We start from the raw sequence: 72,089 nt of genomic DNA on the forward strand, positions 1-72,089 counted from the left end.
GAAGATTTTTATCAATTACACCTCTTCTTCCTTATGATGCACTCTCTGACAGAAAATTGATGATGTTAATTTTATATGATAAAATGAAAAAATATTTGTTTTTGTCTTTGTAGAAATGATTTTTGATAATTTTTTTTGGCCTGCGGTGTTAACAATACTCATCATGACTTCAATTCTATGTTAAAAAGACTGTTTAAATCTTGTGTGATTAGTAGAAATTTGAACGTTTTTTTTTACAAACTTATTGTACACAGGGCATTCTTAACTGACAAACAATGTTTACTATGACCAAAACAATGCATAATGTATGCTGTTTACATCTGGTTACATTTTACCTTTATACATTTTGGTGTCGTCTTGATATGTTTTGAGTTTGAATTTTATTGATTTAATTTACACTTACCAATAAAGAAGTATTTTTATATTTTGCATTTTCAATTTATTCGCCTTTCCTAAAATTTAATCATTCCAGAGCGAATCAGAGGTTCATTTAGATCATTAGGGGACGATCATTTGATATTCTGGGGGGGGGGGGGGGGGGGGGGGGGGGGGCAGGAGGATTTGTTTTGGATCGGTTATTTATTCTTGTAAACTAAGAGGACAGATTATTTAGTTTCTGCACTGTTGAAGCAAGATTTTTCATTTTCATTAAAACAAGGGACTGATTATTTATTTTCTTAACTATATTAATAATATTTGAAAATTAAGTTGTAAAATTAGCTAAAAAGTCTTAAATAAAATAAAACTCATGATCAAGTTGAAAACAAAATTACTAAATCACAAAAGGAATGCAACACTAAGAGAATACAGAAGGGCAATCAATGAACAAAAGACAAATTTAAAGAAACATTGATCCCGAAAAAACAGGTGCTACGTCCAAGGGAGAACAGAACTTGCTTCTTGCAAACACTTGCTGTGAAAACAATTTGATATGAAGACAAGCTTTTGGTTTTAAAATTTCCTAAATAAAGGCATTTGCCTCAATGTAGTTACAGCCCTGTAATAAAAGTGAGGTAAGTGTTCCTGAGCCAACATACCTCAAGTTAAATGAAACCCATTTTCAGACATTTCAAGTATATTTAAATAATATTTATACCTTTATTATTAAAAGATTTGGGAATTTTTTTCCGAATTTTTTTTTGAAAAAAAGATGAATTTTATGAAGAATCTGGTGCCACCTCATACTTTCGAATAGCATTTATAAAATGGCTTAAAGACCTGCCAAGTAATTCATTTTCAATACATTGTAAGTCAGGTTATTTATTTTCGAACTACCACAGAACAAACCATTTATTTTTGTGATTATCAAGGCTGAGTTATTTATTTTCAAAATCCTCCAGCCATCCCCCCCCCAGAATATCAAATGGTCGTCCCCTTAGTATATGATATGTAAAGTGAATTTCGTTTTTCTGGAAGACTTTAAATTTATTGTCAAGGAAACTTACAGGATGAAAGAAATTCTTTGATCTGATAGTATGCTAAGAAGTTTCTTTATGTTTATCCTTTAGTACAGAGAATGTTGTGGAGGTAAAACCAGACATATTTTGTTTAGTTTTATATTTACTACCAGTTACAAAGGGACAGTAAAATATAGAAATGGTCAACATAAATGATTCTTTTTTTTAAGATCAAATGTTTAGAAGGATGTTTGTTCATGAAGATAATAGTAGATCACCATAAAGATTTCTTGAAATTCAATTATATGCTTATGAAAATCTTGTTATATGTACTTAGTTAATAATTCATCACTTATCTCTTTTGTTCATTCCAATTAAATATAAGAATAAGAAGATGTGGTTTGATTGCAAATGAGACAACTCTCCACCAATGACCAAATGTACGCTAAAAATGTCTAACAAAAAAAACTAAATAATGAAAGAACCAATGATTACAAAACTAGAGAATGGCAATGAATAAGGACTACTAACAAAAAAAGGGCAACATTAAGAGATCCGTTAGCTGTAAGACTAGGGACTGATATCAAAATCAATAGTAACAAGAAAACAGTGATGATAATAGATCAATTAAAAAAAGAGAGTGGGGTACAAAATTACCAAGAATCACAAGAAAATCTAGGATATCGTTCAGAATAAAGGGTTATTTTTGGAATTCTGAAGATAGTGTAAAATGTGAAGAAAAGCGAAAAAAAAGATGAAACTACATGTAGATGCTTACATGTACTTGCATCTATTAGTAGAATTCCAATTTCGAAAAATAAGATACATTGACCTAGTGACTGCATCATACCAAGAATCAATCCAAATGAAAATTTACCCAAAATATTTCAGAGTTTTTCAAAACTGAGAGACAATCAAACTTAAAATTCGGAAGCAAATCAAAGTCCTGTTTCACCTATTCCCGTGAGCTTAAGCGAGGCAGGCAAAGAGAACTTGTCCAGGGTTAGAATAAAAATTCCTGCAGTTACCGTCCATAACTACCAAGAATGCAATGATAAAAACGAGTCATCCTTTATCAATCTCGGGATTAACTCGTTTTACGCAGAAAAAATGAAGAAAGGAATCCTAAGATGAAAACAATATACAGTATCGCCTTCCGGTATTGCAACGTTAGGTAGCACCAATAGTCGACAGGAATGCCACTTATGTAAACCGACCCTTTTCAGCCTCTGGATTCACAAAACTTCCATCAAATTAATACACAATCAAAACAACAGAAATGAATCGTTCCAAGTCGTCTGCTCAGTTATCGCCTTTGTTTATAAAAAAATAAAAAGACGACACACCGACCATTATCGGTCTTTGGATCACCAAGACTTCTATCAATGATAGATGGAAATCCAGTAGAAATGTGTTGACCTACGTCATCGTTATCTGGGTAGTCACTACTCGGACCTATTTTATTCCAACTTGTAAGCTAGACTCATTTAAGCCTGTAGTTGAGGCCCTGGCAGTTGAATGATCTAACCGAGAGGAAGCTGATTTAACACTAAACCAGAGTAATTTTGACGTTTTTTGTTGTTTTATGTTTGGTTTATTGTCTTTTTTATATATTTAATTCATATTCATGTATGAAAATAAAAAGATATATGGAAAATACATACACGAGAACATAAACATAAAAAAACAAGTGTTATGGGAACTGACATTGGTGACCCTCATTGGTTTCAGGCTTTTAATGAGGGTATGGATTGTTTTTTTAGGGTAGGTTCATTATGTTTATGTTGTTGTCGTTTTTACCTCTATTCTTTATATAGTTTACCCGTCAGTATCACACCGGATAATCCTGATCCGAAATCCGCGTAGGAATTATGCTTCTTGGGAATCGGATCCAGATTTTACCTACCCATCCACTGTTACAAACTTTTCATTAATTGCTCCTTCCTCCGCAAATTTCGGGTTGGGGTATTCGGTGTGATTATTCTCTATTCTTAATTTTTTACTAATTATTATCTATTCTGTAAACCAAAACAGAGTGACACCCTAAATTATAAAGATATTTTTTTTAGAATGATACATGAAACATCTGAGAGAGTGAACATTAATTAGAAAGTTACATGAAACATCTTAGATAGTGTATTTTAGAAAGATACATGAAACATATTAGACAGTATACTTTAGAAAGATACATGAAACATCTTAAACAGTGTTTTGAAATAATGTATCGAAGACGGACACTATGCACAGGACAAAAATAAAGTATCATGGCAAGATAAAAGTTTGTTTCCTTACTTCTTACAAATCATTTAATCTATGTTGAAATATTTACATGTTTAGAGAATTCAAATACATTTTGTACTTAGAAGAGGAGAAATTGTCCTGTTTATCTTAATTCATAGTAAGAAGATTACAGTGAAATCATAATACACATGTCTAATAATAATATCGGTCTCTATCAATATTTGAATGATTTAGTAAGAATAAATGCATTTGCTGTGGCGTAGTTTGATTCTAATTTCTAGTAAGACAAACGATTCGAGGCTTTGGAGCAGTTTAAAGATTGCGAAGCAGATTGGAAGCGGACGGTTAATAGGCGTAAACCGACATCGCAAAAGAGTTTTTTTAACATTTACAACTGTTGAGTGTTGTACAAGTTTGATTGATTGTTGTATGACTAACGCTCAGTGACAACGATTTCATGCATATTTAGATCAAAATTATTTTATCCATAATCCAATAGATCGGTTTTATGAAGTTGTTCTACGAATTTTGACAGCAACTTAAAAAGCATCAAATCAATACATTTGAATGGATCTGCTATTTAAAATTTTTGTTTTCGGTATTAAAATTGAAACATTAAATAAAAATAACTGAGATAAATTGACTTTTTGTACATATTCAGTGAAATTAAATTGAGTTTGAAGTATCAACTTTGTCCTGTTTATACGTTTATATATATATATATATATATGGGTGTTTGGCCAAGATGCATGGTGCTATTATAACTGGATTAACTATATAATCGCCTCATATGAGTATAGGTTCATGACGGAAGAGGAGCCGAGTTGGTTCCCTTAGGAATGCCCAGTTTTTGTAGAAAACTACGTCAAAAAACGTAACAAATATATATGTTGTTAATAACAATAAATCAAGCATCATGTCAGTATCACGTAAAGTTCTGACTTTTGCTAAAGTATTTGACAAACTATTATTTGTCCGTTCCTAAAACAAGATATTTGTAGCTGCCTCGGTCATTTCAAGTTGGAATGATTTAGTCATTAAGTTACTAATAATGAGGAAGACGGATGTAAAGGGTATAGAGGTCAAATGTTTTAAACAATCTGAACTATATACTAGTACTACGGAATTCAACACCCTTTGTACAATTATCCCTGTTTATATACAATGACTTCTTTATTTTTTTATTGTTAGAAATATTTGATGGGGTAGTTGCCGAGTTTGATTTCCAATGAAACAACTTTCAACGAAAGTTGAAATGAAGTGGTTGTAAGCAATTATAGGCAACCGTACAGCCTTCAACAATGAGGAAACCCCATACCGTAAAGTCGGCTATATAAGGCCCCGACATGAAAAATATGAAACAATTCAACTGAAAAAGCTAACTGCCTAATTTATAACAAAACAATTTTTGTTCGTTTGTGAATGGTTGCTGTTTCATATTTATTTGCCCCACATAATCCTAACACAGTATTTTGAATTGAGAATAAAATCCATTTTTTTAAATGCATGGCGTGTAATCTTTTACATTTACAATTGTACGTCTATAATTGAAAAGTACCAAGCAGTCAATTGTATATTACAGCCAATTCATAACGCTGCGACATTGCTGTTTTGTGGAAACACTGGATCCAAATCTTCAAAATACACCAGGACCAGGTCTTGAGTAAGACTAGGACTAATTTGAACCAGTAAATAGTGTTCTAAAGAAAAGAGAGGCGAAAGATACCAAAGGGGTTACTCATAAGTCGAAAACAAACTGATAATGCCCCATTGCAAATAACGAAAAACTATCAAAAGATAAACAACAGTACACAAAACACAACATGGAAATACTAAAGTCTGAGCAACACGAACCAAAGTAAATAAAAGTAAGCAGATTCTGCTCCACATGTGGCACCCACCGTGTAGTATAATCCATTCAGTATAGAATAAAATAATAATTATCAAAGTATCCACTGCTTAAAAATAAGCTCAAACAAACAGGATAGAAAAAATACCTTTTATTGTAATATACAAAATAATTTGGCTATGGAATAAATAATATTTATATCCGTACGGAGGTTTGAAGTTATTATTGTTAAATTGATAACAGTTGTGTTCCCGATGCAGACAAGATTTGAAGCTATATAATGAATGAATTATGAGGATGTATATTAAAATATTTCAAAGTTAAAGCGAATAAATATAAACATTTTACATGTCTAGTTTACACTATAAAGTTTTGATAACTGATCATAAATACAAAGACAAGGATTTATGTCCCTTTTTTCTACAACTCTTCTTTTTTAACTTATTTTCTTGTATGTATACAAGTAAAGCAACAGACACATGTATTTATATATTTTGATAAAGAATTTCAAATTTAAATAAATTTTTAAAGTGGCAGAAATAAATTTTAAATAAAAACAATTGTGTCGAGTATACAAATTGAACCTTTTTTGCTCCAATAATTTATTTATTGTGATGGTTAAAGGTATAGTTTATTTCTGAAATATGAAATCTTAAATAATTTCTGTTCAGATATTTACTCAGTATATCTCAGATACAAGACCATTACCCTTCATTTTACAACACTAGACAACATATCGGACGTAAAAACGTTGTCGAAATTACCGATTCAGAGGAATTCGAGGAGGTCACATGTAATCAATATATTTGTAGTTGAAGCTAACGATATATATGTTTACATGTAATGAACATGTTATCTGGCGATCTGCACAAATCTGCATAATTATTCTAATGGCTTTCAGACACCATCGCGGCGTTAAACAAGTAAGTGCTCTTAGAGAATCGGTGAAAATACCGAAACAAACATTTGTTATCGAAAAGGAAAATCTTTATAAGTGTTTAATTTTCCGCACATGGTAGTTTGAAATGAGCAGTCAACTCGCGATCGTAAGTCGAAAACAACCAACAATGCCATGATTTTCCATTATCACGATTCGAGTATTTAAAGTGCTATTACAATTGAACTGTGAAGAGAATTTTGAGATGCTCTCCTAAAAGACATGGTATTGCTCGTAAGACATATAAATTTGTATCTGCTTTTTTCCTAATATCAGTTTTTAAAAGTAAGACATTGGCTGATTTTGACTCTCCTTTTTTCTACATAGTTAAGAATAAGGCCCGATTGGTTTAAGGCGGTTTTAAAATCATATAATTCTTGAATGGTATACATCGTGAATTCTAATACGCTAAATTTACAAATTGACAGGTATATCACTTTTTATGTATAATTCGTTTGCATTCTTACATTAATTTACAATTTGAAATTTTATAAATTATCCCTTATATATAAATAAAATATACAATGTTTCGTATAAAATCATATTAATCTACAATGAATATTGATGAATAATGTAAATTTCATAGACCTTGACAACATTTTAATCCGTTTCGTCGCCTATAATGTGCGTTTTCTGGCCCTTCTTGGGTGGCTCAGCCTTATAAAGTTTCAGTCTGTATAACAAATTGGAAAACATGCCAAGATCAATAGCACCAGTATCATCACAAGCAGTCATTAAGAAAAATTGTATTTCTTTTTCATCTAATTTTCTTCCAGTTCCGGTAACCATAGACTCTAAGCCTGCTCTGGCTTCGTCTCCGTCTAATTTCAGACTGTTATCTTTATCAAGTTCGTGGAATTTGGCTACTACATCTGCTGCACTAAACAAACAAAAAACATATTTAAATTAAATTTTGGATTAAAAACAAAAATAAAATATGTTGAAACAGTTAAATTCCATTTGGTGAAGTTTAATGGTTGAATATGTGCTGTTGGTTTAAGTATTTGTTTATGTCTTATGGAAGTGAACAAACATTTGATTATCCCGATAAGACTCATCAACGTATTTAAACAGGATTTGTACAGCGGAGCAGGACTGTTTACCTAACACCCAAGTTCACCCCCAGTTTTTATTTTGTGCTCGAGTTGCTCAATCTTAAGTTTTCTGTCAAAACAATAGTCTTGCTATCGTTAATCTTTTGGTCATGGTATTATTTGTTTTTCTTCGATTTTTATTTTCGATTGCCCCGTCGGTAAATTCTTCCCTGTTCGTAATCATTATGACTTCACATTATAGATGCAACGAGGGTCATTATTTGCGATTCTAACAATACCTTCGTCATTTTATTTGTATGTTCTATCGTATGAAAAATAATTTCATTGTTGTTATTTGAAAGCAAGATAATGCTAAATGATTGATTGATTGATTGATTAGTGTTAAGCGCCACTTTCAGCACTATTGTGCTATTTCGTGGCGATCATTTTTCATTGGTGGAAGAAACCGGAGTGCCCGGAGAGAACCACCGACCTTCGGTCGGAAAACTGACAATCCTAGTCAATTAAGATTGGAGTCGAGCGCACCTGCCACGTAGGAAGACTGACAATCCTCGTCAATTAAGATTGGAGTCGAGCGCACCTGCCATGTGCAGGATTCGAACTCACAACCTCAGTGTTAATGTAAATGAGTATGTGGACGAAGTTGTGTATCATTTAAAGTAGAGAATAAACAAAAAAGGATAAATAATGTTAATAGTTTACACGATTACTTTAAAGTTTAAGACGATGTAAACAATTTGATGTGTTTGTTCTGGTTTAATCTATGTAAGTCGTTCTGTTTTAACAAGCCTTGCCACTCTGTTGATCGTGAAGAAAATGAAACTCTAAATATTCCCATGATGCAATTGGATTTAAAAAAATTGAACACCATTTTTTGGACATCTAAAGCATACACGTGAATTATTGTTAATGTCTTATGCAAGTGAAAAATTAAACAACATGCTTAAACTCACTCTGCTCCTACTGTTTCGTAGAACTGTTGGAATTCCCAAATACTCATTATTTCATTTTTATCTTTATCAAAAGTTTCAAACATAACCATAGCCTCTTGTTGAGTCATTCCAAACTCTTGTTGTAACATTTCTATAGCATGTTGCCGGGACAATCGTTTTACATTGCTTTGTGCATATTTGTCGAATATGGCTTGAACGTCTTTACTGAAATAGACAAATATATATTGTTACTTTAAAGTTATGGAATTTTTTTACTTTCCAGGAATAACTAAAATAAAATGTATGGTACACGTCAAAACATTGACATTAGTAAAAAATCTAGATGTACACATTACGGTCGCCAGAAATAGGCATATTTATACCATATTTGTATCTTAATTTCCCGAGCCTATAGACTAGTTTTTAATTTAACAGAAATTTACCAAATACCTGCCTTAGATTCTGACGAGGCTGCATTCTTGAAATAAAATGTTGTTTGGTCAGTATTGAATATTTTCCAATAATCGAATTCTTTGATTGGTTATTCTTTTTAATTAAAAAGACCTTAATGTAAATAAAGTAGAAACAGCAAGGAGCTATATATTTTATATGAGTCAGTTTAGAAGAAAACCACTGAGCTTCATTGAACTGCACCATGTCCCCCTCTATCATATCTAATGCTTATCTTAGATCCACCATTTTTTTTGTGTTGCTCACATTGATAACAGTATATAATACTTGCTGCGTATGATATATTGATATGTTCCCAGTCGCGTTTGATTATGGGAATTCTATGTAAACTATAATTCAATAAATTGTTACATGCTTTGACCAAGACTATATAGTTGTCTATCCCTATTTCTATTGAATATTTGAGAACACATTTTTTATTGCACCGATCCTGTAGATATATACCATAGTCATCACGATAATTTACTTTTTGAAGATAAAAAAACATCATAACATTAAAAAACCGAAAATGTTCAACAACAACGTAATATAAATTGATAGATATCTTTTCATTGATTTATGTCAAAGTACTTTCTCCGTCAGTTTCTTTGCCAACAGGATTGTAAGCCAACTAAAAGTTTTCAGCAGGAATCAGAAATGTATCTAATGAACCAAAGTGCAAAGTTTTAATATTCATGGCGCGTGTTTTTCATTGGCACGAGTTCTTATCGTAAATATATCTATTCAGAGGGATAGCATTCAACTATGCAACACATAGGTACAAACTGCACGACATTATACTTCAAGATTAATAGTGAAAATAATTTTTGTGGTTATATGTATATTAAGATAGGATTTTGAGTTATTTATTGGTCATGCGCGTATCTAATGAATGCGATCATAGAAACATGTGTTGTTTGAACGGTAATCATATTCTATAAAGTGTTTTAATTGCTGACATGGGAGTTACCGAGTATGATTTCTATTTTGATATCAAAGATCTCAAAACAGATACGATAAGTTTGAGGCTAACACATCAAAACTATAAGCGAGAGTTTTTATATCAATCGCAAGAGAAATACATTCTTACAAATAGACTTGACCTCTTTAAAATTGATAAGTATCGCGGTTCTTTGCACTCTGGATCAGATCCAAAGAAACAAGGATAATCATGTCAAATATTCCGTAGTTGTTCAACAACTATTGCTTCTGGAAAGTAAATTACATAATCAGAGACATGTAAAACTCATTACCTCTCTACCACATATTGCTATTTAGTTCTTTGATGAATATTGGGCGTATTGTTAGCTTTATGCTCATTATATTGAACAAGAAAACGTTTTTTTTTATTGTCGAGAATGAGTTTTAATATATGTGCCTGAAGATTTTTTTTATAAATAGCCATTGCAATTTACTTTCAAAATGTTGTTCAGATATACGTTATAGATATCATTATACTTACGGAATTTTTCCTCTTTTACCCATACTTGCCATGAATATTTGTCACTTTTCTGAAAATAAAGGGTATATAATATTAAAGCTTCTGAACATTGCGTTAAAAAAGCAAATAATTTTTCTTACCGATTCGATAAAGTAAATTTACATAAATTCAAGAATTTTTGTTAGCCATGAAAAGGTAGTGTTTTGTTCACTAGATTGTGAGCATCTTCTCTGAACATTTATTGGCACTTGAATTCTTACGACATTCTTGTTGATCCTATCTGCCAGGTAAAATACAGATGAATCGACATCACACAGATTGCATTGACAGTCCCGTCATGCTATCATCTGGCAAGTGCCAAGAACACGAAGAATCAATATAAAGAAACCGCAACACTGCGTTCCTTCAAGCACAGAAAAAAAAAGAAGGAGGGAAAAAAACCTGAAAAAAACTATTGTCCCATTCTCGATACGTCATAAAAATAATGATTTCCAATAAGACAACTATCAACCGCATACGGTAGAAAGGACGACCATTTAAACACTATTATAATAGGAAAACAACGGATATAGGGTATCCATTCACTATAGGTTATTATATCTAATGCATTTTCCGACATGTACTAATATATTAAGCAATATATATATATATATTGTCTATCAGTTGTGACTGGCTTAACCGACGGACATCCTTACTTGCAAATGAAAATAACACTTTATTAATTTCGTACGTCCGAATTGTTTTTTTTCTAGATTTACAGATTTATCACCAGAACTGGAACACGTATATTAACATGTGACGGGGTTAAACAATGCTAAGTTTTCTGGGTAATTTACTATTATTCTTTTTTGTATCTCAATCAGAAGAAAGCAAAGGATAGTAGTACACGAAGAAACGCGTAATACAAATCAACTCAGTCAATATTGTCGATACATCAGACGTCCAAATAAGCAAGAAAAACAAAATATGCAAACAAACAGGAACAAGTACAATGTAATCCAATAATAAATAATTTAAATTATCAATTAAAGTACATCTCAATTATTTCAAAACTACTAGTAGTTGAAATTTTAAAACTTTCATTTTTATGTCTTCTACTAAACTGTCTTTATACAGGACTATAAATAGTAAAAATACATGTAGAGTACTTGTACTTAAGAACTAACTGACTATATACACTACTAAATCGCAAAAATAAATCTAGAGTACTTCAGAAATCAGTCGTTGAGCTTCGTCCTGAACAAACAATTCTATAGACATAATTCGTGGTAGATTGAACAATATAGATAAGTAATTAATAAGATTATTATCGCTTACCTTTGTTTAATAGAATTAATAAGAAGTAATCTGTTTCTAGTATATATAGTGTAAAGCCGGTCCTAGTCGCCTGAGATTCCTTCTGAGTCAGTGATAATCAGTCATAGAGAAACGTGATAATACTGTGTCTAGGATTGGTGATTGTAATCACTCACACACGTACATATGCGCGTGCAACATATCAATATTTTTGGCGTGAAACTTTGTGTTGAAAAACTGCACGATAAAAAGTATATATTTAATTGATGTAGATCGTTATCTTTACATATATAAGATTTTATTGTTGTGTATGTAAAACCTGGCAGCTTTTCATGTTTTATTAATACATTGGTGTGTATTGCTTGTTGTTTTTAGTCATTGTTTATGGATATTAATTACATTGAATGTTTTCATTTCATGATTCATGATGCTAAAATAAATAAATAGCAATGGCTAAACAGAAACATGATTATTGGTTGCTCATTCAAACTGGCAGTGGCATGGGGTCAATGATCGTTAGAAACGGACTTAATACAGCAGGAAATATATAGTAAGGTAAAATAAGGCCAACAGCCTCTGCAATAAACTGGACACACTTCTGTTACAAATGTAGAACTGATTTCGGAAACAAAATTAGTAATCGATGTGTATTTTCTCTTATTTAGGAAATCTGATGATGCCTTTTCAATAGAACGTTGTTTTTCTTTAACTCGACAAGTTTATCTAACACTGTGTATCATCGCCACCGGAAATTGGGTACTAACGAAGCGGAGAGAAATGGAAAAAAAAGTAAACAAGGTAAGAATTCATTCAATTTAAAGCATTTCTACTGATTTGACGAGGGTACCGCTTAAGAAATGATTTTCTGATATATAATTCTTTAAATTATTAGGCCGATAAGTACAAAATTAAGACAAGATTTTGTGTTATACTCAAGAACTTGCCACTTAGTACCTGAAAATTTCGAGGTCGATCGTCCTCTGTCGCCCCATTGGCAAGATATTCAACTATTTTTCATTATTTTTCCAGACACTTTTTTAGATTATGATAGTGTGGCATCATATTTACTGAAATTTGTTGTCAAAATGAACGTTTTTAAAGAATATAGACCATAAAAAATAAAGTCTAGGGTACGGCAACTTGCTCATGTTGACAAATTTACTGTATGGCAACTTGTTTTCAACTGTATGGAAACTTGCTAATTTCAAAATATTTATTTGCCGTCTTTTTAAAGAAAATAAAGTATTAGGTTCAAATATCTAATTATGCATTTGATAAAAATACAATTCGCTTGACACCATTTAAGATGTATACACAATATAAGGCTTGAACACAGTCATATTACATCTTTTACATACCTGATGTATACAATATGAATACGTCATATACAAAAGCTGGCAAATGTTGTAACTTTCGGAAAGGCATGTCACTGTTTTACTGACCTGTTGTTCTGTCCTGACGTAGCGTTAAATGTTACCCATGTCCGTCCGACCCGTCTCTCCAGAAAGTCCCAATAATTGGTTTCCGTTCTCTAACTTTAGTATGCCTTAACCAAATGTTTTAAAACTTACACGAAATGCTTATCACTACAAAACACAGATTAAGTTATAAATTGGGTAGCGTCACTGTTACCGTTCTTGAGTTATGCCCTTTTATAAATGAAAAAAAGCTAAAGCTGTCGTTTCTGTTCTCAAACTTTAGATTGCCTCAACCAAATGTTTTAACCATACAACATTAGTCAGCATTTGCATATAAGTGATGAACATTTCGGGGATGGATTGTGGGTGGAGGGAAAGAAGGAGGTAATGGCAGGAGAATTTTTCCGCATTGAATATTTAGAACCATTAAGTGAATGAATTCTCTTTCAACTTTCAGATAAAATGAAATATAAATGAATTATCATTCTCTGCAAAAAAAAAAATGTTGTATTGCTACACCACGGCACTATGTTAAGGGAGGTTTGAGTGCTCACAAACATGTTTAAGCCCGCCTCAATATATATGTGTCTGTCCCTGGTCAGGAACATGTAATATAGCGGCTGTCGTAAGTTGCTGCCTGACATATTTGTTTATGATTTTGTCATAAATCAGGCAGTTTTGATACGTTATGGGTTTTGTTCATTGTGAAGTGTATAGTAACCAATTGTTGGTCAAATCTATTTAATTTGGACTTTGTTGAAAGTCTTCTCAGTGAAAACCATTCCACGTCTCCTTTTTCAATTAATGTTATTGTCTTATTTGTAAAAGGCAGATACAGCCAATATATTAGAATAAAGAACATTAATTTTCTAAAAAAAAACTTCATCTCTATATGGTAAGAAATGAACAAGCTCGGTGGCTAACACTATTTAAATTTAAAAAAAATGTTAACCTTAGATTATTCATTTTTGGAAAGAATGAAAGAAGAATCCGATACAAGGGATACAAATCCGGCTGTGGCTACGGCATAAACTATTTATATAAACTTTCTACTTGAGAATAAAGATGACCTTGTATGAAGTTTTTTGTTGTTGTCATCTTAATATTATATACTTATTAATACAATTTACAAAAGCTAACATCTTCGACTTGTAAGTTTAAAGAATTATAATGAAATAACATCTAATAAGGACAGGTTGAAATATTTTTGAATCCTGATGGTGCATACTCATAAATTCTTTTGGAAAAATCCACGTAAATTTAAATGTTGATTTGATAGGCTATAAGCGTTCATTTATTTATTTGCCCTCGTAAACAGTTTTGTTAAAATACCGAAATCGGTAAATTCTTATAGTGAACGAATAAGTCGGGTACGTACACCTTTTTACATTCAGGCGTGCTTAAGTTGCACATTTTTCTTCTTATTAAGAAAAATCATTTTAAATTTAGCATCTATCTAAAGATTAGATTATTTACACACAAACAAAAATAGGGCTTACTGTTGATTTTGAAACAGATAGGCCGAGATCCATACCTTTATAAGTTTCAAAACAGAGAAGGTGTGTTTGAAAACAAATAACCACGTACTGCTATATCTTTTAAGGCAACTGCATCTACTCATTTAAGTTTAGGCCAAACAGCCTTAGCAACAGTCTTTTATTATTTTTTCCCTGTAAATAAAAAGATTGATTGAATTACTTAAACTAAAAAAAAAAATACAATCTTATTTTCAATAAGAAACAAGAAAATTAATTCGTAACACTATTCATGATTTATTTCTCCTAATTTTCAATGAAAACAAAGTATTTTCTTCACTTTTCTTTTAACAAATTATTCATTTCAGAAATTAAAAAAATAAACAATAAACAATGTTGAAGACCGTACCTTGACCTATAATGGTTTACTTTTATAAATCGTGACTTGGATTGAGAGTTGTCTCATTGGCACTCGTACCACATCTTCCTATATCTATTTAACCCAGCACATTCTTTATGTGTCTGTTCGAAGCCACGAGCCTGTAGTTTGGTGGTTGTCGTTGGTTCATCTCTATCATATTTGTTATTTTTCGTAAATTGTTTTGTTATGAGTTAGGCCGTTAGTTTTCTTGTTGAATCCTTCCACAATTTTCATATCGGGGCTTTTTACAGCCGACTGTAAGGTACGATTTTTCGTTGTTAAAGGCCAAACGATAGCATATAATTGCTTACATTACACTTGTTTTACCCTGGTGGATAGTTATCTTATTTGCAATCATACAACATCTCCACTGTTTATATTTAAAAAAAAAAAAAAAACCAGCACCAACAAAAGATGAATGGTCGGTTTTTTTTTATTGAACTTACAAAATTTCACCCTGACAACAAATAAGACAACAGTCGTTAGTATTATAACGATATATGAATGTATTTAAGATAATATGGTTGAAAAAAACCTTGTTGTCTTTAAAAACACAAAGTCAAAAAGAGGTACGCAACGACGACTTCTGAACGAAATTAACGGCATATATTTTATAATATTTGATAAGTGGTTTATTTTGTATATTTGTAAGCCGTTAAAGCTTTGATACAGCCAAAATTTCGTCACTTGATATTATCTAAACAATGATTAATTTCATCTTTAAATTACAATATATTGCAAGACGCCGTACAGACAAAAGTTGTTATTTTGCAATTCGCCGTACAACGTCCTGCAATTCGCCGTACAATAAACAAACAATGTTTTGGTCCGTATTCTTTAAAAACATCTTTATGACAACAGATTTCAGTCAATATGATGTCACACTATCATAATCTAAAAACGTGTCTGGAAAAATAATGAAAAACAGTTGAATATCTTGCCAATGGGGCGACAGAGGACAATCGACCTCGAAATTTTCAGGTACTAAGTGGCAAGCTTTGGAGTATAACACAAAATCTTGTCTTAATTTTGTACTTATCGGCCTAATAATTTAAAGAATTATATATCAGAAAATCATTTCTTAAGCGGTACCCTCGTCAAATCAGTAGAAATGCTTTAAATTGAATGAATTCTTACCTTGTTTACTTTTTTTTCCATTTCTCTCCGCTTCGTTAGTACCCAATTTCCGGTGGCGATGATACACAGTGTCTAATGTCAAGACAGAATTTCTATATAATTCTATTACGATGTTGTGCCAGAAATATTTGAATAACTATTTAATTGACATATTTAAAGGAATCATGAAACTGGGGTGTCGAGTACATCGACGAAACAATCCCTCAACGTCACAAATACCAAAAAGACATTTAGTGGTCAAATTACGGTCAGTGGCATTAAAGATTGTAATACATTTCGATCATCTTTATACACAAAAGTTTTGTTGAATGAACATTTCAGAAACACACAGTCTAAATATAAAGGTACCCCTCCTTCTGCAGTTGCAGGATATCAGTATTAATTGAGACTGTAAACATTTGCAAACCACTGTATTTTACAGCAGCTGGTAATAAAAGCACCAAAGCTTTGTCAACACAGAGATTTCTATACTATTAAAATGAAAACTTGAATTCTTAAGTTAAAGTAAAAATATCTATTCAATTATAGATGAGATGGATAAATTGGATAAATAGATTTTATGTCTTCCATGTCTGTCAGTTATGCGGTATGCGGCTCCATTTATTAAAAATCCTGGTCACTGAGGAGAGTGGATTCAACAACTGCATGATATGTACATGCACCTGTCCTAAGTCAGGAATCTAATGTTCAATAGTTGTCGTTTGTTGATGTGGTTCATAAGTGTTTCTCGTTTTTTATATAGATTAGACCGTTGGTTTTCCCGTTTGAATGGTTTTACACTAGTAATTTTTTGGGCCCTTTATACATGTAGCTTGCTGTGCGGTGTGAGCCAAGGCTCCGTCTTGAAGACCGTACTTTGACCTATAATGCATGGTTTACTTTTATAAATTGTGACTTGAATGGAGAGTTGTCTCATTGGCACTCATACCACATCTTCTTATATCTATATATGAAATGATGTGTTTTTTATTATTTTTGTGATGTATTATGTAATGTGTTATTTTGTTTTCATGTCATCAACCCCATTGGAGTATAATAGAGCATAATTTTCAATAAATTAAACTAATTGGTTAACATTATAAAAATAAGGCGAGAGGTAGCAAGGGTGCAAAATACTAATCACGACAAAAAATCCTTAGACATCTGAACAAAAATATTTCATACTCAGAAAAGAAATCAGTATCGGGTCAACTCTAGATTTAGTTTTTAGGGACTTCTCTTCATCAATCATCTGCTTGTTTGCAGGAAGAGATAACGAGTAATTGATAGATTATTGAAGACTCTGCTGGAACCTCTAACGCGCGTTTACACGTGAGATCATCAATTTGATTATAGTAGACGTAAATAATTATAATCTAAACACATATCGCCCGTGCATGATAATATGCTAAGATATGTGCAGAGTTACATTCCCATTTGATATTCTTTTATTTCATCAGCTGAGAATGCTTTGTTTCGTTGGGATTAACTTTCTATTTTGACTGTCATTCAAGGATATAAAAAGGTTGCTCACCTGAGTTTAAGGTAAGTAATCATTCGAGAATGTATTTGTCATTATTACAAATACGTATAACGCATCTTTTTTTGTTATACATACGGAAATACAATTGTTGCGATTGGAACATTTTGAGAATATTATAAATCTATATAAAATTTTATTTATTTTCTCAAGTGTTGAGACTAGTGTTGGTTCTAATGTTACAATCCTGAAAGGTATAATAATAATTATTGGACAATATTTTGAAAACAAATTTTGCTGCACACGACTCGCGAATCTGTGTTTCTTTAGTAATAAAAGATGAATTAGAAGAGAGTGATGTACAGGTCAATGAGACAGCAACCCAATGACACAAACAACCAAAAAGACATCAAGAGGGCAAATTTATATGCTTCAACAATAGACAGGTGTCCAAACAATATAGTAAGTTCTACATCGTCCCGAGTCTATAATAGATGAGGTTCCTTACTAAGGACATCTTAGCTAGCCAAGGGTTACGATCCAGTCCCCTCCTCTAACCCTTGGCCAGCGAAGATATACTAAGGACAGGGACATGAATATGCGGCGGGGTTAAAATATATAATTTTTTGAGATCTCAATCCTCCCCCTTTTTTTAATTTGATCAGTAGACTTACCAAAACTTGCATAAAAGAACATACAATAAAAATCAGAACAGGAAATGCACTTAACTCTTAAATAACGGTACAATGTATAAACTCTTAAATAACGGTACACTGTATAAACTCTTAAATAACGGTACAATGTATAAACTCTTAAATAACGGTACAATGTATAAACTCTTAAATAACGGTACAATGTATAAACTCTTAAATAACGGTACAATGTACGTATAACTACATACAAAACAATCAGCATATTATTCTGTAAAAAAGCCGTAGTTACTGAACGTAAGCTCAAAGTATTTAACCTGCTAATTTGAAACCATGCCTACCTACACTTATTATATGTTGATGTACGTCATAGAATTTTTCATGCAGCAAAATTAAGTGTTCAGAAATAACTATATATACATTTCTGATAGTATGACTTTCAATCAAACCTTAAAGAAATATTAGAAAAATAAATCTACATAAACTAGATGAACTGGAGTCCTCTCTGAATCTTTGTATCTAAAATGTCGTTTTGTTTAAGTGCATGTGCACACATTGTATTGATTTATAAACAAACTTGTTCGCTTTATATATACATTTGCACGAGCTCGAGATCTAGAGGAGATAACAACTTTATTAGAAATACGAACATAGATGTGGGGTGCATATACGTATGTAACTGAAAGAAAAAAAACGAAATAAATAGGGATGGACTGATATATCTGTTATCAGAGGTCAACATACAGACTTCAACAACAGACAAGTTTCTATACAATTTGTCAAGCTCAAAATCGTAAGAGCCAGAACAAGTGGTCATATAAATTTGGGAGAGACAACAGTTGGTCTGCTATCACCACACAATTCCTTAGGAGACAATTCAAGAAAATACAAAACGAACAAAAGAAAACCAGTCAAGAAAACACAATAAAATTAAGCTATTAAACGGCCTCTGACGAGGTTCCTAGCTACGGACAGCTACATCAACATTGCAGGGTTGAAATAATTTAGTTATTTTTATCAATGCTCCTAGCTTTGCAGCTTGAAAACAAGCGTAATCAACGGAAATCGAATAGGTTGATAAAGAAAATTCTATACATCATCAAGAATGTCTGCTTTTAGCTGCTTACATTATACATGAACCGTGTGTCGTTGATTGCATAATACTGTGTAACAAAATATATCAAGAGCAAGCTGACTTTTACTGTTTCTTGTAAGTTTAATCGATGCATCCCTTATTAAAGCCCGACAAAGATGGGTTAAAATATGACTATATAGATTTTGAGTTACTTGTTTATTTTTATTGATATAAAAGTCACTTTTTAGTGTACATTTAATTCCCTTGTATGTATGTTTCCATCACAAATTTTGATTTACTCCTTTAAATATATGTATGTGGATAAAACAAACTAAGTCCACATTTATAGCTATCAGCTTTCAATAATAAAAAGAATGTACTCGAACATTTACTTGCTCTCTAATAATTTAAGAGTAAAATCGAACCTTTCTAAATAGGATTATGAAACCTTTTTTCCATTCGGTAACAATAAACTAAAATTGTAGTACTGGAATGTTTTTTTTATACGCAACAACATATTTGCCAGTTTTAATGAAATTCGTTTTGATCACGTTTGCTCAATCTATAGTTTTCTATGTAGTATTTTGGGGACTGATTGTTTCGCCTTTCGTATTTTTGTGTTGCCATGACGTTGTCAGTTAATATCGACTTAGGAGTTTTGAGATATCTTCCGCCTCTTTTTCATTCAGCTTCAGAATGAATATTTGTCCGTAAACAAAGTGTTTATATAGATAAACGTACATTGATTTCAGCAAAATCATAATATAAATTGCATTAATTTAAACATTAAGGTGGTACCCAACACCTTGACTAAAATTAATTTGGCTCGTTTAATTTTCATAAAATTTTGACAAAATATTTACTTTGACCCTTTGACAAAAATATAAAAATTTCAGAAAAACTTGAACCACAAACTTGATCGGAAAAATTTCATTGGATTTCAGCAGTTTGACAAACACTAATTCAGATCATTGAGAAGCTTAATATTTCCATAACAATAGAGCATGATTAAAACGTTCAGCTGATTTTTACAGAGTTATCTCCCTGTAGTGTTATGTACCACCTTAAAGGAAATTTTACAATACGCAATTCTATTTTTGGGTGACTATCAATACTTTTGTTCAAGATTTATGAGATACTATATTATGCATATAAACATTAATCAATAATTAAAGAAAACATATTAGAGAGAAATTGATAATAAAAATCCCGTTTCTCCTTGGTAAAATGTTATGGCAGGTTTAGGCAACAATATAATTATTAGATAGAGATATTCATAATCATAAATGTTTATTCATCAGAAAAATATTTATTATATTAAAGTGGTTGCTTGATTATACATTGCACTATAAAGACATTCAAAATTTATAACAAATCGGTATCAGTGAAAATCGTTTACATAAGAGAGAGGCGAAAGGTACAAAGACATTCAAACTCATAAGTCGAAAATAAAATGACATCGCCGTGGCAAAAAAAAAAGAAAGACATAAAGACAAACAACAGTAGACAAAACACAACATAGAAAACTAAAAACTGAGCAACATCAACTCCACCAAAAACTGGGGGTGATATCGGGTGCTCCGGAAGGGCCGTCGTGTTGCTCATGTAAGTACAAACCCGGTGATAAGTCTAATTCGGTCGGTCACATTCGGAGAAAAGGGGACAGAATTTTATAGTAACGACAATTGGAACATATCCGTCGACATACTCGTGATAGCGTCCGTAAAATTTACAAAGGGATGACTTCAACTTCACCACTTCGAACTCTTGTTTTAATAGCTTTCTTGTAAGCAGTAACCCTCAATCAAGGAAATGCAAGCCTTGGAATAGCGTATCAACTGGGAGAAATATACTCTGTACATATATTGATAAGAAAAGACAACCCTTATGATTTATACAAAATAGAGAACAATTTCATACTCATTATTGTACATGTTTACAAGTTTAATGCGAAACCGTGAAGAAGATAAATGAAATTTTTCAAGCACTCTTCATAGAGTTCTTCCGTTAGTTATTATGTATTATCTCAGTCAAGATATTACGAATAAGACAACATGTACATGCACTAAAATAATCTAGTTTTCAGTGCAAGTTCATTGAAAAAACAGGGAAACACTGAAAAATATAAACAAAACGGAAAACAATTTATTACATGTGTAGTAACACAAATTTCTTGTTCGATGGCAAAACCGGGAAATAAAATTTCATTTCATGAAGCTATTGATAATCAGCCCGCGATTGACCATTTTACTATATATGCAAATACATGCAAGCGTATATGAAGAAACTGATGGAATATTCTAGAGTTTACATAAATCGTTGCCTGGTACCCTGCTTAATGAGCAAACGGTATTATTCAAATAAATTTTCACGTCACATATCATTTTGGTGGCTTTTGTTTTCGTGGTCTGTGTCCAAACAATGTCGAATTTTCGAAAAAATCAAAGACAAATACTGGAATTAAATAATTATAGACAATAACAACATATACTTAAGTTATATTGTTTGAAAATATACAATTCATCTGTACTAAAATTGGAAAATAAAAACAATGTAGTACGTTCTTTTGTCAGAGCATAACATTGCATTGGTACTAGCTTCGAAAAAAGAAGAAAGCTCAACATGCCACTCCTGTTTTCCTATCTAATAAGCTTGTACATTTAAATTTAAATTATCTGTACTGCAGTACGTATATATTTAAAAAGAAGATGTGGTATAATTGCCAATGAGACAACTCTCTCATTGTATATTGACGGTTTTGTGCATTTCTGATTCGGTTAAGACACTTTCTTAGAACACGTGATGAGTTAATCAATATCTAATTTCCAAGTCTTTCAAGGTTACTTGTAGTAGAGATAATATTCAGCAAAACAAAAACATATGTCATACTAAAATATGAAGTATAAACTCAAACTCACTCCATATCTTGAACTTTAGACAAAAGCTCTGCACGGTTTACATTACGCACGTGTAATTGCTGTAAATTTTTGGGAATTAATTTCTCGATTTATCAAAAGCTTAAATGTTAATAACGTTAACAAATTGTTGAAAACACATTATATTCTGACATCGCAGCTTCGTATATCAAACGTGTGCCAAAATCTGCACATAAAAACTAAAAGAGTCTTAATGCAGATTGCATAACTCTAATTTTCTTTCAACAAACTACTAGTTTTAGCAGAAGAAAAAACATCATCCATTTGGTTTCAAATCTATAAATTCTATTTCAAAAAAAGAAATAATTTTGTAATGGATGATTAGTGATGAAGTGTACCTATTCAACCTAATTATTGCTTTCAGGAACTCTTTACGCCAAAATAGTTCTCACCATATTATGACGTTTCGTTAGTGAGATGATTTTGGAGTGGTAAAGAGGAAAGAATGTCAGGAGAATTTCTTTGTAAATTACATCAAATTTATGGTGAGTAATGTTTTAATCATTCATAATATTTATTTGAATCATGTTTATCTGTGGAAAGCTGGTTTTGTTTACATTTATCCAATTAAGAGAAGAGAAAGATAAGTCCGAAGAAACACAATCATTATGCAACAGGCTGCACATCTTAATATCTGCAGACAATAATGTTCTATCGAAAACACATGTGCACAGTAGTTTGATATTTTTGATATTCGGGAAAGCAATATTATTTATTAATTTGTGCGTATGATAAAATACTATAATTGCGATAAAATTAAACATGCATAATGATATTGGTTAGTCAACGGGTTAGTTATTCAAGGCATTTACTTAATATGTTAAATGTTATTTATACAAAATTTAAGAACTGTCTAAATATGAACACTCATAGATGTCTATGTCTTTAAATACGTGTACTGTGTTATGTGTTCACAATGCATATCTTATTTTGGCATTTCTTTGCTATGACTCATCTTTTTAATAACCTTATAATAGTATCTTATAATTTGATTTAGATATTGTTTTTTACAGTTCTGGAATAATTAAAACTGGAACATATTTTTTTCCTTCCGAACCGAAATCGCATACCACTTTAATGTATCCACAAAACACGTGTTGCTAGTAAACATTTTTCTTGCAATGAGTAAATTCTATTAAAAGTTTAAAAGGAGCTACAAAAAGTCACGTTTGGAATCCTATAATACCCTGCTTAATATTCCGGAGAACCTGGGATAACCCTCGGTTTTGGTGGGGTTCGTGTTTTTCTATGTTGTGTTTTGTATACTGTTTGTCTATTGGTCGTTTTTTGGTATTTTTTCCATGGTATTGTCAGTTTGTTTTTCTACTTATGAGTTTGATTTTACTCTTGGTATATTTCACCCCTCTTTTACACATGTCGAACTCTACTTAATCAAAGATAAAGTAACATGAACCATGCTGCTTCACCAGAGTAATACTCATTTCATTAATTTTAAAACCTCACGGTTAAACTGACCAGTTTCAAGAAAATATGATAACACCTACACGGCTTACATCGTAGTACCGGTAGACCGAGAAGACAATCATCATTTGTAGTAATTTTAATTTTGCAAATTTAAAATCAGGTGTTTTATCGCTTCTTTAATCGCAATATAGCATATTAAACACTTCAATTTTTATCAGATTGTTTTATTTTGAAAAGTGCATGACGTAGTTAAAGATTTAAACCAATAACTGTTGCAAAAAAACATCGATACGGTGCCAGAAACCTCTTGCATTATTACTATTTTATCATTAAGTAATTGACATGAAAAACATCTATTTGATGGATTAGTTTAACAGTCTGTACATATTTTATGCTGTATAACTATTATAATGTTTTGTTTACAAAAACGTTGTCATAGCAACAGTAAATGAAATCATTAATTGACTTTGGCAAGGCAATTCTAATGTTGTTGTCGTTAATATATTGTTTTGAAAGAAAGATGGTTGCGTAATTTTGCACAAGGTATTCTAATGTTTTTGTCATAACTATATAGTGTTTTGAAACAAAGATGGTTGCGTAATTTTTGCAGTGAATATTTTGCCCTGTTTACGTTTGCCATGTCTGTTGTTGATGATTAAGAGGAACTGTTGTGTTGAATGCTCCTAATTTGCGCATTCTACTTTGAACATGCTGGGAATGTAACTAGAATCTATTAAACAGAAGCATCTGTATAGTTAATCAATATTCTTGCAAACAAACTAACTGGTTTACATTTGAAAATGCATCAAGGAAGATAGTATACTAATTGCAACTGATTTTTATTTTTTATTCTTATCTTGTATTGTTACACCACTGTCCCATGTTATAGTGAAGGGTTGAGTGCTCACAAACATGATTAACTCCGCCACATTCTTGATGTGCCTGTCCCAAGTCAGGAATCTGCAGTTCAGTGGTTGTAGGTGGTTCATGTTTGTTATATTTGTTTTACTATAGATTAGGATGTTAGGTTTTTCATTTGAATTATTTCACATTTTTCATTTCATATAGCTGAATATACGGTATGGGTTTTTTCTCGTTGTTGAAGGCCGTACGGTGGCCTATCATTGCTTACATCCACTTCACATCGCTGTATTCTATAATGTTAGAGCTTCTATTGTGTAATGATCGTTGCTATTTTTGTTGTCACTGACCTCCTCACGGTGTAATTATGTATTGGCTTCATCTCAAATTTGGATCGTGTTACTGCAGTCGCTGACCAGATCATAACAGGTCAACACTAGCTTTTTAGTTGATTTGCTAAGCACATACCATTGAAACTAAGAACAGCATCAATATATTTGTCCGTTGCGGTATTATTAATAAGTTCGAAAATGATGCCCGTATGCCACCCCTTAATGTTAACCCTTTCATCCAAAGCTAGAACTAAATACGCAAAGTACATTGCTCTAGCAAAATATTTTTCACGAAAACTAAGATATACCAAATAATAAAAAATAATAATCAATCAAAGATTATCTGTTGTATTTTATGTTATCTTCTTCTTATATAAATATAATACTTAAATTAAAGCGTTGAGATCGTGTACATTAATTTATGTTTCTTTGATAATCTTATCTGTGCTAGAAAACGCTACGCACGGGATGTTGATAAAAAATAGTGTTGTCAAATTTTCACGGCTACTGTCGATATCTGAGAGTTTTTTTTATATAATTTTTGTTACATTTGCATCCATGTTTCAATTTTTTTAATAAGGTAAGCAATATTTGAACAGGCAATTAAACCACAAAAAGACTTCTTGGAAATGAGCAAAATTTCGATTGAATAACATCAAATCAATTTATCCTAATTAATAATGACGATGAAATAAATATTAGCAGGATGAACTTTCGGTAACATTTTGACAGAGTTATGGCCCCTAATGAACGCAATTTCGGCTCCACAGTGTCCAAACAAGTGTGTTTAAGACAAAGTTGCATCTTTTGATTTAATCTTAAACTCTTGTAAAATGGTTCAAGTACTGTAAATTAGCTCATTATATATACCGGGGTTGTAATTTTGTACGCCAGACGCACGTTTCGTATGTATAAAAGACTCATCAGTGAGCATTGAAGACCCAAGATTCCGAAAGGTTTTGCCAAAGACTGTTAGACATAAAATATAGTGTATAATATCCGCCCAATCAATCTTTTTTATCTACACATGACTAGACAGTTCATGTTTTTGTACAGATAATTTTATCAAACAACATAATAAAGTAATATATTGTTTTTCTTTATCTATACCGTACTAATATATTTCGCAGACATATAAATTGGAATAGTAAAAACTATGTTTACTTTCAAAATTAATATTGTCAACAGATAAAGTATATGTAGTTATTAATAATATTGAAAGAAGGGCTTTCGTGAGTTTTGTAAAAATATTCTGCACGTGAGAAAAAGTACTCCAAATTTTATGGTTTACGGGGAACTTGGTCGTTATCCCATTGATATTACTATTAAACTACGCATTGTTATGTTCTGGAATGATATGCTCTCAAATGAGAATAGATTATCTAATACTTTAGGGGGTCTCGGTGGCCGAGTGGTCTAAGTAGTTACTACTGTAATCACTAGCCAGTCAACACTGAGGTTGTGAGTTCGAACCCCGCTCGTGCGGGTGCACTCGACTCCAATCTTAACTGACTAGGATTGTCAGTTTTCCTATCGAAGGTCGGTTGTTTTCTCCGGGCACTCCGGCTTCCTCCACCAATAAAAACTGGCCGCCACGAAATAGCCCAAAAGCGGTGCTTAAAAGTGGCGTTAAAATACCAAAAATCAAAATCAAATTTAATACTTTATATAGACTTATGTTACAACTTCACCAGAGTAAACCCAAACATTTTAAATGGGTTACGTACATCAAATCCATTCTTGATGAATGTGTTCTTAACTTTTATATGGAATGATCAGATACCTATGAATAGAGAAATGTTGAAATCTCTTGTCAAACAAAAACTTGTTGATCAGTTTATACAACAATGGTTCTCTGTAATTAATAATTCTTCAAGAGGAGAATTCTATGGTAAATTCAAAAATATATTTGAATTAGAACCCTATCTACTACGATTGGGAAATACTGATAGATTGTATATGGCTAAATTTAGATGTTCAAATCTTAAATTCCCAATTGAAACGGGAAGATAGAAAAATATTTTAAAAGAAAATAGGATATGTCATCTATGTAATCAAAATATTGGCGACGAATATCATTATATGTGTGTTTGTTCACATCCTAGTGTGTCACTTCTTAGACAAAATATTGTACCTAATTATTACTTACCATATCCTTCCAGGCAGAAACTAATCGGTTTACTTTCATTGTGCAACATAAAGGTGTATAGGAAAGTATGTACTTTTCTTAGAAAGATTACTTATTTGTTGTAGATATAATTTTTATACATATGTTTATATTTATATATATTTAGGTACTCACAATCACTGAATAAATAGGAAGATATCTGTACAAATGTAATCCTTTAAACTTATAGGTATATCTCAATGTCATGAAAATCACGTGCTGTTATACACTACTCTGCTGTCGATATATGTGTATACTTTATCATGTTTTGACCTCTTGTACACGTTTGTGTCTGAGGAAATAAAGTATTTTGTCTTTTTTTGTGAAGTTCAATTGCTTTCTCCGTTTTTCATGATATCAATTTTTTCAGTTTTGGACGAATTTAAGAACGTTGTGGTGCGTTATTGTTTTACATATTTTGACATTCTTCTTTTCACTTAGGTACGTTGTGGTATAATTTAGATATAAACTGTCACATTTTTTTTTAGTAATATCTGTCTTTTCAATGACCACGTGCTTTTATGAAAAAATAGAAGTATTGACATAAATCCGAGATTTTACTTTCATTTGAATTTAAAGAACGCTGTGTTGCGTTGTTGTTTAAAGTTTTGGTTGGCGTTTGGTTCACTCTTGTTTCATTAAGGTACGTTTTGGTGCGATCTTGTTTGAAAAACGTATAGTAATACTATAGTTCTTCTAGCCACCGCGTGCTAACAATTGAGCTGTTCCTGTACTTAAGCTTCGGGTGACAGTGTTACTGATTAATTTGATCATATAGTTGGAGAAGTGGCACACTAAAACATGTCTCCTCATTTAGTACTATCAGAGACATATAATACAATGTATTATATGTCTCTGGTACTATAGTTTGAAATAATTGGTTCTTTTACTTCACTATATTGTTATTTCAACATACTAATCGAGGGCATAATATGCAAGTTTCGAAAGGGAAAACTTTAAAGATGTCCTTTTTGATGTAACAAGTACAAATATAAAGAAAACTAATAATAAACAAATATTTTCTGTGAATGGAATTGCAGGAATCAAGTTCTATTCTTTCGACGTTTTAAATGTAAAATGATCCATCCGCTCACAAAAAAAAATAATTTTGATCTTCTTTGCGTCAGTGAACTTAGATATAGAATGCTTACTGGGGTGTTAATAGAAACTATTAGCAAACATTAATTGTAATACAGTTATTGTTATTATTTTCCCCCTGTGCATTGGGAAAATACACAATGTATTTCCCCCAGAATTTATCGTTGAATCGATGAATATATACATGAACATGTGGTATATGTTCTACACTAATAGATTGAAACATCATAATTATATCTATTTAAAAGTACGAAGATGATCTATTCATGTCCAATGAATCGTTTCAATAACAGCACACTATCAAAAGACAGAAAGTAAGACTGTACAATGAATTCTTCTACAAAATTTTAAAACTAGTTTCGGAATCGTCACCCTTCTATATTTCATGATAATGGAATTATTTGTCATAAATCATGGACTTTTATTAAAACGTTTAAACCCGCTGCATTTGTTTGCACCTGTCCTAAGTCAGGAACCTGATGCTCAGTGGTTGTCGTTTGTTGATGTGGTTCATAAGTGTTTCTCGTTTTTATATAGATTAGACTGTTGGTTTTCCTGTTTGAATGGTTTTACACTAGCCATTTTTGGGGCCCTTTATAGCTTGCTGTTCGGTGTGAGCCAAGGCTCCGTGTTGAAGGCCGTACCTTGACCTATAATGGTTTACTTTTATAAATTGTAACTTGGATGGAGAGTTGTCTCATTGGCACTCATACCACATCTTCCTATATCTAATTAAGCAACTTGAGGTCACCGTATGACCTTAAATAATGAACAAAACCCATACCACATAGGCTGCTATATATAAATGGCTTCGACGTGACGAAATGTGAAATAATGAAACGAAAAAAATAACGTCTTGACCAAGAACAATTTTTAGGTCTAATAAGTCGATATTCTAGCACTGCACAACGAGCCTTATTCGGTCATTCGACGGGTAATTATCTAATAGAACGAATTACCAATCTGGTCTGATGGCCTTGGAATTTATTATTAATCAGCAGCAGAAATGGTTATCGATACCACAGTCAGTATATGTTTTGTCCACCATTTTCTTCGGGAAATGTCTGTACCAAGTCTGAAATATGGCAGTTGTTTTTTTATTTGTTCCGTTGATTGATAGCGTTTGATTTTGTCATTTTTTATGGACTTCCCTTTTTTAATTTGCCTTGAAGTTCGGTATTTTTGTTATAATTTTTGACTACTTTTCTTTTTTTTTTAAGTTAAGAAGGTACCAAGAGTTGAAGAAAAAAAATAACAGCCGATCACGTGCACAGACAACACATAAAGGAAAGACAGGATGACAAAACAAAACTTTTCTCAAAATTCTACACAGTATACAGTACACTAACCGAACCAAAAACTTGGGGAGGGGAGCGCATAGGTGTCCGGAAGGATAAGTAATCCCTGATCTACTAGTTAAACCCGCCATGCTACGTAGGTTTAAATTTGATATGTTCAATAATTATCTCACAAGTCAAATTTTCCCCAATTGAAACATATTCTCTATTGGGTGCCATTGTTATTCATGATTAAGCGCGGACCGTATGAAAAGGCTGCATTGTCGAAATCGTAAAAGAACATAAATTTGATAAATACTATATGTTATGCAATAATTTTCAAGATTATTTTCCTGTTTTGTCTGTTTAGACTTTTAGGGGAGGGGTCGATCTTCGTGAGGTTCTTCGAGTGTACTATTTAAGGTTGGTTTGCAGTATAAACTAAATATAATGGTACTGGCGAGTAAAATTATGGACTATTACAAAATTTATCTTTTTAGCATGGTAATCGTTCTGCCCGTATTAAATTCCAAACATAAAATATGTGTTAACATGTGTTTAATGAAATCCCAAATTATCCGATTATGAAATGACATTTGTGATGGGCTTATCGGATTGAACATTATCGCATAATCTAAACCTCTAACAAATTTGAGCAAACTGTATACAATTTTGGCAAAGAAATGCGTTTTTGTTAATACATCAAACAAAATCACATCAATGCATATAAATACAGCATTTTTACTCTGCACACCCTGTATCATTTCTATAGCAATGAACTAGTCAACTACTTTTCCCCTTATTCTCCGTTGCTTTGGAACTTCAATAGTTGTATTGTCGGAAATATAATACTTTTCAGACGTTTTTATAGAGGATATAATATTGATACAATGTGCATATACTATATAAATAAATAAATAATAATAGAAAAGTATTGCGATACAGTTATGATCACTTATTGGTCAAAGTTCTATCGATACTTTTTTTTTGGCATTGCCTTTTTCAGACTGTGTATGACATCTTAGCTCTAAATCTGTTGGATACGACTGAAATTTTGGTCTGGTAAACCATGATTTATTTGTTATTTGAAAACGGTTTTGAACTAGCTTTCAATAACTGCGTGTACTTTTGAGATCGGAACATTATGTCTTTTGTCTTTTTGTTAGTATGTTCAGTTTTTTTGTGCTTCGTTCTGATCTGATGAGTCAAGCCATTTCCAAATTGTTTATTATAGTTTGTTTTATGCTGTGCTGTCACACCACTGTCCCAGGTAAAAGGTAGAGTTTATCCATCACATACATGTTTAACCCCGCCACATTCTTTATGTGCCGGTCTCAAGTCAATCTGTCGTTTTTGTTTCTCGTTTATTGTTTTTAGCATAAATAGGGTCATGATCACTGAACATGCATGGAACTGTATTTTAAAGTTATAGTTTAAGGTAGCTTACCATGAGGTTGAAGTCACATCGACTTACAACTGAGTGCATATGTTCTTTATGATTTGATTTATTTTTTTTTAATTTGCCAAATAAAGGTTTTCACCAAGTACATGGCTGACTTAACAATTTTGGCCCGACATCTTGTTGACACTTATATTTTGCACAAGGTCAAGTTTTCTCAGACTGTTTAGGACGTCTTTACACTAAATTCATTGCATGTGTACTTGATTGAAATTCTAGTTTGGGAACATTGTATATTCATGAGTTGGAATTGGCTTTCAATTAGCTTACAGTATAACTTCGAGTACGGTTAGATCGGTACCTTGTGTTTTTGTCTTTATCAGGTTAGGGGTTGTTGCGTGCTATAGTGCCGATTTGATGATTCAAGTTTTTTCCATTTAATTTTCATTGTTTATTCTTAATATATAGGATACATGCTGCTACTCCACTGTCCCCATATTAAGTTAAGGTAGGGCGCTCATAAACATATTTTACTCCGTCACATTCTTTATGCCTCTGTTCCAAGTTAGGAACCTGTATTTCAGTGGTTAAAGTTGGTTGCTGTTTTCCCTGTGTTTTTTTTCTTGTTGTTTTTTGCATAAACCAGGACGTTTGTTTACTATTTTGAATTGTTTCACAATTTGTCTTGCCAGGCCCCTTTATAGCTTACTACACGGTATAACGGATTTTGCTCATTGTTGAAGGCCACAGAGTGCCCTATAATTATTTACATTCTCGTCCTTTGGTCACTGGTGGACAGTTGATACAAATTGCAAGTGGCGCAATCACACCAAATCTCTTATTATCATATGGAAATGTGAAAATATGCATATATTTCTGAGGCAAAGATTCTTTTAGAAAAACAGTACCATCTGTTACATATGCGTATAACACGAGCAACTTCACAATCATTTACACAGTTATATGAGAAAAACTAATAGAAATGATATTTTAACATTGAATGATAATCAAAGGAACATGTATGCTTCTTTACCTGACATTTGTTAATCGGGTTTTAACCGGATTTGTGTGGTTTTTGGAAATTGGCGCGCGTCAGTTTTATTATACTTGGCAGCCGATCTATTTACTTACAAATGTTTTTGTTTATACCTATGTAAAAAAAACAGGAAATCATACAAAATTTGAATTGTCTTGTTTAATTATATTTTCTGTTGCAACTCTCCAATCTATTACACTTCAGATAAATACGCTGTGTTGCCGATCAAGCAAGGTTTATATTTTTTTATCAATAGCTTATTAAAATTTGACAGTTGTAAATTGATTTCACATGTATGTTGATATTATGAAACTTATTTAGTTATTTATCCGAATTGTTTTGCCCCTTTTCAATGAAGTTGTATTACATATCAAATACGTAAAATCTTTATGATAGTTAAGCAGTATGCATATAGTATATATAATAAACTTCATTTCATTTTTAAATCACTCTACATGAAGAAAAATCTTAGGTTATCGTCAATAAGACAGAAAACCAACAACACAGGTTTAACAAAAACATTTCTAAAAGTCGTAACATTGTTATCAATGATGTACAAATACCGTAGCTGTATGCCAAGCTCTTTTACGCCCTAAGACCAGACAATTTGTAGAGTGTATTAATTTCTTTTACGCCTAATAATTGTGTATACAACCCACAAATTATCGATCATACTGTTTATCAAAAACGGTAATCGACCATATGTGATTAATACTCGATGGATTTCATGAACAATTATCGATAGTGGGTAGTTTGAATTTAAGATCGATTAATGAATGATTATTGAACGTATTGCTAATGTACTAGGCAACTGTCCTGTCTTTTCAAATAGGAAGTAAGTACTGGGGATTAATTTTATATATAAAGCTAAAATATTGTACAACTCTCTTTAACTGCAAAATAATCCCAAATAGGAATATAAGTATATCAATAAAATATACATGATAAACGACAAAAATAATGTGGCATAGGAGTAGACTGCATATTGAGAAGGACATACTTTCCACAGTTACAAGAAAAAAAATAGAATCTTGTCTATAGTCTTATAGTCTAGAATTAAGTCAGGGCCCTTTTTCATTTTCATTTTTTGGGGTCAAAGAGTGGGGGAACGGATAGGAGCTAAACATTCCTGCCTCATAGGCCTATATCTCAATAGAGATATAAAAATATTTGATATTTTTCATTTAAATGCAATATTTTGTATCTAATTGGTATATTTCTTCATTTAAATGCAATATTTTTTCATTTAAATGCAATATTTTTTTATTCAATTGGTATAACTTGTCATTTTAATGCAACATTTTTTATTCATTTGGTATATTTGTCGTTTTATATAGTGGTATATTTGGACATTCGTGTTACTCAGTCTTTAGTTTTCTGTGTAGTGTTTATTAGACTGTTGCCTGTCTTTCCATCGTTTTGTTTTGTTATGGTAGTGTCTTGGTTTTTTTCCCCATCTTAAGATTTTTGATTGTCTCGTTTATTTCTATTCAAAATGTCACTACAGACATGGGCATATCAAACGAGTTGGGAATATACCGTATAAAGGGATCACGGAACATCCCCGTCTAAAAGGGGACATTAACGATACGGAACGAAAATCGTATCTTGTGTAATCAATTTTGTGTTTCCCGTGAGATACTACAATAGTCAAATCTTAAAAAAGAACTATTCGGAGACTCATGAAATTTATAAAGTGTTGTTTTTACTTTTTATTGCTGTTTATATTAGATTTCTTTAAGGTGATCAGTTCCCTTTGGCAAATTTTCCCGGTATGCTTACAGAATTAAATCATATCTAATGTTAAAGTGTTTTCCACACCTTTTTTTCATCATGCTTGAAGATATTGATTGATAATTGGTATATAGTTTTATCATGACAAGTTATACAGATCAAGTTCGAAATTTTGTTTCGGTCTGATAATTTTGTGTAGAGTTAAGGTCCTTGGACTTGAAAAATTCACTCATTTAATCAGTTTTCCACACTGTTTTTAGTCATGCTTGAAGATATTGACTTGATATCTTCTTTTTGTTTACACCATGACAAGTATAGAACAAGTTAACTTTTTGTTCCAGTATAATGAATTTTTACCCGGTAGGGGACTATGTATTGCCATGCAATACCCTCAGAATGCTTGTTTACTTAAAGAAAAGGAATATAAACATAGTGATTCATATGTCCAAATTTAAATTCAGAATTAAGTCCCCTTCCCATTTTTTTTTCTCTTTTTTGTAAAGCAACTAATGATTTTTATATTGACCTAGTGCCATCCTAAAACTTTTTAAATGAATCCTAAACAAAAATTCGGATTCTTTTATGCTTTAATACAAATTTTCATGTTCATGCTTTTATTTGCAAATTTCTAAAGAACTGCAAATACAAACGAGACAATAAAAAATCATAAGAAGGAAAAAAAAAAACAACCCCTGAGACTTGACATGTTCCGATGTTTTATTTTGGTTATGTCTTGTGTATAGATATAGCGAGGAAGATTTACCAATCTACAAGTTTATGCTTCATTATAACGGGTTATGACTCTACAACGGTTACACCACTAGTGTCACTAATTGACTTGAGGAAAATCCCAAAACCGTACGTACAACGTCCGTTTTGAACTGCTTATCCTTCCAGAGCACATGTTTCGCCAGTTTTAGTTTAGGTTCGTGTTGCTCAGTTATGTAGTGGTCTGTGATGTTTTTTGTGGTCCGTTGTTTTTCTTTTCGTCTCTTTTGTTTGCCATGTCATTTTTTGTCTGTCTTTTTTTGTATATTTTTTTCTTCTATTATAAGTTTGTTTTGATTAGAATAACAAACTTTGTATTTTCATTCTCCAAATATTGAGTCATGAATTTTATATGTTTTAGTAATACGATGAACTTTAAAAAAAAACGCACAAGAGTTACTTATCAAGACAACATATAAAATCCAGAATCGACCAATCACAAACGTTGTTGCAAATTTGACCTGGTGACGCCAAACAATTTCCCATAATGCAATTATTGCATATAAATAAAAAAAAACTACTAAACATTGCAAATTAAAGTTAAAACGACAAATATACCAATCGAATAAAAAATATTGCATTAAAGTGACAAGTTATACCAATTGAATAAAAATTATTGCATTTGAATGACAAATTATACCATTCGAATAAAAATATTGCATTTAAATGAAAAAATATACCATTTAAATAAAAAAAAATATTGCATTTAAATGAAGAAATATACCAATAAAATAAAAAATATTGCATTCAATATACATGTATTGTGGATTGTTAACCCCGTATCGCACTGGAGACACCCGGAACTATCAGTAATAATTTATTGAATAGTGCAGGAAGAACCATTGACAATAGAAAGGATGGTTTCTTCAAGTTGTAAAAAAAAATCATGCCTTTCAATTTGCATCGTAATCAAAAGAATACAGTCCATCATTTGATCAGTATAGATATGGTATGAAAACACCATTTCAATATACAACAACAAAATTATTTTCATTTACCTGTGTTTAAAGTTATTGCAAATGGATGGTATTTTTGTTCGAGCATATTGTTTTTCTTTAATTGTTTAACATTTCTTACCGATATAACATGTTACTTTTATTATTCTTCCCTTAGTTTATTTATTTTGTATTTACATTGTGTCATAGGTCAAATTTATTTGTTCAGTGTATGTTCAATGGTGTTAATATGTCTTTTGATTGAGTTAAGCTATTTCAGTTGATATTTTATAGTGTGTCTTTCTATGTTGTGATGTTACACTATTGTTTCAGAAAAAGGGTGAAGGTTTGGTACCATTAAAACGTTTAAACCCGCTGCATTTGTTTGCACCTGTCCTAAGTCAGGAATCTGATGTTCAGTAGTTGTCGTTTGTTGATGAGGTCCATAAGTGTTTCTCGTTTCTCGTTTTTTATATAGATTAGACCGTTGGTTTTCCCGTTTTAATGGTTTTACACTAGTAATGTGTTGGGGCCCTTTATAGCTTACTGTTCGGTGTGAGCCAAGGCTCCGTGTTGAAGACCGTACTGTGACCTATAATGGTTTACTTTTATATATTTTGACTTGGATGGAGAGTTGTCTCATTGGCACTCATACCACATCTTCTAATATCTATATAACACTATAAAAGCAAAGACCTACAACTCATTTTGCTAGCAATGAAACTATAATAAGACAGATATTCATACAGTTAATTATTTTTTTCTTTTTCATTATAGAATAAAAAAGTAAATAAAGACACACATTAAAGATGGACTGGGAATACTACAACCGTTAACAATGAAGCAATACTTCAGTACTTCACGTGAATTCTCATTTTTATATAATTAGAATAGATATAACTGTATGTCGAAATGGGAAACTTAGGAACAAAAAAGAAACAAAAAGAAGAGGACATTGCCGATGACGTGTGGCTAAAACTAAATGATGGTCAACAAAAGTCACCAAAAAGTAAGAAAAAGAAAAAGAAAAAACGGAAAAAGAAAGGAAAAGGAGATTCTCCTGACAGAATCGAAGAGGACGCGTCACAATGTGACAGTTATTCATATTCTACACTAAGTAGCAGAAAACTATCAGACAGTACCATTGCGTCTGCAGGTACAATCACACAGCAAAATGAAAAGGTTGAACAAAATACATCCAGATTATGTGGGACAAATGTAGATGACCAGTCCAATGGAAGTATTGGTTACGTCACCGCGTCAGATACATTCACGCCCCCTTCGCCACGAAAGGGCATACATGCGAAATTTTCTCCTGTCATAGCACGAGATAGTCCGCGTGTGGTCCGGCGACTTTTACAACGTGAAAAAATTCTAGAAAGTCCAGAGAAAATTCTAGAAACCCCAAAGGAATCATTGGGTAATCTATCACCAAGAGCTAGATTTTTCCTTACAACCCCCGAACCTCCTAAAAATATGGCATTTGAAAACAGAAAATTTTCTCGACACAGTAGCGGAAGCTCTATAGATTCTAGAATATTAACATCACAATCAGAAAATAAAACGTCACAAATATGTGTAGAAGGTGGAAGTGACGATAAATCTTCAAAAATATGCAAAGAACGCGACAAAGACAACCGTTGTATAACAAATGGATCTCTAATCGTTAAATCAAGGCAACTACAGCAGAACAAAAATACATGTGACAGCAGGTTTTCTAATAATAGCTTAGAAATGAGTGACAGTACAACAGAAAATCTTGTCAGAACTGGTGAAAAAGCTAAATTAATACGCTACGATGGCGGTAACTTGTCACCTGCCGAGAGGAGAAAGTGCAAACAAACCCAACAGAGTGAGGTAGACAAAACCACCAAAATAATATTACCTTTCGTGAAATTTGATAATGATCATCTTCATCAAGGTGTACATAGTAACTTCATAGATTATATTGAGAGGCCCGAGAGGGATAAACAGACTAAACGCGATACTTATTGTGTTCTAAAGAACGGGATATTAAAAGAGGAAAACGATAATGTACACTTAAAAGTTGAAAGTTGTGCCGAATTTGTTCCACCTCCCTCACCTGCCTCAGGTGTTACACTTTTAGAGGTAGATGAATGTGCAATAATTGAAAGTGAAACGTGTTCCGAAATACATCTAAGTAGGGACGATGAAATTTTCGGAGATTCAATTTGTAAAAGATTATCATTGCTTTTGGAATCTGAACAAGACAATACAAAGTTAAATCGGTCTGAATTTCACGAGTTCACCGATTCGCCGTCATCCTCTCCAGATATACCGGAAGTACAGCACATAGATCCCGATGAACGTTTCGAAGACGTGTTTAGATATTTGGAGCAATCATGCCTCAAGTCTACGGATTTCGATGACGCTTACAAGTCAATTGAAGAGACAGAATTAAAAAGTAATCTAAAACAGGAAGAAAAAAATTTAAAACTCATTTGCAAAGAAAATTACGAAATATTAACGGTACCAAAAGTTGATGCCACTGTTAAAACTCCTCAAGGAAAAGACAATGCTTCAGTTTTAGATGTTATGAATAATAATTTTAGAATGAAATCAACAGATGATGACATAAATTCGCAAGTCAAGGATTGTACTGAAGTTGCACAACTAGATGTATGTCAAAACGTATTGAAGCGCAAAAGTGAGCTAGAAATTGAAGAGCAAATGAAACACGAAAACGAGTTAAATGAAAAATTGATTCAGCAACATATACAAGTATTGCAAAACATACTTCCAACTCAAAATGAACCAAATAAAAGAAATTCTACGTTATTTGCTGTTAACAATAAACATGCAAATGATCCGGATAATTATATATTGGTCACAAAAAAAACTTACGGCGTAAAACGTGGAATTCTTGTAGAATTAATGGACGAAGAGAAGGACCTTTTAACACGTGATGTCATTAAAACTATGGACGGTAATGATTGGATTGCTACTGGAAGTGAACTGAAATATAAACCAGAATCAATGCTGGTAGAAACAGGTCTTAACGTAAAATGTCCTGTAATTACCGAAGATTACAATTCAAAGGAAGAACCTGAGTTGTCTGGTTCGTCTGAAAGTTTGGAGAGTCTATCTGAACCAGTCTATTATAACTTAGATGATTACCAAAGACATAATCAGAATTCAAAATATAATAAAGGAGTGTTTGAGAAACAAAATGAAGAATATGTGAGACAGAATCGAGAATTCGAAATAGATGATTATGAATTTGAAAAGCATGAAAGAGAATTCGAAATGGACGAACACAATTTTCAAAAACACAAACGGAAACTGGAAGGTCAAGATCGGGAATTCAGTGACACCCCATCATCGGACGAGGAAATAGATTTTAAAAATATTCTGAATAGGAGTCAAAGTCAGAGCGATAGCGATTGTTCTGATTTTAGACCAAAAAGAGAAACAGATATCCTTAGTGAAGTTATTAGATCTTATAAAGATGAGGATTATTCAGACTATTCTGATGAGATATCAGAAGAAGAAATTTTATACTCCGAAGAGCCACGAACTGAGAGGCAAATAACAGTAAAACGAACGCCTTCAAAACTTGACCAATCTATTCAGAAATTGTTCCAGGAAAAATCAAAACAGATTTCAATTTCTGCACCGCAAAGACCAGATAAGCAATTAGAAAATTTTGATCTCACGCCGACCGCTGAGGTATATGAACAATCACAAGCGGAAGGTTATGACTCCCCTTTTCATAAATCTTCTGAGGGCAGTAGGCGATCAGTTGCCTTCACTGAATCAGACCTCGATGCGTCAGAAAAATGGGAAGATGATGATGATGATGCTAGTAATGATAGTATGCTAGCAGATGATGAGGACGATGACGATGAATTTGGTCAAATTATTTTTAGTAAACCGTACATAGAACATGACGACAAGGTGGATGCCTTGTTTAGCTATAATATGGTTAAAACAATGCCAGAAAGTCCGGTCGTGTGGGAACCGGAACCGGAAGATGATGATGTATTTCAGGACAATATTCCGGTAGCATCAAGTGGATATCACCCGGAAGAATCATTAGAATCGTCCGACGAAGCATTTGGTGATGCTCGGAAACAAATGCAAGAAATTCACGAACAACTTCAGACCTTACGTGAACAAATGGTTACTTTCGAAAAGGAAGAGGACGATTCTAGTCTTCCGACTTCACCATTTGACGACAGAATATTGAATATTCCGAAAGGTGATAAGGATTAGTAGCAATACATTATTAGTGATGTTCTTCCTATCATAGACCAAGTTTAGACGTTAATGCTATTAAACATTGGGAGGTATAGAAATCCTGACATAAGTCATTATGTAATATAACATTCTGTTGAAAATTTATCTTAAACCCGTTAAAATTTTTCAAATGTTTTCCTGGTTTTGCAACAGAGTTGATATGCAACCTTCCCTAAACATATCTCAATTTTAATCGACCGGAATTTGCCAACATACAATCTTTATTAGTATCAAATCAAATCAGACACTCCTATTACCGCTTCATTGTGAGAAGGTCTAAGATTATCAACATCATGTCGTGCATTGATTGTAATGTTGCAAGATTTCCTAAAGTTCTCTTATTAAAGAAGACCGTGTTTCAAATCGCAGGTTTTTCTGAGTTTCAAATGACACTCAAAAATACCAAAATTACAACCCCCCCAAAAAAAATAAAATAAATAAAAAAATAAAATAAAAATCATTATCAAAAATATAACAAAAAACAAAAAGGCAACTAAAAAACCTAAGTGTATTACAGCTAAATGATTTGTGGTTGAATAAATCATTTAATTACGGTCTCACAATGGACTCGTATATTGTAACGCAAAATGCAATCCTCCTTCCCCGAATTGATACAGTATAAGGTGTGCTCTGAAACACGGAAAACTTTATTTTTGCAACATATGGATGAATTATTTTTCATTAATTGGAAATAAATCAGAAAACAGTTAAATACATGCACGGCTTCCAAGATGTGTTCCTTAATCGTTCACTTCTTGTAGTTTTCACGATAACTTCAGCGACTTAATTGCACTATTATACCTTATAAAAGCAATCTTGAATGACAATAATATTGTTTTTATGGGAAAATAATAGGCAAGAGATTCTAAAGGTGTAACACCACTAATTCGGGCCCGGTTTAGAAAGCACATTCCAAAAATTAGTACATATTTAACACAAGATAGTTCCTACGCATGGGTGTTACTTACAAAATATGTAGAATATTTTGGTAATTTTGGTAAAGAAAATGAAAGCTGAATGACTGGTGATCATTGTAGAACACTGTTTTGACTTATAATTTTGAATAAAAAAAAAACTGCATGGAATTTTAAAATGAGGGTACATTTTGCCTGTTTGTCAGTTCTGAAGTACCTGTCTAGGTACATCCGATGTTCCGGGAACCAGTTCTCTCTTATATGCAATCAAAGGTATGTTGATTTTTGCATAAGGTGTTACTTTGACATGCAATAATTGTCACTTTATTTGAACTTAAGACAAAAGAGCTGTGCCTGCTTGAAATTGAGGAATTTAACATAGAAAGCAATGGGCCATGCATTAGTAGTGTACTTCCTAAAAGGAGAATCAAAACGCATAAGTCGAGGGGAGAGAAACCAACAAATTATGACAAAGGACGAAAAACGACAAAAGGACAAAAAATTAAGAAAAAACTAAAGACTGAGCAACACGAATATCCGTGGGTGATCTATGGTAGTCAAGAAGGGTATTCAGATCCTACTCGACATGTGACACCCGTCGTGTTACTCATATAAAATACGATGCAATACGTTTTTTATGTGTGGACATTACATTAGAACATAGTGAATTCATATACGTTTTAACTTTAGTCTTTCTCGCACTGACGATGTAGCAAGATTTTCCGTTTTGTAAAACTATTAATGTACAAATAGGGTTTTAAATGTTCCATAGTAGATAGATGCAACCTACTTAAAAACAAAACTGGAAACTGTCCAAGGTTGACCATCTTCTACACAGATAAGTTTTTAAATGTACGATAGATGAATATTTTACAGAAATGTATCTGAAAATAATAATTAATCTTGCATAATTATAGAGAGTTAATCCACGAAACGAAAACAAAATTTTATTTATATTGATTTTTCAATCTAAGGATGTGTATCCTTGTCCAATTTCACACATGAATTAAAAATGTAATAGATTTCATTATAAGACAGTGTGTCATGGTTGTAAAGAGTTACTGTCACTTGGTTCATCAGTGCATTTCATTGTAATTGGAGTTTTAATTTGTTATCAGGGAATTAAAACTTTTTAAAACTTCATGGATATTTTTCATTGCTCAATTGAACTATTCTTATTGAAAGGACGCTACATAAATTCGAAACTTAAATGGATGTCCGTTCGCATTTTCAATAAATTCCTATCGGAATTTTTCGTAGGCAATGTACGTATTAGAACATTAAGTCTAGTGACCTATTCATATCAAAAAAATATCTGAAAGAGAGGCGAAAGGGACATTAAAACTCACAAGTTGAAAACCAACCGTGACAACACCATGGCAAAAAAACGAAAAACGACCAAACGAAAAACAACAGTATACAAAAATAACATAGAAAACTAAAGAACGAGCATTATGAACCTCTCAAAAAAATCGGGGTGATCTCATGTGCTCCGAAAGTGTTATCAGATCCTGCTCCACATGTAACACCCGTCGTGTTACTCTTATAAGCTAAGTGATATTAAAAACATTTCTGCCGAAACCTTTTCATTTTCTTGTACTTTACTTTTTGTATACTTAACAATTCATTCATCTTTACACATTTAGTATGGAAAATCCTAACACGCCCTGTTCCCACCTAAATATTCTCGTTTAAATTACATGTAAATCAAAATCAAGTGTTCAATGATATTTTTGATATATTTTGAATTTTAACAGAGATAATTTACATAATGATATTCGAGCAAAATTTATCGAGAATAAATCATTATTTAAAACCAAGTTGATGTTTTTTAAAATATACGTCCGTATCTCGATTATATAAACAATTATTATTTTTGTCATTCAAACTGTGTTTCGTTTTTTTATACGGCAACGAAGTTGGACAAAATTTTCATCGCGTCTTCTACATCTATAATGAATAACACAACAGGAACTAAACATGGATGCACGAGTCTTTGAATATTCCTGCAATCTCTTTATTTTTCACTAGAAAAATGAGACTGAAATGTACGAGAAGTCTCGAATAGTAAACAAAAACAAAAATCATATAAGGGAACAAAGAATGTAAACTCACCAAAGACACAAGGATTATAATTTAACTTGCAAAAATATTTGACTAAATTTTTATTTTTTATATATTTGAGATATAAAAAATTATAAACATGGATTTACTAGGTATACAATTTAAAAGCAGGGCCTAGGAAAAGGTCAGAGGGTTACAAAATCTGGAGTAAATGTCGAAAACGAAGATTTTAACCTCTGGTAAAATATAGAAAATCAGCTATCTCATTTGCTTTCTAGTTCTAAAAGGTTTCTTTAGTGTGATCATTTATAATACATAAGAGTACTTTGGTTTCTATATCATTTTTATTTATATCATGTACGAATTATCATATCTTATTAGGTCTTTCCACTTTTCTGTGGAAAGACCTATTGTATTTGTTCTGATTATTATTATTTTTTTCTTCTTCCGCCCCATTTTTTTTCTTACGGTGTTTGGTGGTTTTGCAAGATGTCACTTAAATTTTTTGCATATGATATCGAACAGTTATTGCACTTTTGAAACTGACCCTAGGCCTGTTTAACCGAACACTTTTTATTGTAAGAGTTATCTCCCCAAACAGTTTTTCATGTGTGCGCATCTCCTTCGCAACCGTAAAAGATTACGACAAAATTATTTCACCAATTTGCTCATTCTATCCTCAGGATCTGAAGAATAATTTTGACCGAAGCCATCCAGAGACTTCATATGAGAGTTATGCATTTGATATAAGTGATATGCATTTGCAACTGGTAAACCATAAGTGATAGAGACCTAGGGTCTGTTGATTTGAGGTCCTTGGTCCAATATGAAGAAAATTAGGTCAAGGTCAAAGGTCAAAGGTCATGTTGTGATTTTAAACATTCAGTTCATATCCCTTCTTCATAGAAAGAGTTATAGATATCGACAAAAACATTAAACCAAAATGTTTGTCGCGACATGTCCTTACTTGAAATTTTTTGTCAAAGTGGTACGTGTCATTTTATTGAAGGGTCTATGCCATGTTATGGTCAAATCAACAAATTACTTATCGAAACTTCAAACTTTGTAGCTATCATATTGTAAATGTTTTTTTTATCTCAGTTGTCAACCACAGTCTACCACTACACTCACCCCCACCCCCTCTTTTTTCAACTGATTTTTTTTAATTATCCCATTTCTATGAGAGAAAAAAATCGCTTTTAGTCTCGTTCATTTTACTGTAAAACGTTAATCCTTCTTATGTACAAACTCTTTTCTAAAATAGAAATCCATCCCTGCAAAAATCTGCTCCAATTCATGTATTTTCTGAAATTAATCGATAAATGTTTTGTTAAAATACTATTAAAACAGCATTATTTTTGTGTACATGCAATGAATGAAGACTCGTGATCAGCGATTAGACAATAGTTTACCTGTAAAATGAATCAAGAAGATATATTCCCGTTAGACCCGTGCGATCCGCTTGATGGAGAAATTAAAATCAATGACGTAGAAATCGCTCCCAAGTTCGTAAATATTACTGAAATCCTATATTCAAATTTCTAAACATGCATAAAAATACAAATCTGTGCTCCCGTAAACATGTGTACGTTAAATCCATGCATGATCCGATATCAATGACCTGTAAAAAAAAAACCAATAGCTATCGTGTTTTTCCGATCAATACACATGTGCTTTGTTCAACGGTCTCCCATGAAGAGACATATATATTTGAGCGTCACGTGACTTCGCAACACCATCGCGCGCGCGCGGACCTAAAATTAGAATGTAACATTCCATATCAAAATATAGAAAGCGAAACTTCTAAGACAAAATGTTACTCAGTGTTTTCCTACAAGTTCAAACAAAATGCACACACAACAAATAAAAAAAACATGAAGTCCAAGTTCCCGTAGAAAATAGAGAAAATTTAGAATAGGAAGATGTAAGGATTTTTATTCATTAGGAAATCCAGGCCGTCCGTTTGGGAGTCCGGCATGTACAAGTACGCAGTCACGTTCGGTCAGAATATGGACGTTTAGTCCGATGCCTCGCATAGAGAGAGTGTCATGCAAACTTTCAATTAATCAATCAATCAATCAATCAATCAATCAATCAATCAATCAATCAACCAATCAATCAATCAATCAATCAATCAATCATTGTTTCTGAGAGGAAAGACCGTTAACAATTGTTTTAAAACAATTGATTTATATTTCCAATTTCATTTATTAATAAACTTTCTCGGTTATGACGTCAGTTGATGAAAAAAAAAACGTGTATCGAGTACACGGGAATCTTTTTGTTGCATTGAATATACTCATTTACCGGTAGATTTATCTTTTTTTCATTTTGTAATTAACTCTTGGTCATCTCACAGACATCACGTTTAGCCCAATCTTGTTAATTTGAAATTATATGCAATCTAAAATAAATATTGTCCGAAAATATGACATTTTATCTTTATTAACTTTAACTAAAATATTCCCATCAGTTTGAATCATAAACCCCAATAACGTATATTGATAATTCTAGAGTACATGTACCATATACATGTATTTGCACTACATTTTACTTCTCAAACCACAAGTTATAATAATAATAAAATGATAATAATTATAATGATAAATGATAATAATACCAAGAAGGTTGTATGGGATGTCATACAATACTAATAACCTTTTTTGGGTTAAAATAAACAAACAGATTTAGCGACATCATATTTCATGCAAATATTTTAAGTCCTAGAGAAATGTATAATATATAGAAGAACACTACTTACGGTACCACCGATTAGTCTGTCTGTCCGTCCGCCAGCACTTCTATTTCATACGAAAAGTCCTGAAACTTTCCAAGATTAAAATCTGAATAAGATATATACTGTTGCCAAAAAAATACAAATTTCTGTGTTTTCTTTACTGATTTAATTTATTTTCATTTTCTTTCTAAAAAATATAGGTTATTCTTTATTTCTAACAAAAATTAACAAAAACAAGAAAGCATATATAACCGGGAGTTTTCCGGCTATAGTAATTCAAAGACGGAATACCAATACTTTAAACTTTATTAGCAAGGTCCGGACAGTACCAGACCTTAGACCTCAACTGACTTCAAAATAACATACAAAAGCATATATAAAAACAGTATCTATAGAAAAGGATTAATGTGTCATCGTCAAAGTGATTTCCATTACGACAAATATATATTTAACAATAGAATTAATTAAACACAAAGAAAGGTAAAAGATGAGATAAACAGATTAACAAATTGTCACTTTAGCACTTAAAATATATTGTCTGAATTTGCTTTATTTCTAATTCACATTTGTCCAAATCTTCCGGGTTACACATACGCTGAAATGTCTCTCCTGCATTACTTATCGTGATTGAACTTATATTTAAAGTTTGCAATATGAAGGTTTTACTACAAGTTTCACATAATCTTAACAATATATTTGATCCTTTTAAATGAGGTCAAGGTCAGATGAAGACTGCCTGACAGACATGTACACAGGCACTTTGCTATCATATCATACATCACATATAGTTAGCATATTGCTTGTAGTATGCGAGAAACATTCCTACGTACGCAAACTGAGCATTGACCAATTAACAATAAAAATGAGGTCAATGTCAGATGAACCCTGCTAGACAACATGTACACTATGCAATTATTCCATACACCAAATACAGTTGACCTAATGCTTATAGTAACTGAAAAACAGCCATAACCATAAACAATTAAACAATTAACATGACGAATGAACCATGAAAATGAGGTCAAGGTAAGACATGTTCTCCTTACAATCATTCTATACACCAAATATAGTAGCCCTATTACTTATAGTATCTGAGAAAAGCACAAATCCATATAAATAGATATAAGAAGATGTGGTATGAGTGCCAATGAGACAACTCTCCATCCAAGTCACAATTTGTAAAAGATAACCATTATAGGTCAAAGAAAGGCCTTCAACACGGAGCCGTGGCTCACACCGAACAGCAACCTATAAAGGGCCCCAAAAATGACTAGTGTTAAACCATTCAAACAGGAAAACAAACGGTCTAATCTATATAAAAACGAGAAACGAGAAACACTTATGAACCACATCAACAAACGACAACCACTGAACAACAGGTTCCTGACTTAGGACAGGTGCAATGGGTTTAAACGTTTAAACAGGCGCCAACCTTCATCCTAACCTGAAATAATAGCGTAACATAACAACATAGAAAGACACACTTTAAAATTTAAATTGAAATGGCTTAACTCAATCAAAAGACATATTAACAAAAACAAGTAAACATACACTGAACGAATAAATTTGATCTATGACACAATGTAAATACAAAATTAATACTTAAGATTGTCCAATGAACCATGAAAAAATGTGAAGGTCAGATGAAACATGTTAGACAGAAATGTACACTAAACAATCATACCATACTTCAAATATAGTTGACCTATGGCTGAGATACGGACTGGACAACGAAAACTTTACCTTGATCACTGATCCATAAAATAAGGTCGAGGTCAGGTGAACCCTGTCTGACAGACATGTAGACCTCGCAAGGATCACATATACTAAATATAGTTATTCTATTACTCATAATAAGGCAGTATTTCACATGACAAAAAAAAATCGAAATTGTGTTCAAGCAGTCGCTGAACCATTAAAATGAGGTCAAGACAATGGTCATAAGACAGACGTAAACTTCGTAACATAATGCATTTGCATATAAGGTATGAAGCATCCAGATCTTCTACTCACTGAAATAAAAGCTTCATACAAATAGTTTACGGCGTCGCCGCAACCGCCGGATTGTAATCCGTGTCTCGCATTCAGCGATTTTCGTCGCAATTGCAAGCGATACAAATAAAAAAAAACATATAAGAGATACCAAGAATTTAAAATCATCAAAGACACCAAGTTTAGAAATTAACACGCGAAAATAGTTTACCACTTGATAAGGGACTTCCCGATTTGAATTTTCCTTGGAGTTCCGTATTTTTGATATTTTATACTCTTTACTAAATTTTTATTTCAGGTATTTGCGGTATAAAAAAAACCAAAATAAAAATGAACTTACTAGGCATCAAATTAAAATGCACAGCCTAGGAAAAACTCGGAAGGGTTCAAAATATGTAATAAATGTTGCAAACTTGAGAAGAAAACACAATTCTGTGAGAACATTTTGATGTCTAGTAAAATATAGAATATCAGCTATCTCATTTGCTTTCAATTTCTAAATGGTTACTTTAGTGTAATCATTTATAAGTAAGAGTACATTGGTTTCTTATTATATCTTATATATACATATATCATTTTTACATCGCGATGACCGTGAGGGCATTCCGATGTATTGTTACAGAGAGATTTCCGTTACGTAACTTTCGTGTTTGACTGGTAACCGATCTATAATCTATAAATACGCGGACATCATCGAGTGCAAAATAACATTCCTTATCGCTTGTTATAAATTCATTTCTTCAATAAATACTCATAAAATATTTTTTTTAGAACATAAATTAATAATAAGAAAATTTTTTGTTATATATATATATATATATAAGTAAAAAATCATTAATATCTATGCACACGTACAGAAAAAATTGTGACAAGTTAACGCATGCGGAAGAATATCTCAAGAACGTTTGCAATCTCCCATGTAGAGTTATCGGTCCTTACTCTCTCTCTCTCTCTCGGACCGATAACTCTGCATGGGAGATTGAACGTTTTACGGGAAAATATGAATGCCTATTCAAATCCAATCTATTATAAAAATCGAATTTTTACAGAAGAGTGTCCACCATGCACATGCACTGCACTATTATTAATATAGTAGAATAGAATGAATACAAATGGATGAAAATTATATATACATGTAACTGTTTACTTATATACAAATATTAATATAATATATAACAACAAATCAGAGTATACTGATTTGTATCACTACAATATAATAGTTATTACGTTGAGGTTGAATTCCCTATCATTTATTTATCATCCACACACGAACTTGTCTCAGAATTTTTTTTATATCTGTACATTAACCTCACTTTCATGTATATAGATGTGATTTTTTTTCTGAGACAAGTGCTTGTGACCATCCACAAGAACTTACTTCAGTACTTTGATTGTTAATATTAATGTCACGGGTACGACATTAGTTGTTAAAAACACGTGTCGGCTAAACATGAACCTTTCTGTTGCAAAAAATATACTCATTTTACCGGTAGATATATCTTTTTTCATTTCTAAATTTATACTATTGGTCATCTTACAGATATCACGTTTAGCTCAATCGTGTGGGTTGATTAGAAATTCTATGCATTCTAAAATTAAAGTTGTCCGATATTTTATCATTATCAATTTTAACCAGAGACTTATATATGCGTGTATGTATGTCTCTGTTGTTACAAAAACATTTCAAATAATTCGATTCATAAACTTCAATTAATACTATTTGTAATACTAGAGTACCCTATACATGTAGTACTATTCAAACTAAATTTTACTTCATAAACCGCAATTAATAATAACAATACAATGATGATAATAATAATTACAATTTTTGGGTTATAATACTTGTTAACAAAATATTGGCGACATCGTCTTTCTTGAAAATATTTTCAATTCTAGAGAATTTCCTAATTTAGGCGGCTTTAGCTATACTTTTTGTCCTCTTTGGGTTATGAGCTCTTCATTATTTAAATAAGTTTTGGATTTTCAAATATGTTGGCTTGAGCATCACGTGAGAGACATGTACTGTCGAAATGCGCATCTGGTTCAGTGAAATTGATATACCGTGAATGTTATTATAGAAAAGGGCTTATTAGGGCCCCGTCGACAGTCGCCAGTGCCCTATGTCTATCTTTTGGTCCATCTGCCAACAATTCTAAGTCGTGCGATAAGTCCCCGAAACTTTCCACGATTAAAATCTAAATGAGACGATATATACTGTTGCCAAAAATCCTAATTTCTGTGTTTTTTTACTAATCTAATTAGTTTTTCTATTCTTTCTAAAATAAATATAGGTAATTTTGTATTTCTAACAAATACAATACAAGAAAAAAACCAAAAAGGAAAAATTTGAAAGAAGCCAAGTCCATAAACTCATATGCACATTTTTAAGAACCCTTTCATGGGACACGTCTATTAGTTTTGTCTTCTCCACATGCAAATCATTATAATGTAATTAGTCATAATAATACAAAATTTACATATTGCAGTTTCAATTAATAGTTTAGCTTTATACCATTTGATGAAAATAAAACGAACAATATACATGTGGCTGAATAAAATAACGTAATGACAAAAAAACCAAACAAGAACAAAATCTTATCTTTTATTTACTTTTATATTTAGATACAATATCATGCATGATTGATAGACTTAAATTTGCTCCACATGAAATGATGACAACATTTTGTCCAGAAAACTTGTCCATATTTGTCATATAAGCTCCGATGGATACTCCTGCCGCACCTTCCACTATCTGAATGAAATGATATGTATCAAATGTAAATGTTAGATAAACTTATATATAAAACAGACATGTGATGTAATTGCAAATGAGCCAACTATCTATCAAAGTCAAAATGACGTGGATGTAAGCAACTGTTATATCACCGTACTTTTAACAATGAGCAAAACCCATACCGTAGACAGCTATAAAGGGAAACATAACAAAATGTCAAACAATTCAAACGTAAGAACCAACGACAAGTGCATTATATTCCATTAAATTGTTGGTATTGTAATTATTCGTTGAAAAAGTTACTCCGGTCTACTGATGTAATAGTCTCTTGCTATCAGACCTGCTGTGAATGATTGTAAATTGTAGTTATGTTAATCAACATGCAATTTCGTACAATTACAGCTTTTTTTTTTATTAAACATAGTCCGAGATTGCTCTGGCGAGGTTTTTAGGACTTGATGGGGCCGTGAAAGTATGTCGTTGAAAATGGCGGGTGGATGAAATAAAGCGTTCGTTTGTTAAGGGGTTTAGAACGTTAATACACAATACAATTTGGTGGAGTAATAAGAATGAGGAATCAAATGATGTATGATTTATCTACTAGAAGATGAATCATTTACGACTTCAAGATAGAAACCTACCGTCGTGCACCTAGGCTGGGTCGGCAATGTTCATGTTTTCTATATACACTGCGCTATGATGAGTCCTAAAAAGGCTGCCATACTTCAGAGCAATCACGGACTATCTTTAACATGGTAGTATTTAGTATTATTTTACTTGTACCATTTGTTTTTGTATTGAAAATAGATTTAAAAATGTTAATTATTGTAATTTTATATAAGTATCATAAAGCAGAGTGTGCAACTTAATAGTACAAATGTTTTTGAACTATACGTTTGCCCATGTAATACAACAGAAAATGTGGTCTCTATTGTACTTTTACTACTAATGTGTTACATGCAATACATCTCTCATAGGACTATGACACGGTTTCTGGTTAATTTCTTCATGGACAGGTCACATTTTGATCAAGCAAACGGAAAATAGAGGTCGTGACATAGTTAAACTTTTACGTTGAACATATTTATATCAAACCTAAATTGAAGTACGCTACTGTTAGATAGTCATATGATGTTAAAATAATCCACACAAAAAGCTTATTTGAAAATTGTTATTGTCTCCCCTTTTAACTAACCATACATACAGTCTACCCATTATACAAATAAAGGCAACAGTAGTATACCGCTGTTCAATAGTCATAAATCGATTGAGCGAAAACAAATTCGGGTCACAAACCAAAACCGAGGGAAACACATCAACACATACAAGGCATTCCTAGATTTAAAATTGTAAAGGGTGTAATAAACTATGATAAAAGCCATTTCCTGACCTCTAAAATTTCAAAAATAGTAAAATTCTTCAATCCTCTCAAATTATGTTTTGCTTTTTGGTAAATTAAAAGGATCGTCACGGTATAAAATTGATATTTTACGCACAGTTTTTGGAGCAACTAGATATGAACCAAGACCTTATTTAAAAAGAAATTGCATCCGTCTTTTCGTCCTTATTTCATGCCTGATTATACCTTCTCGTTTCCCCCTATAAGAATAATTGGAATGCCGGTTTTCGATGTATCTGCGCATAGTAATTCGTCAGAAAAAATCAAATGTTAAATTATCTACTTACAATACAAAAGGGCAATAAGGTGCAATTACATAAGGAAATTGGATTTTTTTTTAAATCTGATATTGTATACCTTATGATGTTTTTCTACCATAAACATAATAGCTTTTGCTATGTCTTCTTCTTCTACCATTATCCATTCATCTACAAAATCTCGGCATAGCTGAAATGTTACCTAAGGGAAACAAGCAGTTTATATAATAGTTGAAAAAAACTGCAAGGGTTATGAATACTTTGATAAATATTCCGTATCAACTTCACAAATAATACATGATGGTCTTGAAGTATAAATTCCAGGTACTGACGTTGTTTATCATCTTCATTACGTGTTTATAGGGTTCTTTTATTTGTCTTTGTAAACTATTTACCTTTACTGTTTAGTCCATGTTTGGTAATATCCTTTTGGCGTGGCTCGGTATTTATGCATCCCGGCAATGTGTTGTTGTGCTGTGGTCATTTTTTTTATTATTGTCTTTCATTTTTGCAAGTCCTATGTCTATGTCATTTTGTTTTTCTTTGTTGACATATTTGTTTGTTTTTATAGTGATTAAGATTATAACACAGTGTTGACTGCTGTACCCCTATTTTTGACATTTTTACCTATTATGTCTGTTTGTTTTGTTCACACATTGTTGTCACTATAATTGAATTTAATGCGACTGTCATACAAGTCAGAGGTTTAGCTAGCTATAAAACCAGGTTTAATTCACCATTTTCTACACAAGGAAATGCCTCCTGTACCAAGTCAGGAATATGACAGTTGTTTTCCATTCGTTTGTTGTGTTTGAGCTTTTGATTTTGCCATTTTATAAGGGACTTTCCTATTTGAAATTTCCTTCGGTATTTTCGTTATTTTACTTTTTGTTTAATTTTAATGACCAGTCGGAGAAGTATATTTGTACATATAAGACGAAGAGAGAAAGAATGATCATGAAAGATAAATTCTCTGTCTGGTGTTCGTTTTTAATTTGTGATGTCATTGTTTCGCAACATTGTTGAGTAGTTTTGAAGATTAATACTATCTTAAAAAGAATAAAAATCCGATGAAATTTATTGCAGTCACTGCGCGATCATGATATGACTGACTTGGTACAGACAATGTCATGAGAAAAAGTTTAAATAATATGCTTCAAACTTCCAACTTGTGTAATGATACTGTGCTCCTGATTGAGATCTGTGCAGTTTGCACTGTATCTTGTTTCTCCTTTATTCATTAAATATAAAGGTGAGAGGGTGTGGTATGATTTCCAATATGACAACTGCCACACGAGTCCAAATGACGTGTATTGAAGCATATCAGCTGTTCGTAAAATTTTGAAATTATTCGAAATACTGTTTTTCCAATCCCTTTCTCCACAGGTATATATGCGCCACAACTTCTGGGAATTTTATAATTTGAACGCTCTTCATCTTTATAATAATTTGGCCGTCGTTCTGTTCAGATTCGACCACCAATATCTATTTTGAATGCTATTTCTCAACTTACCGTAGACTCTTCTAATCCGCCCGCTGTAGCGTCTGATAGTGTTGGATAAGATTCCTCAAATATTACTTTATTGGCTTTCACTGACTCGTACATTACCTTTGAATTTTTAGGCTGACAGCCATATACCTGGAAATCAAAGCAAAATCTGCCAAATATACACAATAAATCTATTTGCGATACGCAGAGTGCTTTTGATCGATGAAGTGACTAAATTTCGCTGTTATTAATTATTAGAAAACAATTTTTAAGAACATGTGTTAAACTAGAATGAAGTTATGCGAGTAAAACTCAAGTTGGCTGTACTATGCAGTTTATAGGTTAACGACAAAAGCATTTAATATGAAATTTTTAAAGCAAGATCTGTTGACCTTTCTGGAGGATCTGTGTTCTCTCATTGCTTAAAGTGAGGAGTTCCTGTAACTGAACTTTGTTTCATGTATTATTTTATGAACGCTTGTCTTCAGATCTCTTCTTTTACTTTCCTGCAACTTCTCGTGGTTGATAACCCCTTGTTTCTTACTTTTTTAAAATACATTTAATAATTATTTCATTGTTTTAATGTAATTTGAATGAAAAAGGTCTTTCCTGGTTCAATTATGCAAAGGTACCCAAACATACTAATATCCAGAAATTTGCATTTAATTGTCTGTTCCGGATATTTTTTGTTTAGTCAAATAAAGTTCCCCAGTTTAATTCATTGAACTATCACATCTTCTCTTTTTTTCGTATTGATTTTTTTTCTTTTGTCATCGTTTCTTTTCATTCACTAACCACGTGTCCTTCAGTAACATATGTTTTCATGTTAACTGGTGATATGCTTTCTAAGTGAGTTTCTCACTGAACTTTGAAACTTTTATTTAAAAAAATACGAATAAATTGTAACATATGACTAGAACATGTGATCTCCCATATTTTATTGGCATAATGTTTCGGAATTTTTGGCTTTCATGTTTTACTTGGATTGCTGACTTCTTTGGTTCGAACCCAATGGTGAAACTGTAGGTGTAAAAATTATAAGCCTGGCATCTTTGAGTTTTTTCGTGTCCCAAACTTAAAAAAATTAACTGTTTCAAATAAATACGTTACAGTTGCATGCACATAACAGTGACTGTTAAATGAGATGTTTCTGTGAAAGTGATAATCTTTCTTCTTTAGATTATTACACTAATCGTACAGGAAGAGGTAGTTATTGTCTTATATGTACATGTACCATTATAATGTACGCTTCGATCAACATGACAACCTGTATTCTGTCAATCAAATGAAAGAAAAACGATAAGTTACCATAAAATATTATGTCACTAGATAACTACATATATTGTCGATAGTGTAACCTCATTCAACCTTTAACCTGAATAACATGTTTTTTTTATTGAACCACCCTAGCGGCATCGAGTTTATAAGAAGAGTGGAGGTTTGTGGGATAAACTAATGCCACATTGTCGATGATGGCGTGAAAAGAAGGCACTAAAGAGGAGAAAAAGAATATTCCATACGGAATAAAGATAGTGTGTCTTATTTGGGTGACAAAAGACTAACTTTCTGAAATAGCAGAGGAAAATCCGGCTCACTGTGCCAGTCTTATGACTCCATACAAAAATAAGGAGATGTGGTATAATTGCCAATGAGACAACTAATCACTAGAGTTCAAATGAAGTGGATGTAAGCAATTATATGCAACCCTACGGCCTCCATATTTATATCATATTAATATTTTCCGGTACAAAGTTGAAAGATGGTTTATTGCATGTTGGTTATCCACACATACTTTTTTCCATTGAAATTTACAGCGTTGCTGTGTAAACTGACTTACTTTCGTTGAGGGTTTCACTTGTTTTATGTATCTGGCAATTCCAGCAATCAGTCCACCTCCCCCGACAGGAACTAAAACGGCATCGACCTCAGGGAACTCTTCAAAAATTTCAACGCTGAAAGTATGTTAAGGAGCGTGCTTAAATGTAATAATGTACACATTGAAAAGGTTGCAATTATATGGGAGATGTATATGCAGTTAATCAAAAGAAAATAGCTGTTGACACAAAGATATGCCTCATTTGTGTGTTATTTCGATAGTACACATGTATAATGCAAATTTTGATATTTAAATGGCAACACTTTCACATGTAAACTGTGGAAATGTCAATTGGCCATGATAGTTTTCTTTTTCTATGAGTTACTGTGTATTCTGACTTATTTTTATCCCTTTTATTTTTTTGTAAAAACTCATCAAAGATAACAGGCTTTAAGGATGTACTTAGGTGAAATTAAAAAAAATCTATAATTCAAAATTGATACTATAAGTCAGAAGAGCATTAGTTAAGGAACAAAATAAGCTAAATATATTGATAGGTTATGGAGCTCCTTTTCGAGATATTTAATTTAATGACTGGAAAAGCTTTAACCTTCTATTTGCATTGGTATTATTTGGGTCTCAAATCGAAAGAAAGAAATCTAGAATCTGCTTAAATTTTGGTAAATGACCTTTTATGAGCTTTTGAAGTCTTATATGAAAAGAAAAATGGGTGTTATGAGGCAAAACATTTTACCCTGTATCGTATGAAAAAAACGAAGGAGTCCGACAAAAATTCCTAAACCTGACCTAAGTACATCCTTAATATAATTGTGCACGGCAGACGCGTGTTTCGTCTACATAACACTCATCAGTGGTGCTCTAATTAAAACATTTGGGAGGTGAAATCAAATACGAATTTGAAGAGCATAAAAACCAACAATTCCAAAAAGTTGTGCCAAATACGACTATGCCAACCTATGCATTGGGGGTAAAAGAACCAGTAAATTGACATGAAATAAAGATAAATCTTTTACAAAATTAAAAATAATTATGAATGAGCATTTACAACTTTATTTTAAAAACTAAACATGATGGTTCATTTATGCATAAGGTAATTCTTAACGTGACGACACTCAATTGTTCTGTTTGGTGATTCGGACTGTTTGTACTCCAATGTATATTATATCCTTACTGCAAATTATGTATACAAGCTTTAAATATATTTTAAAATATTTTAAAACGAAAACATTGTGACTGTCCTGTTCCATTATCTCTGGATATTTCAAAAGAGAATCAACTCGAAAAAAAACACTTAAAGTTCAGGACATAGAACTTAGACGTACATGTATGCAAAATATTAATACGTTGTGCTTTGACGTATGTAACAAAACAGCGTTTTCAAATAAACGATGTGGATAATTATTTTGATACTTACGCAATACTCCCTTGCCCTGCTACTACCGTGCGATCATTGTATGGAGAGACATAAGTTGTACCATTCGCCTGAATTGAAATTAAAGTTCTAAAAACGATCTATATCTTATTCATTTAAATTTCTTTTCATCTGTGTCTTATTCATTTATATGTTCATTCATCTATATCCTATTCGTTCATATGTCTATTCATATATACTATAGATGCCTTTTCATCTATATCTTATTCATTTATATTTATATTTATATTTTGAATATATCTTATTCATTTATATTTCTATTTTAAATATATCTTATTCATTTAAATGTCTTTTCATCTGTATATTTTTTTTTTTGCTAATGAAGCATGTATCTATATATCTTACTCATTCAGACGTCTATTTATTTATATCTTATCCAATCAGCATTGATTGATCGAAGAAAGAAGAGTTGTTTACATACTTACAGTTTACATACTTACCTGCAATACACACAAGTTTACTTTATTTAAAACATTGTGTATGAATGTCATTGTACTTTAAATTTATATAATTTTTTCTGTACCTCCTTTGTCATCAATGTTTATTAACTCCGGATATTTATAAGAAAGACATTGATTTTGAAGATTTATTGAACATCTATCATTTGATTCAGTAGTTCACAAACTATGTATGTATTAGGCTACCCAAACAGTTGGTCTCGGGTATTCCAGAAATACGAACCGCGAGAATTGAAAACTTTAAAAGACCCCGACATGCAAATGTAAAACATTAATTGAATAATGCATTTAGGTTTGCAACACTTTTAAAGTTTTAATTGTGTTTATTGTTTTTATGTATTTTGCTTTCCATGCTTTTGGTCTCCTAGCGTATTGACCCGGTGCGACATAGTAAACGCAATAAAATCGAATATGATTATTATTTATATGTTCGTTTGCTTGATATACCACCATCCGTTTCAAACCAAAATATGTTTTTCCCCTCTCTCTATAAACATAATAATACAAGGACAGGATAGAATTTGACTTCCACAGGTATTGAAAATAATATGTGGTAATCTGTCAATTTCTAAAACAATTGTTCACATCATTTGAATGTAATAAATACTATTTATTCGTGTTACCTCAGCATCTGATCTTGACTTCAGTTCTGCCTCTACACAATCATTACCATGTAGGACCAATTTTGCTCCTTCGTGTAATAGGTTATCCTTCTTACCAGGATCAACTCCTTCTTGACAATATATAGTCAGAGGAACACCTAAAACCTTGGCTGCTTCTAACTGAAAAATAAAAAGACTATGTGTATTGAACTTTCAGGAGATCTATTTTTTATAAAGGGGGGATTTTTTCTTTTGTAGAAGATATCAAGGAAATAATAATTTAAAACAAAAAATAAAGCATAGTCAAATTTATTACAAATTGTGTTAAGAAAGATTAAGAAATTAACCAGTTATAATATAGATATTCTGGAAATTGAAAATATCTAACAAATGACTTCGACTTTTCAGCCAAACATAGGGACTATACTTTTTACCTTTTTTCAATTTTTTTGAAATACCATATTACTGATAATCAGAGAATATAAATTACTGCTGGTACGTGAGTTTATTACTGTCAAAGCCAGTCGTAAGCCAGTCTGGCGAATTGAGAGAAAAACAAATGGGAACACCTACTACCAAGTCAATACGATAAAAACTTATTGTTACCACGTGTTCCACTAGTGGAACAGAAACTGATTACATGTATACTTTAGGTGTACTCGATGTAACCAACCTTTTTGCTGGGGTTCGTATTTCGTAATCTTTAGATTTCTGTGTATAGTGTTTTGTGGACCCTTGTTTATCTTTTCATTGTTTGATGATCTTGTCTGATGTTCTTTGGCCTATGTTTTTGTATTGCTCCTTATGGTATCTTCTCTTCTCCTTTTTATTTTACACTTACCAACAAATCGAGAGGAGAAAACAACTAGCTAACCAAATAGAAACCAGATCGTTATTTTTGCTAGGACTTCAAAAGGAGAGATCAAAATACGGGAAAATGATTATTTGAGTAAAAAGTAAGTCATTTCAGCTGTATCCAACGTTTTTTTTTAAACTCATCAAATGAAATCGACATGTTTGCTTTTGTAGGGCAATGACATTGTATATGTTGATTGTTTATACATTTATGGTAAAGATTCGAATATGTAATTTTCCACAATATACTCTGCAAAAAGAAACGTAAACTGGTATTTTCACAATTGTATGCTTGGAACCGATTTTTATCCCAGCAATGCTTTAGCTAATAGTGAGCAAACATTTTACATATGAATACAACAAATGGAAGATTTTAACGACCTTGACTGGCTATACAGCCCTTGCACGGTCGGTATTTTATATAAATGTCAAATTGTCCTGCCTATAAAAGGCCGAGGACGTTGAACATTACGCGTAGCAGGCATTCGGCAATCCTCGGGTGACTACGCTACTCTCCTTCTATCCGTTAGATAAGGTACGGAATCGGCCGAGTTGTGACGAATGGCGTAGCAGGGTCCAATCCTGGCATAGCGGCATTTCACAGTAGCAATTGAAATCAATCTTTTTAACGCCAAAGTTTTGTACACGATTGTTTGACAGGTGAATTAAATACAATTTTCCCGTGGAATACATGAACAGTTTTCTGCATGGTAATTGCATCGTTCATTTTTCAGGCCTCGAAAAAATACACTTAGCTAGATTCCAAATTGCTCGTATTGGCAATCTGTATTTAAATAGCTTTAATAACCCATTGCTAAAACATTTAATTATCTAATATTTATATTTATTTATTGTCGACTTTACATTTAAAATGAATCGGACCTATGGCTTTCTTTTTTATTTTGCAGAGTATATGTGAGTCTGGAATGTGGATATTACAAAATGTATTATGAATACTTACGTTTCCTTCAGGCATATTTTCAGATTTAAATTTATGTTTATGCCATTTAATTGTCTAAAAACTTACACATGCCAAGCCATGATTTCCTGATGATGCAGTATATACTCCAGTCTTTCTTATATCAGGATTTGTCTCCAGAAGTTGTAAAAATTTGTTAAATGCGCCACGAACCTTGAATGAACCAGTCAGCTGATCGCTTTCTATAAAACAAACAGTTAAATACTTATATAAAAGTATCCGGTGAATAACAGTTGATGCTGTGTATGCGTCAACGAGTATATAGCAACCAAACGACCCAGACTCAAAAACACTTATTGAGGTCAATAAACAATCCGATGGGTTCCTATATAGTCTGTTACGTTTATAATCGCGCCGTGTGTAAATATTTAGTGAGACTATATCAACGATCTGCCATCAACACTATATTCATGGTAGACCGAACAGTTCCAAATTGATTATTAGCTAGGGAATTAAAATTCTACAAGCTGAGGACAATCGTAGATCGGGTCTTTTTAATATCTGATATGCTGCTGATATGTTTCATTTTAAGATATTTTTGATAAAACTGTTTTTCATCTCTCTCATTCAGTCCATCATGTTCAAGAGTATGTAGCTGATGCATCCAAAACCTCTCTCTCTCTGTTTCTACTTTGAGTTTCACAATTTTGGTTGACCTCTATTATTATTTGATTAGGTGATATTTTCAAAAGAATGTCCTGTTCTTAAGAGGTGTCTCGTAATTGGGTAGTTTCTTCCTTTGGTATAAAATGACCGGTGATTATTTAATCTGATGTTGAATTTAGTTTCTGCTTCGCCAACATATTGCAGCTTGCAAGTTCCACAAGTAATAGATCACATGTGAATAATTGGATTGATTGATTGTTGGTATTTAACGCCACTTTCAGCACTATTGGCTATTTCGCAAGGGGCCAGTTTTTATTGGAAGAGGAAGCCGAAGTGCCCGGAGAGAACCATCGACCTTGGGCAGGAAAACTGACAGTTCTAGTCAATTAAGATTGGAATCGAACGCACCTGCCACGTGCTAGGTTCGAACTCACAACCTCAGTGTTGACAGGCTGGTGATACAGCAGTTGCACTACCTTAGATCACTCGGGGCCCCGTAAATAATTGGAAGTTGAATAGCAGTAACAGGGGGTTCGACTACAAAAATACAGATACAGTTACATATAATCAAGTTGGCCATTAAAGCCTTAAGGCATTAGGGCAGATTATCACAATGTATAATTGTTGTAATTATTCATAAAATAATAAACAAACTAAAATTATAAACTAATAAGACAATAATGATTTATTAAAACTAATAAGTGTATATAACATATGTGTTGTCCAGAACATTTTGATTTAGTTTTACTTATTAAATGTTTTAGAACAGCTGATTGGTTCAAAGCAAAAATTTATAATATATAAACCTTTTTTAAAATACAATTTCTCGTCACATTTTTGCATTCGTAAAAATAGATGTGGACCCTGTACGACTTTTTTACCGAAATAGAACCATTTCTGTTTTTTTTAACACGATTGAATTTGGTCTGTCAATATTTTTTTGTTATCATGTACAGCAGACTGGACATACTTTTACTGAACTAAATGTATTTTGTTAGGAAAAGGGAATCGGAAACAAAAGTTGTAAAATATGCTTAATTCATGTAATCCATAGTTGTTTCCAAATCCAGAAATCTTTTAAAGAAATCTTCAGTAGTAGTTTTTTTTTTAGATATATGTCATCATTAACAAATTTTTTTTTTGAAAACGAGTGAAAGCACAACTTGATTTATTGATATTTTTGTCCTAAATTTATATCTTAAAGAATTGGCCTATTGCATTATCAGTATCTGAAACATTAAAAAATATCAAACTGAATTCAAAAGCCCAAGTACCTAAACATTATGCATTTGGCAATCGTAAACTCAATATCATTTTCTAAACTTAGATGCCCAGTTTCTTTTTTGAATCATGATCTTAATATAGTCAATATCATTTTAGATCCGTCTTGTCGTTGTCGTGCTAAGCGTGAAGATTTATATCACTTCTTTTTTAAATGTCCTAGTTATGTGAATATAAGAATCAAAATATCTAATAATCTGAACTGGTTACCAGAGAACTCTCCACTAAATTTGAACATCTTAACCTCCGGTGATTCGTCATTAAATAATGATGAAAATGAAATAATTTTAAAGAATGTATATGAATTTATCAAAGAGTCAAAGAGGTTTCTAATTTTATAACATAGCGCACTAAAATGCATATACAAGTATATTGTGTACAACCATTCACTATCACACATCATCTTTTTACATATCCAGTATATATAATGTATTGTATTGTTTGCATGCATGCTTTGTAAATATTCTATTGTTATAAATTGTTCATGGGAGAAGACTTTATAAGTTTGATTAACTTGTGTCTCATTCCTTTTGCATATTTAAGCAAATAAAATATGTTTAAACTAAAAACATAAAAACATAACCTTTCAGTGGTTGCTGTCTATCATATTTCTTTTCTGTTTATTGGTTTGTATTAAATCAGGCTGCCGGTTTTTAAAAACAAGAGGCTCTCAAGAGCCTGAATCGCTCACCTGTTGAACAAATTGTGTAAAATTGTCTTTAAAGGGCTATAACTCCTTAAGGGGTCAATTGACAATTTTGGTCATATTAACTTTTTTGTAGATCTTACTTTGCTGAACATTATTGCTGCTTACAGTTTATATATATCTATAATAATATTCAAAATAATAACAAAAAACTGCAAAATTTTGTTTAAAACTACCAATTCGGTGGCAGCAACCCAACAATGGGTTGTTCGATTCGTCTGATAATTTCAGGGCCGATAGATCTTGACCAATTAAACAATTTTACCCCTGTCAAATTTGCTCTAAAAGATTTAGTTTTTGAGATTTAAGCCAAAAACTGCATTTGACCCATATGTTCTATTTTTAGCCATGGCGGCCATGTTTGTCGATGGATACAAACTTCGGATACAATTTATAAACAAGATACCCTAAGGAACATTTAGTTAAAGTTTGAAGGTAATTGGCCCAGTAGTTTCAGAGGAGAAGATTTTTAAATGTTAGCAAACTTGATGAACAAATTGTGTAAAATTGTCTTTAAAGGGCTATAACTCCTTAAGGGGTCAATTGACAATTTTGGTCATATTAACTTTTTTGTAGATCTTACTTTGCTGAACATTATTGCTGCTTACAGTTTATATATATCTATAATAATATTCAAAATAATAACAAAAAACTGCATTTTGTTTAAAACTACCAATGCGGTGGCAGCAACCCAACAATGGGTTGTTCGATTCGTCTGATAATTTCAGGGCCGATAGATCTTGACCAATTAAACAATTTTACCCCTGTCAAATTTGCTCTAAAAGATTTAGTTTTTGAGATTTAAGCCAAAAACTGCATTTGACCCATATGTTCTATTTTTAGCCATGGCGGCCATGTTTGTCGATGGATACAAACTTCGGATACAATTTATAAACAAGATACCCTAAGGAACATTTAGTTAAAGTTTGAAGGTAATTGGCCCAGTAGTTTCAGAGGAGAAGATTTTTAAATGTTAGCAAACTTGATGAACAAATTGTGTAAAATTGTCTTTAAAGGGCTATAACTCCTTAAGGGGTCAATTGACAATTATGGTCATATTAACTTTTTTGTAGATCTTACTTTGCTGAACATTATTGCTGCTTACAGTTTATATATATCTATAATAATATTCAAAATAATAACAAAAAACTGCAAAATTTTGTTAAAACTACCAATTCGGTGGCAGCAACCCAACAATGGTTTGTTCGGTTCGTCTGAACATTTCAGAGCTAATAGATCTTGACCAATTGAACAATTTAGTCCCATGTCAGATTTGCTCTAAAAGCTTCAGTTTTTGAGATATAAGCCAAAAACTGCATTTGACCCCTATGTTCTATTTTTAGCCATGGCGGCCATGTTTGTCGATGGATCAAAACTTCGGATACAATTTATAAACTAGATACCCTAAGGAACATTTAGTTAAAGTTTGAAGGTATTTGGCCCAGTAGTTTCAGAGGAGAAGATTTTTGAAATAGTTTACGACGACAGACGACAACAGACGACGACGACAGACGACGGACGACGACGGACGCCAAGTGATGGCATAAGCTTACATATAGCTTACTTTGCGGTATGAGTCTTGCTAATCCTTTAAAGATGTAGGGTGACCTATAGTTGCTTAAACCTAGTCGTTTGGCCACGGGTAGATAGTTGTTTCATTGGCAATCAAACCACATTTTAAAATTTTAATATTAAAGTACTGTACACAGTAGAAAATGCGAATATAATTACCTACTTGTCAATCATCGGATAGGTGTTACCATCATGGAAGTATTATCTTGTCAATATAACACTTCCATTGTGTTACCGATCGCATCAGCAGTATCGATAGCCGGTAAGTTTAAGGTTCGCTTTCGGCAGTGCATAAACCGTAAAAAATATGTTCCAATGTAACTAGCCGCATGGTCACTGAAGATCGAACACTTGATTAAGACTTTGAAATCAAATTCGGATATATTTATTTCTATTTTTTTTATTAAGTGAAAAATGAATTAAAAACAGCTTGTAACTCTGGGTGTTCATGATCTAGGTGATGAACATTGATGAAGTTCAACCACAAGTCTAGGGCTCAACTACAGCACAATCTTTACAATTTGTTGTTTGTCACACCCGTAACCAATGGGGGGCGGGGAGTTCGAGGGGTTCGTACAAACCCCCCCCCCCCCCCCCCCATCCTTTGAAAACAAATAAGCACTGTTAAAGTCGACGTTCTGTTTGAATTGTAACTGTTAAAGTTGAGTATGATTGTATCTAGTCCAAATAATTGTGACGTCTTGAAAGGCTATTTTAATTTTTTTCTTTTTTCTGTGACGCCTTCCCGTCGTTGGAAGGCGTCACAGAAAAAAAAATTAAAATAGCCTTTCAAGACGTCATAATTATTTGGACTATATTGTATCGAACCCCTCCTTTGGAAATTCTTGGCTACGGGCCTGTTTGTAAACATATTTATTTATTTTTTTTGATTTGATATCATTATAATAATGTCACAACGATTATTTGGTTACAGGTAAAATGTATATTGATAGTACTTAAGCTTTGATTTTTTTGTGTAACATTGAAAACATCGAAATGTTGGCGATAAACAAAATATACTATTGGTACAGCTATGATCGATCAGCTTTATATTTACAGTCCAGTGGTGACAACAAATACACATCGTGAAATGTACCAAAAAATCAATATCAATACTGACACACGGTGCTAAATGGTAATTTTACAGACTACACGTCTAACACAAAATTAAAAATAAAAGTTATGTTTATTTATGTGTACTGACCTAGTTTGATGAACACACTTATCTTTTTAACAGAATCACTTAAATAAGATGAGTGCAATAGAGGCGTCTTCCATATGTGTGGTTTAATCCGCTTGGTGGCTTCTAGTATCATTTGCGGATAACCATCGTCCATTGTTCTTCTCTTTTGTGTTAATTTTGCTAAGTATAAATAGATACGTCTATCATACCGCATGAGACCAGATAAAACTTAGTGTCCTAGTTCATGACCTTTAAAGTTAAAAATAGATTCTGTGAGATAAAAATCTAAGAAAAAACGAGTAAGAAATTGAAAATCCAAAGTGACGGTATATTAAAGAGTAAGACAACTGAATTATACCATATACAACGATCACATCACCGTATTTATAAATAACACCGAAAAGCCGGGTACTTCCACATTATTTATTCCAGGTGTTCCGAAAGGGTTACCTGCGTTGTTTTGCCAAGTGACAACGGACAGTGGCAGCCGTTGGATTTAAAGAGAACGGGAATACTATAAACAGGCATCAGCCTGACCGGAAATTAAACGATGTTTGCTAGAGAATACTTTCATTCACCAAATTAGGGCCCCAGTAGGGTATATAGCATATAAACAATATCATTATGAACAATAACATATGCAATGCAAACTAGACTATAGATTTGTAACATGTGTAATAATAAAAAAAAACAACAAAAACAAAAACAAAAACAAAAAAAAACAAAAAAAACAAGAAACACACAACAAAATAATAGCAATATATCAAATAAACATGAAGGAGATTTATATACAAGAAAACTATAAAAAGTTGATCTTTAAGAAATTAAACTCTTTTACGGAAAATGATAAATTATATACTTATAGTAAAGTTAAAAAGATTAATTTTATGAAACTGAACCATATTTACTTAAAGAAAATAACTTTGAAACCAGACTGAGTCCAGGAAATGCTTTACTAAATTAAGGGTAATTAAGTGATCATATTTTGGAAATTGAAAGGGGGAGGCACAGAAACATAAAAAGAGAAGAACGTTTATGTCAATATTGTTCTTTAAATAAAATAGATGACGAAGATCATTTCTTATTTAAATGTAAACAAAATGAAAACTTGACTGAGACTTGAATTCCTAAGTAAAAGTAAAAATATCTGTTCAAATATAAATGAGATGGATAAATTGGATAAATTGATTTTATGTCTTTCATGTCCGTCAATTATGCGGTATGCGGCTCCATTTATTAAAAAGTCTTGGTCACTGAGGAGAGTGGATTCAACAACGGCATGATATGTACATATATGAAAGCATGTATTTTTTATTATTATTTTTGTGATGTATTATGTAATGTGTTATTTTGTTTTCATGTCATCAACCCCATAGGGGTATAATAGTGCATTATTTCAATAAAAATCGATAATGAAAAATCGATATAATTCAATTAATATTATGTTGACATTGACCCAAGTGGTAAGTATATTTTGACTATTAAATAAACAAGTGGCTTAAGTAGTTTGTACGGAGAAATCTCTATATATATATAAAAAAAAAAACAAAAAAAAAAAACCCACACATTTAACTATGAGGTATACTGCAAATAACATTGAATAAAGGATATTATGACTAATCTGCAGTACGCACCAAGAGTCAATGCTTTAAGGAAGTCCCAACTTGTACTTAATGCAGATGAGTCAAACTCCTAAATTATTAAAAACGTATTTTAAAAATATACTTTTAAGATTATAGATTCTGTGTCTGACCAGCAAAGATCATCAATGGACGGTGCCAGAGAATATGAAATTCTTCTTATGATCAGTGCAGGCTTAACAGAGTATCCAAAACTCATGTTAAAGAGTTAAATTGAAATTAGTTATTGCAGATTATGTTTTCCATTAATTATTAGTATCTTTAATTTATATATTTATCAAATGCAAATAGTACATAGGCATCCTCATTATTCATTATCCAAATTAATTTGTTGTTGGTATGTAAATATTAGAAGTTTGGACACGATTTTAATATACTTTGCATCAATTCCTCTCTTTTCAATAAATGGGTGTCACATTTAAATAAAAAATGAACTGCATCTTCAACCTCACCTGAGGAGCACCTGAGACAAATTCGGTTTTGTCGAAGAGTACCCATCTTCACTAGCCAAGGGTTACGATCCACTTCCCTCCTCTCCACCCTTGGCGGATTGAGATAGAATTTCGGAGACACAAGGTAATGATTTTCATTGGTTGCAGTCGAAACTCGCTGCATCCAATCAAAAAGCGCCTATACATGATCACGTGTAAATGTAGAAAGTGTATGTAAACAATTGCCACGTGCTTATTGTGCAACAAGTCTTTACATCCCTGAACATACGACTATATTTAGTGACAATTTGAATGTTTTTAATCAATTAATAGAAGTTCCTGTGTATGTTTCTTGCACAAATGCATGAATGTCAACGTATATTTTCGTTTCCTGCTTTACCAAGTGTGTAGAATCTAGACGCTACCGTGTTTTTACCTCCAAATTGAAGAGTTCAAGTGCTACCATTGGTCAAGAATAATGTATTCGGAATGGGTGTGACTTTAATCTACCGATAGATGGCGCAACATTGTTATCACAAATGTTGGCTTAATCTGCCAAGGGTGGAGATGAGGGAAGTGGATCGTAACCCTTGGCTAGCGAAGATGAAGAGTACCTTGGTATCTGTAAGATTCAATTTGCAATTTGTGAGTAGATATTCTTAATCTAGTAATACATTTCCTTTGCTCAAAAAGTCGCATTATTGACAAATAATTTTCAAAACCAAAATTACACTTGAATGTAACATAAGTTTGTAGTTTACCATCTTTATATATATGTAGCTGTTTTTTCCACAATGCAGTATAGTATTCCTTAACAATCTGACCAGGGTGTAATTTAAATGTTGAATATTTTGCTGGTATATGGTTTTCTATACCTGCCATTTTTTCCTTTAAAACATTAATTGATTCATACCAAGAGGGCTTTCTTGTTTCAAATAGCTTTCTAGAACAATCATATGCAACTTTTAACAAGGGAAATGAGGAACCAATATTTTCTAAACGATGCCAATATACTAAAACATGTTTGACTATATCATAATGCAGTGGAAAACGTCCTAATTCAGACAAAACTGCATGATTTTGACTTTTTCTATGAACACCTAAAATATACTTGCAGAATTTAATATGTACTTTTTCACAAAATATTCTAGAGTAACCTTTTGGAATTTTGGGTCCTCAATGCTCTTCAACTTTGTACTTGTTTGGCTATATAAATGTTTTGATCTGAGCGTCACTGATGAGTCTTATGTAGACGAAACGCGCGTCTGGCGTATTAAATTATAAGCCTACAGGGCTGCCAAGTCTCACGTGAGACTCACGCATTTTCATGCATATTTGGCGGCATTTTCCTTTGATCTATTGTTTTTTCTCTTTGATCTTTACAATTTTGGCCAAATCTGACGCATTTGCTTCATGAAAACTTGACAGTACTGAGCCTGGTACCTTTGATAACTATTTGTATCCACCGATGTGGTTTCTTTTTTAAACGTGCAGTAAAGGAATTAAAATATCTCACAATTCCACACCCATTTAAAAGTATGGGCTTTATTGTATGGTCAAAAACATGCATTTTAACAGTAGGATTATGCACTAAAAAATCATTACATAGTTTGAAGTACGCTTTTAAGGCTCTTTGGTATAAATCATTCTGAGCATATGAAAAAGAACATGAGGCATTAAACTGGATACCCAAATATTTATTATAAGATACACACTCCAGCCCATCTATGTTAAAAATAAATTTCTGAGTGATATATGTCTGCCCGCCTTGTTGAATATCAACACCTTAGTTTTCTTAGTATTTATATTTAAGCACCAATCATTGCAAAAATCATGAAACTTATTTAATTTCTCTTGTAGTCCTTCTGCTGAGTTAGGTAAAATTTACAATGTCATCAGCATACATAAGGCATTGAATGAGTTTACCATCCAGCATAATTGGATCGCTGGTTTGTGTAAGATAATCTGGAAGGCTATTTATAAATATTTTGAACAAGTTAGGACTCAAGTTATCTCCTTGTTTGACACCAAGCGTGGTTTGAAAGAATTCAGTTATTCTCTCTAACAGCTTAATTCTCATTCCTGTATGCATTACTTTATCAAAGGCTTTATAAAAATCAATAAAGCAAGCAAACACTCTCCCATCCTTAGAATTACAGTATTGTTCAAAAATACATTTAAAAACAAACATATGGTCAGATGTTCTTGCCTTTCTGCTGTACATATATCTCCTGTCTTTAAAAACAAATAAGGATAATATATATCATGTTTATAGGTGTAAGGTGTCGGAGTTTGCACGAATCAAAGAATGATCACATTTACTATAGAGTTAACAAAATCAATCAAACCATTGGAAAATATTAAAAATTGATATGAATTCTGCTATTATTTGTGTCTTTAACTGACAAAATTTAATAGTTTATTGAACTTGTAACATTTACTAAAAGCAAGACAACATTTGTGGCGATTAATGTATTATGGACATCTGCAGGATGTTATTTTAATTACGTTATGATATTTTTTTAAACTCAATGAGAGACAAAAAGGTAGCCACGACATACTTTCGGCATTCCTATGGGAACGAACTGTGCACCTTTCCTTGCCGACCTCTTCTTATTTTCATATGAGTCGGAGTTCTTTCAGACACTTGTCAAAAACAAGAAGATCAAAGAAGCCAGATCATTTAAATTCATATTCAGATATATTGATGATGTTCTTTCCATTAACAATCTAAACTTTTCTGATTGGATTCCATTAATATATCCTCCAGAACTAGAAATTAGACAAACAACAGACACGGCTTCCTCCGCCTCATTTTTAGACTTATACCTCGAATTTGACATAAGCGGTCATCTCAGTACTAGAATCTATGGCAAACGAGACGATTTTAATTTTGACATTATCAATTTCCCCCACCTTAGTAACAATATACCGGTTTCAACTTCACCTGCATATGGGATATACATTTCCCACTTTATTCGGTATTCAAGAGTTTGCTGCTGCTACTCAGACTTTATAAAACGTCACCAATGTCTGGGCAGAACGTTGATGAACCAGGGTTATGTCAAAGAACGCCTCTTCCTTTTCCTAAAAAAGTTTATTGGAAGATACCAACTATCAACTTCATAAATGATACATGATGGCCTTGAAGTATAGATTTTAGGTACTGACGTTGTTTATCATCTTAATTACATGTTATAGTGTTCTTTTATTTGTCTTTGTAAATTATTAACCTTTACTGTTTAGTCCATTTTAACAGTATCCTTTTGGCGTAGCTCGGTACTTATACATTCCGCCATTGTGTTATTGTGCTATGGTAATTTTTTGCATTCTTGTCTTTTATTTTTGCTTATGTTCTTTGTCTATAGATGTCTTTAATGTCTGTTTGTTTTGTTCACACATTGTTGCCAATATAATGGAATTTTATGCGACTGTCATACAAGTGAGAGTATTAGCTAGCTATAAAAGCAGGTTTAATACACCATTTTCTTCACAAGGAAATGCCTGTACCAAGTCAGGAATATGACAGTTGTTTTCCATTCGTTTGATGTGTTTGAGCTTCTGATTTTGCCATTTGATAAGGGACTTTCCGTGTAGAATTTTCCTTGGAGTTCGGTATTTTTGTTATTTTTACTTTTTCTCTTGTGCACTGAATTTCTATAAAAAAAGAAAAGACAAAATTTAGTCGTGTTTCAAACAGTGAATAACGAAATTGTACCTCCCCCCAACCCCCCCTCCAAAAAAATAAAAAATAAATAACAAAAAAACAAAACACGTTTGTTCAACAACTGTAGTAAAGTCAAAACTTGAATCAACTTGACTATTGCAATATATGAGTTACGCTGATGTGTACCATTATGCCAGAATCAAAAATGAAAATAACTCTTATCACATGTAACCGAATCGCTTTCGCTCACAAGTATACATGCAGATCATCATGAAGAAGTAACGAACATTTTGGAGAATGTCGTTTTATCATTATCCTTTATGGATTCTCAGGAGAAGCGATTACAGCAAAAACAGTCTAGGGGACATAACTACTAAAATAAAAAAAGGGTGGGTTTCAAAAGCGTAATAACTGTTTAATATCCTTTACCTAATATCTTATCGACGTTTATGAAAAAAAAGTGGCGGAAGTAAAAGATTAAACTTATTAGAACAAAGTTAAAAGGTCTATCCACAGGAAGGTCGAAAGACACAATTAAAATAACAGACTATATAGACTATTATTACATTTAAGTAAGTTTAAAAACTACTTTTATCGTCATTCTAAACAGTACAAGTTTGAGCTTTCTAAAAAGCTGTGAACTGATTCGCTCTATCCTAATTTAAGGTAATATGTGTGCATGTGGTTGTTGAATTAGTTTTCTGGAGGTGTGCCTCTCTGGAGGTGTGCCTAGATTGGCAGAAGTTATAAAATACAGATAATGCATTTTTATATAGGAACATTGTTTAGCAAAACAAATCGTGCATATTGCAGATTAACAAAGCAAATAAACACGTATTAATAATTGATATTTCAATATTGAATTTCAGTGTGCAATATATGCATAATAAAACGAACATGAATTAATGACAGTTGATCGAAACTGACATACACATAGTTAATTTTCCGGCATTTGATGTCTTATCCTGAGACGAGAAACGTTTGTAATTCTTTATCTCATTTAAGCCAATAGCTGTTGCTGTATCTCAGCCGCATCATAAAGCAACCAATCAGAATCTATATGTGATTAGTAATTATTTCAAGATGGCGTGTATATCGACTGAAACTAATAGCTCCGCACCGTGATGCGAAGCAACCATTGAATTGCAGTTTTGACATTTTCAAAGTATATTTTTATTACTCTTAATGTCACGTAGTTCCTGCATGGTAATACATAAATTCCCTAACAAATACTACGCGAAAAATTGGATTACACTTAATGAAACGTTTTTGCTATTAAAGTAGCACAATACAAAAGCAACTAAATTTTATCAAAATTTCATTTTCAGCTGTTTTTGTTATTTCTTAATATTCCAAAACCACAGAAGAAAAAATCATTTACATATCTTGAACTGTTAATGAGTTTTGATGATAATTAGTTTTATAAACAAATGCACGTGTCTGACTGATACAAGATAAGAACATGTGGGCAGTACTTTGTGGTAAATCAATAGAATCATTTGATAGCTTTATGACCACTGACCAGCAATACAAATAACAGTTACGAAAAAGAGGTGGATTAGGGATTAATGGAAAAATGAAGATAATGAATTCCAAATAAAAATACATTTCATTAATGGAGCTGCCAGGAGAAAAAAAAACAAAGTAAAAAATTGGAGATATAGAGGGAATCAAAATGTAAATGTACAGAAATTAAACAAATGTAATTGTATAACAATTAATGTACTGGAATTTCTTGGGGGAGAATGTTTAGATGTGAATTCTTTTTAAAAGAAAATACAAATTAAATATTT

At 32.2% G+C, this 72,089-nt stretch overlaps 3 protein-coding genes across 4 annotated transcripts; 1 reads left to right on the forward strand and 2 right to left on the reverse strand.

The window, feature by feature from the left end:
- Positions 1 to 5,623: 5,623 nt before the first annotated feature.
- LOC127729551 (uncharacterized) lies at positions 5,624 to 11,832 on the reverse strand. Its single transcript, XM_052237373.1, has 4 exons — positions 11,620 to 11,832; positions 10,324 to 10,372; positions 8,433 to 8,636; positions 5,624 to 7,304 (listed from the first exon to the last, which is right to left on the reverse strand). The coding sequence occupies exons 2-4, from the start codon at positions 10,353 to 10,355 to the stop codon at positions 7,025 to 7,027; spliced, it is 516 nt and encodes a 171-aa protein (XP_052093333.1). The 5' UTR covers positions 10,356 to 10,372; positions 11,620 to 11,832; the 3' UTR covers positions 5,624 to 7,024.
- A 5,510-nt stretch (positions 11,833 to 17,342) lies between these two features.
- Positions 17,343 to 41,516, forward strand: LOC127729552 (uncharacterized). 2 transcript variants are annotated; one of them, XM_052237375.1, is made up of 3 exons: positions 17,343 to 17,573; positions 22,534 to 22,654; positions 35,979 to 41,516. In XM_052237375.1, the coding sequence occupies exon 3, from the start codon at positions 36,114 to 36,116 to the stop codon at positions 39,435 to 39,437; it is 3,324 nt and encodes a 1,107-aa protein (XP_052093335.1). In that variant the 5' UTR covers positions 17,343 to 17,573; positions 22,534 to 22,654; positions 35,979 to 36,113; the 3' UTR covers positions 39,438 to 41,516. The 2 variants fall into 2 exon arrangements, with proteins under 2 accessions (XP_052093335.1, XP_052093334.1); XM_052237374.1 differs by lacking the exon at positions 17,343 to 17,573 and having other exon boundaries at positions 22,374 to 22,654.
- Positions 41,517 to 49,750: 8,234 nt separating this feature from the next.
- On the reverse strand, positions 49,751 to 64,808 carry LOC127729553 (L-threonine dehydratase catabolic TdcB-like). The gene is made up of 8 exons (XM_052237376.1): positions 64,580 to 64,808; positions 59,259 to 59,392; positions 57,398 to 57,556; positions 56,299 to 56,366; positions 54,885 to 54,999; positions 53,072 to 53,197; positions 51,659 to 51,760; positions 49,751 to 49,920 (listed from the first exon to the last, which is right to left on the reverse strand). The coding sequence occupies exons 1-8, from the start codon at positions 64,770 to 64,772 to the stop codon at positions 49,771 to 49,773; spliced, it is 1,047 nt and encodes a 348-aa protein (XP_052093336.1). The 5' UTR covers positions 64,773 to 64,808; the 3' UTR covers positions 49,751 to 49,770.
- Between the last annotated feature and the right edge of the window lie 7,281 nt (positions 64,809 to 72,089).

The sequence above is a fragment of the Mytilus californianus genome, unplaced genomic scaffold, assembly GCF_021869535.1.
Source record: "Mytilus californianus isolate M0D057914Y unplaced genomic scaffold, xbMytCali1.0.p SCAF_2, whole genome shotgun sequence".
Taxonomy (NCBI): domain Eukaryota; kingdom Metazoa; phylum Mollusca; class Bivalvia; order Mytilida; family Mytilidae; genus Mytilus; species Mytilus californianus.

Bases quoted from the DNA above. Each gene is read 5' to 3' on its own strand.
- LOC127729551 (XM_052237373.1), bottom strand. From the start codon at position 10,355: ATGGCAAGTATGGGTAAAAGAGGAAAAATTCC. The intron at 8,637-10,323 runs GTAAGTATAATG...TGTCTATTTCAG, and splicing joins GGTAAAAGAGGAAAAATTCC to TAAAGACGTTCAAGCCATAT. The intron at 7,305-8,432 runs GTGAGTTTAAGC...TTGTTTGTTTAG, and splicing joins TACGAAACAGTAGGAGCAGA to TGCAGCAGATGTAGTAGCCA.
- LOC127729552 (XM_052237375.1), top strand. From the start codon at position 36,114: ATGGGAAACTTAGGAACAAAAAAGAAACAAAAAGAAGAGGACATTGCC.
- LOC127729553 (XM_052237376.1), bottom strand. From the start codon at position 64,772: ATGCGGTATGATAGACGTATCTATTTATACTTAGCAAAATTAACACAA. The intron at 57,557-59,258 runs GTAAGTTTTTAG...TTTATTTTTCAG, and splicing joins GAAATCATGGCTTGGCATGT to TTAGAAGCAGCCAAGGTTTT. The intron at 51,761-53,071 runs GTAAGTTGAGAA...TGTTTCCCTTAG, and splicing joins GCGGATTAGAAGAGTCTACG to GTAACATTTCAGCTATGCCG.